At 43.8% G+C, this 72,089-nt stretch overlaps 1 protein-coding gene across 1 annotated transcript; it reads left to right on the top strand.

The window, feature by feature from the left end:
* The first annotated feature begins 12,902 nt into the window (after positions 1-12,902).
* LOC147440901 (deSI-like protein At4g17486) lies at positions 12,903-64,258 on the top strand. The gene is made up of 6 exons (XM_086482707.1): positions 12,903-12,990; positions 13,068-13,215; positions 13,504-13,714; positions 59,963-60,250; positions 60,345-60,446; positions 63,666-64,258. The coding sequence occupies exons 3-6, from the start codon at positions 13,597-13,599 to the stop codon at positions 63,782-63,784; spliced, it is 627 nt and encodes a 208-aa protein (XP_086338833.1). The 5' UTR covers positions 12,903-12,990; positions 13,068-13,215; positions 13,504-13,596; the 3' UTR covers positions 63,785-64,258.
* The last annotated feature ends 7,831 nt before the right edge of the window (positions 64,259-72,089 follow it).

Below are 72,089 nucleotides of genomic sequence, written 5' to 3'. Positions count from 1 at the left end.
TTTTCTTTCTCGTTTTTCCCAATGTTTTCATCATTTCATGCTACTGGAGATTGATGGCATAGGTCTAGCTTTCACGTTTCTAGTGTCTCTTTTTTGTCTATACCATTTTTGTCTTTTCGGTTTCTGGTTTGGAAAGTCAAAAAACTTTTCCTTCCCTCCTTTCATGAGCAATTCAGCTCTGACATGTTCTTTTTTCGACCCCGAATCATCTGAGGTAGCTAAATGTTCTTCTAACTAATATATTGCATCATAGTAGAGGTCTAAAAAGACTTGTTGAGCTTTCATCAAGTCCTTGATTCGTGAACTTTGTCTTCAATGTGGAGGGTTGAGATCATTTGTATGAGAATTATGTCATAGTCGTCCTCATTGCAAAATTGAATAGGCATAGACGTATTTACACATACATCCATTGTTGCTAAAATTTGACTCCACTCAAATGGCTCAAACAAATTCTCTGGAAAGGGTTCAGGTACATAGGCCTCATCTGTGCAATCCCTTTCTAAGATACATTCTTCTCTTTTTAAGCTCCCGTTTTCTGAAGCTCCACACATCCAAAAATAGGAGTGTCTTTGTTCAACCAAGATGAGATCTTAGTTTCAGCCGAAGAGAAAGAATCGAGCTCTTGTATGGGCGTTTTCATGACATCTCTATAAGTGTGATCTTTTAGATTAGCCCTTGTTATTGATCCCATTTTCTTCAAGTATAGATAATTGTTTCCCCAATCTTGGATGAGTTGTACTTGTCGCATGAAAGGTCTTCCCAATATGATTTCATAATTGAATTTCTTTTCAAAGTCTACTATGGCAAAAGTGTGTTGATATTCATCCCGCAGGAATTAACTATCACTTTTTCAAGCAGTCCTAAGGGTCTTTCGATGTGTTCATCAGCCAATTGCAACTTCAATTGCAACTCTTCTGTGATTCTTACTAATTTTTTATAAGCTTCAAGCTTAGCTGCTTCCATGTCTGGAGAAGGATAGTTTTTCCATTTGTTTTCCATGTTTTGGCCTGCTTTAACTCCTGCTTTGTAAGCTTCCAAGGCTGCATTAATAGACTCAAAAATTTTATCGACCAAAATTGATCCTGCAGATTTCATGATGGTTTCTTTGATTTCAATTCCACTTTCTTTGACCTTTTCTTGGAATATCTTTTTTGCTTTCTCCTATGTTGAGCTTAGTATAACCAGCAATTCCTCTCAGAAGATCTCTCACGGTGTTCTTCTCTTGGAATAGTTTCTGGTCCTTGGCCCAATATCCACTCCCTTATGGAGTACCCTTGGTATTTGGTTTGTTCCTTTAAGCCAGTTTGTTGAAAATAGTGACTCATGTAGCCTGGATTGGCCTTAGTGTCACTCGGTTTTCTACGTGATGAGGTGGTTTCTAGTTTCTTAACATTAATCTCAGAAGATCTCTCACGGTGTTCTTCTCTTGGAATGGTTTCTGGTCCTTGGCCCAATATCCACTCCCTTATGGAGTACCCTTGGTATTTGGTTTGTTCCACCTCTTAGGGAGTCATCATAGCAAAGTTATTGTTATAACAATCCCTACACAGGTCGGTTAGTAGATCTGCTGACCTCTTATCTTTGATCTTGAAGACATGATGATCTTCATGGGTATTAGTTTTCCTGATTTGGCATGCAAAGTCCATAGAAGATCTTTGACGTTTCTATCCTCCCAACAATAGACTCTGATCCTAGGATTATCCATACTAAGCCATTTCAAAGGCTTCAAATCAACTTGATCGTAGCCCTCGAATTCTAAAGTTGATGGTCCCTCTTTTGCTACCATATATGGAATTATGGTATTTACTTCTAGCCCCCATTTGTCTATCACGAGGTTTTTCAACTTGTAAATACTGAGTTTCGTTTCTATCCATGTACATTTTTTCTTGTTTGTTTGCCCTGATCTCCTCTCAAACTCAATACCATGGTCATCAATGCGAATAACATACTCTTCATTAGGATCTAGGTAAACCTAAGCTCCATGGTGATTAGTCTTATAAAAAGAGAGTATATGCTTATAGCGCACTGCCGTTCTGGTTTCTGTGTGAGTCGAGTAGGAAGACATTTCAAATGTTGAATTCGAAAAAGTGTCTGACACTTCTTTAAGGATAGTGTGCAAGGGATTGCCTTAATTAACACTTTCTTTGATGGATACTCTACTGGAGGTTTCTCAAAATATGCCTTGGTTTCCTGATATACAACCAAATCTAAGGTTCATAAAGACTTATGAAGCCCTGGATAGAGTACTTATCGTTGTATTGACTTGTTGTCAATTTCTTCCACTTGACTTGATTGAGACTTATGTCAAGCTGCCAATACCTTGTATGCAACGTCTCCTGTAACAACTTTAATCAAGTTAGCTATTCTTTCACAAAGACTGTAGATTTTTTGCTAACTATTGTGATTGGTATATGTGTATCCCTTCAATTTGAGCTAATTGAGTTAGCAGTTGAGTTGCAAAAATCAAAGGACTAATATACAACGTGAAAACTAAGTGAACATGTACCAATTTGGATCTGATTGAATCCAAACCCGGTGATCTTGTATTATGTTGATCTAACACTGTACAAGTTCAAAAGTCAAAAATGGTGTCTCTGTGTAGTAGTAGTAAACAATCGCGATTATTTATTTTTCTCAGTTTTTTACACTTTTTGGCTTGATTTGCCAAGTATACAACCTATTAAGGTCCTTGGACAAGTTTCACTAAGTTTGGACAAAATCTGTTCAAGTTTAGCAATTGTTTCGTGTCCACGGACCAAGTTTTCAAGAATCTGGCTTAAGTCTCACTTTTGTGATCCAAATTTCACCAAAATTGATTAGTATGGTCTACTTGATATGCTTGACCTTGTGGTAACTCAAATGTGCAAGATTTTAAATTTTTGTAGCAGATGTAAATAATCACGATTATTTACTCCAACTATTAATTTTTGTCCCAATCTTGACATAGATCTTTTAAGCATCTCAACTTACGATCCCTAGCCAAGTTTCATCAAGTTTGGACAATTTTTGTTCAAATGATCATCAGTTTTGTATCTACAGACTGACTTTGTAAATTTGGCCACAATTTTCAATCCAATGATCCAAATCTTACCAAATTTGGTTTGTGGGCTTATTACAACATGGTAAAGATAGTGGTATACTAACTTGGTCAAAAAAATAAAAAAATGGGGCAGATGTAAATAATCGCAATTATTTACAATTGGTAAATTTTTGCATCTTTTTTTATCAACTAAGCATGTACACATGTCTATCACATCAATATAAGCCTACAAATCAAGTTTCATTGAGTCTGAGTAAAATTTTCCCCAATTTGCACTCAAGTTCCCGAAAGTCAGTACAGACTTTAGTTTTTACCCAGTTTTTGGTCAATTTGGTGATCCAAATCTTAAGTGCCTTTACAAAAGTTGTTTGTACACATCCATAGAGTCTCTGGTACCAAGCTTGGTCAATTTTGAGCTGAAAGTAAATAATCACGATTATTTACTTTAGGCCTAAAATGAACACTTTTTTGCACTTTTTCATTGGACAGTCTTTTCATGAGCTATTTCTAAGCCTATGACTCAAGTCAAAACTTAATTTGGCCTAAAATGTCAAGAAAAAATAAATAATCTGAGTTTCTGCAAACTCTTGAATTTTTTCCCTCAATGTGTCCTTGAGCTTACCCACTGGTCCATACAACTTTTAAGCATACTCTCCAGTCGGATTGAGTGGTTGGCAGTCTTTTCATGCTATTTCTAGACATAGACCTAAAATTTTGCAACTTCACATACCAACTCACAATTGATTCTTTCACAGAGAGCAATATTCTGAGACCCACCTCAGATTCTACTTACCCTACTCCTAGGTTCTACTGCAATGGGGTTGTGGAAAGTGTCCACAAACACTCGTTTTCTTGTTTTTTATGGTTTTTTGAGCCTTGATCTTAAGACATGTCTCGTCCATCAATCATTCTCCAAATCCTACTCTAGTTCTATAATCCTACAATCCTAAAGGCACTCAACATGTATAATTACTTTCAAGCTACCTCTACACAGCAAAAGATGACAACCTTAAGTTATGCGGTTTTGAAAAGAAAGTTTCTACTCTAGGAGATCCTAGAGGAAGCTAAAAGATAACTTCATAAGACGCTCGTGTTTTTCCTTAGTTTAGGTCTCTTTGATCCTCAGCACGATGCCCAATGTGGGACGGGTGTCTAACCTCACTCCTATCTTATTGCAGACGTAGCCAGAACCACGATTAAATTGTCAATCCATGGGACGAAGCTGACTCGACTAGTGCATAGAGACTACAAGAGATTGTCAATCTCTTGGAAACAAACAAATCGCATCTAACTCAAGCTACACTCAAGTGACTGAAATCACCAAAAGCCAATCGCTCATCGGCAAACAAATCACATCCGTTGCAGCATCAAATGACATCCAAACGTAACGAAACTTCTAGGACATGTTTATAAGACCTAAGCACACATGCTTATGGTCTCAAGTCCCACTTTAGGTCAAGTGCAAAAATCACGATTATTAACAGCAGTGGATTTTTTACCTAGTCGTTTTTGACTCAGAATGCATCTAAATGCTTAGCAATGATGCCCCAATACCCCATCTATGCTTAGTTTTTTATTTTTTAGTGTAAATTCCTACTTATGATGAAATTAGGCCGCGGGTTCAGTGACACCAAAAGCTACGAAATATCGTGAAATGCTTACGTCAATGCGTAGAGCTCTTACCTGCGGTTGCAACACAACAGACGCGACTACAATGTGACAACCGGAGAAATACCGTGAAATGCTTACGTCAATGCGTAGAGCTCTTACCTGCGGTTGCAATGGAACAGACGCGACTGCAAGGTGACAAACCGGAGAGGGAGTAGGAAGTGCGAGAAGGAGAGAAGTGAGCATCGTTAGCTCACGCTATGTATTTCATTATCCAAAACTTGAAAAATGACTTACAAAAATTGGCTTTTATACCTTAGCCAAGGTTTTTGGTGGTTAAAACTAATAATCCGGGAGCTCTAACTAAAGATAGGTAAAGACAGGTTGATACAATCAGGGAGCTTGTAGCCCCGGCTCATCAATTACAAAGTTTATCCAAAAAATAGGAGTTACAATATTCTCGATTCATCAAAATAATAATTTTTTTTACAATGAGAGCTCCAAAAAATGGTATCTGAGTTAGCTTGTTGCTAATAGACTTTATGAAATGAAATTTCAAAAAATATAAAACTGATTTATTCTTGACTTGTTTTTAAGTGCAGGAACTGATAGATGAAATGACTGTAGCATTTTGGTCTGAATGATCTCGATAGACATGGTTGCAATAGGCGTTAGTCAATCAGGCATTTATGAGGTCCTAAGTGGATCTAGATGCGATTGCTAATTGCATTGCCGATAAATCATGTCTGAGATCCGAATTAATGTTGAATGTGACTTGTCATGAGATGTCTTGTGATGTCAAGGGATGTCCTGTAATGTCGTGTGATGTGACCATCGATTGGTACACGTGCTAGATGTGCGTTCCTAGTGCGTCAGTACAGTCAATGTCTGCTAAAATAGTTTATGGCCTCTGTTTGTTTTACAAGCGTAATCAAGGGCAATTACAATGCTTTCAAGAGGGGGGTATGTCACAAACTGGTGACATGGCTGCCTAGTTGGTGATTGGTGGCTGCCCGTACACACACACACACCCTTGGCAAGGACTCCCTGGCAGGTTGAAAAGGGTAACGTGGCTGCCCAGTACATTGAAATGTTGACGTGGCGAGGCTGCCCAAAAATTGCGAAGAATGTGCCACATGGCAGGCTGTACGCATCAGCTTTTGCATGAATGTCTTCTTTTTCCTGGCTACGCAAACTGAGAGCTGGAGAGAGAGAGAGAGAGAGAGAGAGAGAGAGAGAGAGAGAGAGAGAGAGAGAGAGAGAGAGAGAGAGAGAGAGAGAGAGAGATTTTATTTAAAAAGCTTTGATTTATTTTACAAGCAAGAGAGAGAGAAAGAGCCTTTGCTTTATCTTTTTATGAGGGCTTTTGATTTTCAGCTTTTGGGCTCTGCTTTTAGCATCCCTTGTAACCTTTAAATATGCAGGTAGGCCTCTCACAACTCAGAGCATCTGGACGTAGAGTCTGAGTGTGAGCGCCTGTCTAGACTTTTGTACTTGGAACAGAGATTAATACAAAAAGAAATACCGAAAGGGGAGTCAATCTTTGGGGCCAATATCTCTAGGCACAGAACTCCGCCGCTGAACTGTGAACTGTTTTGAAGTGTTTGTTTGTGATGTCGCGGTAGATTCTCGACTTGGAGTGTCCAAGTCTGTTACAATGTCCTACCTGTACACATGTGGGCCCCACCTAACCACCTAGCTCTGGAAAATGGGTAATCCTTTGTTCAATGCACCATGCATGTGTATGTTCATATGCGCAATCACTTCTTTTTTAAAACTCCTAACACCGTGTATGTGATCATGACTGTAACAGGGTGCATATGTATGGCACTTTGCCTGTGAATAAACATAAAAGCAAAATGTTTGAAAACATCAACAAATGAGCTCGTCCTTGATAGAGTAGCAAGTGCTATAGCGGAAGCGTATGCAATGATGGGTGTTGTACGTCCATCGTACTAGTATGTCATGCATACATATCAAAGAATGGAATGATAAGCCCTTGGCTTCAATGACATTCTCAACCATGTGAGCCGCTGGTATATGTGCCTTGCACAATTACATTGGCATGGAAACATCACAGTGCGCCATTGTGTAAACTGTGAGCTTATATCCACATAGTTCCAAAGATGTTTGCATTATCATTGATCTCAAGTCAATCGATAATACCTTGGCACATAAGAGAAGTCATGCTTCACATGAAGATAGGAAAAGCACTTTGCTTTGTACAGTGGCTTCTTATGGAGTCTGCCCAAGCACTTTGCTTTGTACAATAGAGAGATTTTTTCCATGATGAAAAGTAAAACATAGACAAAAACAAACATAACTTGAAATTGACTAATCTTGTTGCTCACTTGTGGCAAGGTTTCTAGTAATTTGCTTGAATCCAACTCATAGCCAGATATACTGCTTGAGTGAGCTAGCGTCTATGTCATATACACCCTCTTGTGATGGAAAGAACCTGCAGACATCTTGACAAGTTTCCTAAGTTCGGATGCTAATAGCATATTCCAAACTGTGGAAACCACTATCCCAAATGTCCCAAATGTCGAAAGGGAAGCCGTGCTTCACATAAGTACTCATGGAGTTTTGGTGCCCATAGCGAACATATACTCTTGCCAATTTACAATGGCATAGCAAAGAAAGTTGACTTGTATAGCCTTCACAGGTAATCGACCTTATCAAATTGTACCACGGATTGAAAAGAAAAAATCAAAATTTCTTGCAAAGTATGTACGTCGTACCTGCTTCCAGGCTTGATTACGGTTGTCATTGACCATATAGATTTTCTCGATTGATGTAACCTTTGTAGAACTTTGCCTAGGAGCCATATCCTAGCAAAAAACAAAACCAGAATGCAACATAGAGAAACCCCTATCGGCTTCTCAAGCCGATGAGTGAGTCGTACCCACTGGCCGTATTGTCATAAAAATCAAATGAAGAAAATATCCTTGACGTGACCCCGTAAATTTTTGTACAGTTCCAATGAGAGAGACCTTGCAAACCCGTCGGATCTGGGTTGGCTTGGGCGACAAGGGGTTGATCATGACCATTGCCGACTACATTGGGTTCTTTACAATCCACATGCCTTGCATGTACCCGCAGGCTATAAATGTTAGGCAACCTTACCTTTGCATCAAACTTTAACTTGTGAAGAGATCTCCATAGAATCTAGATGATCCATTCGAATGCCTTGCTCCATAGGATAAGGCTGACGAGATCCCAACCATTAATGTAATACCATGTGTCGTATCCTCAACCAAAGCCCTTGACTTTGGTTTGCAACCAAGCATCCCTTGCATGCATTATTGTGGCTGTCCTTACCGGGTTGGACATAGTTATACCAACACGCCTTCACTTCTGGTCCCGCTTGAGAACACCTCTATGTCAAATATCTGTCTCAACATGCAATTTGCATACCCACAAAATTTGTGTTAGCTATAGTTTTAAAACCGATGGTTGCCGAAAATCCAAAACATGGTACTTCGTTGCAATGTTACCATGGGTTGCCATCCTTAGGTGGGGGTACCCAAGACTAGGGCGTCCATGTCCAAAGGGAAAATTTTAAAATATATATATATATAAATAAAAATTTCGTTCTGTAGCGATGGCAGCAGCGAAGCTACGCGAGAGAGAAACCCGGATTCAGAGGTCCTTCTGCTACGAACTAGGGCTCGCCCCAGTGCCAAAAAGCATTGTGTGTTGTCTCGCGACCTTAAAGGGTCTGTGACCCCGTCTGTTTCTATGCAGGTCCTCCCATGACGTCTTACCGCTCAAGCGGTTGTTTCCATGGCCCTCAACCTCCTCAGTTTTGTGTTGGGCAACCTTCCCACGCAGTCCCTATGTCAAGGCCGCCTTTGCTCCTCGGATTCAAGCTTGGAAGCCTTGCTTCCCACAATCTGTTCTAGTCCTGCGTAGGGCACCTTTCCACGGCCTTCACAGCTCCTCCCTTGCAAGAGGGCTTGTCCACGACCCAAGAGAGAGAGCAAGATGAGAGAGAGAGAGAGAGAGAGAGAGAGAGAGAGAGAGAGAGAGAGAGAGAGAGAGAGAGAGAGAGAGAGAGAGAGAGAGAGAGAGAGAGAGAGAGAGAGAGAGAGAGACCATGCATGCTTCATGCAAACGATCTCCTTCCCCCTCCTCCATGGCTCCTCCTCCCCCTGAGCTCTGATACCAGTGAAAGGCAGAGGTGACTGGAACATGCTAATCTCCACCCATCCATGCTCTATATATGCCCTTGGCATGCTAAACATAGAGACCCCCTTGACTGCATGTCCGTCCTGGCCCTTGTCATGACAAGTTGACCTAGAGAACCAATAAGAATTTATCTTCATTTAACACTAGGTTGGTAACCTAACAGGACATAAAAGTGTCCTTTCAGGGTTTTGAAAAAACCTCCAAAACCATAGTAGATCCACTCATTTTGTAAAATCCTTTCATGAGGTTATAGTTCAAGGCCTACTACACATGGAAAAAATAAGAAACTTGTAAAATTTCTCATCTTTTGGTCACACCAAGCCTCTAAAGTCGATGGACCAGTACATTTTCATCAAAACAGTCATTTCTTATGTTTTGTTGCATAAAAATAAGATTAGGGATTTTTGTAGGGCTTGAGATAAATTCCCTAGTTAACTTCAATGGGTTGGTGATCAGAACATATGATTGCTTCTCACTCACTATTTTTTGTTTTGCCAAAAGAAATAGGTACAAAAAAGTTGAATTTTTACCATTCTGCAAACCTATCATCAAAGTTTCTATAGCCACGCTCAATACAAATAATATATGCATGTTTTCTTAGTTCCCTATTGTCCTTTAGGTTCATAAGGAGCCATGGAGCATGTCAAAAGAATAATACATCTCTTACCAAGAGGAATCTTGGGGACAAAGATGAAGTGCTAAATACAGCAAACATGAAAAAACTGGGTTCAACATTATGAGTTGTAGAATCCCATAGAAACTATTCAATATCTAGCCAAATTTGATCCTTATGACTAGATATGGTTACTACCTACAAAATGCATGTAGTTGTCACAAGAAACTAACAATATTGTAAAAGCTATACTTGATATACTAGAATGTTTCGTTTTCTTCTATAATGGAAAAAATCAACCATCGTTGTCTACTATGCAAAATAGGGTATTAGGTGCCCCAAAACTCAAGGAATATTAGCTTTATGTTACAATATGCGACATAGAAAATCAAAACTGCATTTGAATATCATGAAAGCCACCAAAAAAATCATAGAAGAGCTTAAATTGGCTAAAAAACAGGATTTTACAATTTTTGTAATTTGGTCATAACTTACAACTTTAACATTTATTTCTCCCTAGAAGCATCAGGACATGTTGAGGACTACTAAAGATAGTTCTCTAGCATTATAGACGTCACAAACATGAATTCTAGAGTGGTATAGTTGCAAAAAGTTGAAAAAAGCCAAAAACAGGACCCGTTTTTTCACACAGTTTAGGTTGTGAAATGTTGTGCACGGACAAGGTTAAAGATGGAATTGATATTCCAAAAAAATGTCGAGTTTTTTTCAGCTCATGAAACAACTTTCTAGACAGATAGCACCTCAAAATCCATTTTGAAACTCTTGACATAATTCAAGGAAAATGGTCACTTAACAGGACATAAAAGTGTCCCATTACCAACCTAGTGTTAAATGATAATCTAAGTTTTCTCTTAAAAGGGGAAAGAAGGACACTTGTCACAATGCTACACCCTTGCTTGAAATGAATTCAGTCTCACATTAGCTAGGTCCTGGCATGGACCAATAAGGTGCAAGCTAGAGCTAGGAGAGAGAGGAGCCCAAGCAAGAGAAAGCTCTCATTTTTTACACACACACACACACACACTTTCTCATGTGTTGAGAAATAAATCTGTCTCCTTCTACAAGCTTGAGAAGTAGAGAGCCTACACCAACACCTCGTGGCTATGGAATGCAAATCCCAGCAAGAGTTAAGCTTCAATGGCATGCTCATCTTCTCTACCGTCTTCATTACTATGCTAAGCTAAGCTCTAAGAGTAATCTATGGTAAGGAGAATACTTCTTTCTCGTATGTTACATCTTCTTTCTCTTCACTTTCCTCACTCCCTGCCAGCTCTTTTCACCTTTGAAGGTGTTTGATGTCTTAGGATTGATGTTGGGGACAATTTTATGCTGCTGCAAGTAAGTTCAACTGTTGTTTTGGGCATAAGTTTAGTGTATGAAGCTTTCCATCTTCATGGCATCAATAAGGTCTCAAGGAACACAAAGAATGTATTGGGCATAAGTTTAGTGTATGAAGCTTTCCATCTTCATGGCATCAATAAGGTCTCAAGGAACACAAAGAATGTATTGTACCACTCTCTTTTTATGGAGAACATACAATACAAAAGCCTTTTGGAGGGGGGACCGCCGGATCCAAGTGAATCCGGTCCTCTCTAATTCTATCTCTTTTACAAGTATTGTTCATGCCAAGCTAACTAGGTGTCATGTTTATATTGCTCTCTTTAATCAAGTACTTTCTCTCTATGTTTATTAGGAATTCTCTTAATGAAATGCTCACTACTATCATTTTATTTCCGCTACAGTCAATGTTATTAGCCTAATTCCGTTACAAAAGACGCTTTCGATGCAACCACAATGGAATCAAGTTGGCTCAAAGGCCCACGACCAAGACACAACAGATCGGCATGCTGCTTTCTTGACATGCGTAGCAAGCGCTGCCTACACCCATCAATTCAAGAACAAAACCTACCAAACATTGCTAAGCAGAAAAAGAACCTGCAAGACTATAGCAAGCGTTCACCATAGCACATTTCAGCTCACAAACCCTTTTAAAACATACTAAAGCTAGTCCCCATGAGACAAAAACAACCAAACAACCAGTAAGCGAAACAACACTCGTCAGCGGGCAGGCTGGACTATCTTAGGAAAAACAGGGAATGATATTGCCACAACATTCTCGAGCACATCACATGTAGGCAAAAAAGGACTAGCAACTACAACAAAAGCTTAACATCAGCACAGCCCAAACGAGGGCCCAATTGACAGCTTAGTCGGTCTTTTGATTAGACAAGCAACAAATCGATTATCACCATACATAAGAGCATGACAAGAAACTATCAAGAAATTCAGTACAACAAACCTCCAGAGAAGTCCATGCTCTCACCATCGCTACATGAGCCACTTCTTGCACTACCCTCACCATTAGCAATGCCACCACATGATGCCATGACAATAGAGGAGCTCCAAGCAATTGCTGATGTAGGCACTTGAAGGGGCAACACACAAGCTAAGACACCAATTCACGCTAGAACCTCACAAAGTTTCGAATCTTACACAAGCCACAACATTCAAGAAAATAATTCACATGCTCGCAATGCTAACTAGAGTCACTTTAAATCTAAGCATTTACAACATGCATCAATCAACAAGCCTTCTCAAGACAAACTGAACACTAAAGAAATGATCTTCCACTAGAGAACGATACCTCAAAGCTTAGATCTTAAAAAAAGATTGAGGCTAGTCGGCACATTTAGCATAGCAGCACACCGAATGTTTGATTCACCATCCTTAGCAGCAAAAATCACACCCAACTGAGACAAAAGCTTACACAACACAACTTTATATGGGGAGATGTTGAAGCTACAAAATGCACTTTAAAAATTACAATATAGCTCGTCCTTGCCTTGCATATAAGGTACAAGAAGCACGCGAAGTGCTCTGTAGGAGAGCTTAGAGAGAAGCCTCAAGAAAACATCGCGCAGGAATGAGCCACGGAGGAGAGACCACCCGCAATATTGATGACTTTGCAAGACTGAGTGGGTAGAACCCTCTGCTACGCAACACATACTCCACTTGCAAAGGAGGATTATTGAACTTGCCTTTACATATTGGGGTACCATCCAAACACGTGGCTCTCAGGCACAAACAGTAAACACATCTTCGACGTTTAGCAAGGACGCACGATAAACTAGACCTCACCACACATGCATAAAGCCCGAGGCCGCCATTGAATGCAACTGCTCACAACAGATTGTGATTGAGACGATCTTGAAGAGGATTCAGCCGACGCCTGCCATAAGCCTTAGACATAGCCGTCATAGGATTGCAGCCACACGAACACGACTTGCGTGAACAAGCTCCTCTGTTAGGAGTAAGGCGAAAAGAAGACTTTACTAACCCTAGACACGTGGCGACCATCCCACGAAAAGATCCGCAGGCCAAAAACGCCACCCTAAGCTTAAAGAGGAATCCACACCTCGCATCTTATAGTTGGGCATTTGTACATGCCAATGAGCGAACATGCTTTTATGGCTGAAGTAGCATGAGAACCCCTGCCGAGTTCGGGTTTCGAACCCAAGTACGTTGACAAGGCAAATTAGGCAATGAGCACGTCCTGTACGTCCTACCACCTTAATGCAATTGCTGCTTTTGCAGATGCAACCATAATGCGCTTGCAGGCGATTCTCATCACACTTTTACCCGCTGCAATTCATCGATGTTCTTCTAAGTTCTGCCATTCTTTCCTGCGCTGGCCTCTATGTCGGGCTTCTCTTGCAGTTATGGCATCCCCATTTTCGTCCAGGTACTCGCGGGTGTACAGGCGTGCGTGCGTGCGTGCGAGAGAGAGAGAGAGAGAGAGAGAGAGAGAGAGAGAGAGCCCAAGTCTTTTTTCTGTTGGCGCGACGTCCTCGTGCACCGTATCTTTCTGTACATGGGCTTTGAAATTTCACCTAATCTGGGTTTTGCATCAATAACACGCCCTTCAAGCAGTTTCAACATTTGAGTGCATTTTGCCGATATGAGCAGATTCTAATCCTCAATTTGATTTTTGCATTTAAAAAATTGAAGAATTGCATGGGATTGTTTCCAGGTTAAATTGTGTTCTCTGCTAATTATTGGTCGCGACCTCCACCATACATGAACCATTGCTTTTGCATTTGGAGCTGCATGGTATTTTGCTCCCATGGAAGAAGAGCATGACATTCATGGGGAGCCGCTGAAGTTAAATGTCTATGACCTCACTCATATGAATGGATACATGTATTGGTTTGGCCTTGGGGTGTACCATTCCGCCATTGAAGGTGAGCTGGCTTTAAACTTATTTTCATTAAAAGTGAGTGGTGTTAATGTCTAAATTGCAATGGAAAGGTCCACTTTTGCTTTGGGTTTTCTGATTAATTTTTAATGGATGTGGTCGATTTGCACCTGCATTGCGTGGTTAACTTTTTTGGACAAGCTACTTTGGAAAGGATCACCTGCGTAGCATATAGACGATGATAAATTTTGGAAGGTTGGAGTGCAAGATCTGGTGAGATGACACTGAGAGGATTCTTATCTCTCTATTCTGTTTGGTGCTAAGCCTAGGCATGTAGCTTTCTTGTTATGAGTGAACATACTGTTGAAGTGTAATGAAAATGTCATATATAAGGCTGCATTATCCTGGTTTTAACATGTCTACTTATCTGCCTTCATTGGACCCAGCTCCAATCACACCTACCAATCATCATCCTCCCCATATCTTCTATAGTTTATGGAGTGAAATTAAGTTTTTAGGTGTCCTTATTTCTCTCTTGGTATTCTAATCTTGTCTCTCATGTATCTCATTAGTCATTAGCAATCAGATTTCCACATGGTATCAAAGCTCCACCAATCCTATTAACACGCCATTCCACAAGGAATCTGGAACCTTGAAATGGCATACTCAGCTTGCTCATCTATCTCTTAAGGGCTTGTCACATTTTTTATAGGCTTAATTGTATTAATACAATCTCATATTGCTGCTTCCTTGTGCGCCAAACCCCCCCCCCCCCCCCCCCCCCCCCCCCCCCCCCCCCCCCCCCCCCCCCCCCCCCCCTCCCTTCGCTTCCCCACCCCTCGTTCACGGCACCACTCTTGCACACTTTCTCTTCTTGGAGATCGGGTGTCACGGGCTTGGGCACCGGAAGCCGAGAATCCACACGACACATGGAGAGAATTACTTAAAATACTTCACAACCTTAAAATCACAGTTCAATTTGGTCGACACGGCCCGACGTAGTTCTGTGCCCAGAGAGATTGGCCCCAAAGACTAGTGCCCCTTTCGATATCTCTTTTATTATAATCTTTGAGCAACGTACAACTCCGGAAGAGTCCTCTGCTCTCAGACTTTACGTCCATATGCCTTGAAGAGTGAGGCCCCTAGGGTCCTTTTATTCTTACAAGGGATGCCAAAAGCAGAGCCCCAAAGTAGTTAAACTCAAAAGGAAACTATCCCAAAAGCAACTGGTCTTCAAAAACTGCCAAAAAGCAGCCAGCGTGATTTCCGGAATTCCGTATAGTTGGCCACGTCAGCATCTCAACGCAAAAAGCGGAAATCCGTATTGCTGGTCCACGTTGCATGTTAGCGCAAATTTCGGACGTCCGTATAGTTGCCACATCATCTGTTGCCACATCATCTGTCCGTATTGTCTGTCCACGATAGTAAGTGGTCATGCCACATCACCATTTTGTGACATACCCCCTCTTGAAAGAATTGTAATCACCCTCGGTTACGCCTGCAAAATCCAACATAAACCATGAACCAGTTCAGTAGACACTGACTCTAAGTACCGATGCACTAGACGACACAAAGCCAGCACTTGTACAAAGACGACAGTCACGTCACATGACATTACATGACAGATCAAATTAACCAAGAGAAAAATTCATTTCAAATCTCAGACCATGACTGCGAGCAACGTATTTAGTAATCGCATCTAGATCCATCCCGGACCTCACTGATGTCGAATTAACTAATCCTTATTGCGATCATGTCTATAGAGATTTTCAAGACTGAAATGCTGTAGCCGATTCGTCAACCATTCCACTCAAACACTGTTGTGTGCGAGTAATCATTTCTGGGGATCCCATTTCGAAGTACTTTTTTCATAAAGTCATCCAGCTGACCACATCAGATCCCTGAAGTCCAAAGAGAAATCAATGACTTTACATCCCAAGTCGAGAATCCGACACGACACACGAGTAAAACACTTAAAATACTTCACAACTCCAAAAGCAGGTAAACTCAAAAGCATTAATCCCAAAAGCAACTGGCTCAAAATTTGTCAGTAAAATCAGCCAGCCCAAAAAGCGGAATCCCGTACAGCAGGCCATGTTAGCATGTTAGCGCAAAAAGTGGAAAATCCATACGCTGTGCCACTCCAGCTTGTCAGCGTGTTTTTCAGGATCCGTGCGACGTGCCACATGAGCGTCCGTATAATCTGCTGTCAGCCTACCATATCAACAGATTGCCACATCACCTGCTTGCTTGTCAACATTTTGTGACAAATATATATATATATATATATAGCACGTGCACATCTAACCCTATGTGTACGTGGACAAGCTACTTCATGACTGGGTTCAGTTCAGTTAGCTTAGGAAGTGTTCTGGTACTTTTGTGAGCCTGTTCACAGACCATGCATGTTCAGGCGCTTAGAGTAGTTGCACATCCTCTGGTTGCACACAGCATGATCATCAGTATTTCAGTCGGTAGCCATCATGAGCATTTTAGAGTGCACAGGACCTATTTTCCCTATTTTAGCCATTTTTCACTTATTATTATTAAGTAACTTTTGTTGGGAAACTGGGTAGGGCAATTTTGACAAGCATGTATATAAGAAACCCTAGCGCTAGCATTCTCTGGCAGAAGAGGTAGCAGGGACCAGACATCTGACAATGCACCTTCTCAGCAAGACCCCCCAGCAAGCAAACCTAGCGTTTTCAGCCAAGAACAAGCCTAGCGTTTTCTTCAAGTGCAGATTCAGCCCAGCGTTTTGCATTTGCAGCAGCTTGGCGACAGCAGACACAGCAACCAGCAGATAGACCAGCGTTTCCAGTTTTCAGCATAGAGACACCGCACCACAAGCCCCAAACCTTGCAGATCCCACCTTCCCGCAGCAGATCCTCGCTGCACGGTTAGATCCACCGAAGTTTGCAGATTTAGCTCAGAAAATGCAGATTTCAGCATCTGCATTTTCAGTGTGTCGTCATCACATCGTCGTCGTCACCGACATAGAGTCAGAATTCAGCAAATAAAGATTTGCAGATTTCAGCCATTAGCGTTTTAAGATTTCAGCCCTTCTCATCTCGTCCTCACCGTCGTCGACATCGTCGGCAAGTCTGCATTGTAGAGATTTGTGCAATCAATAGTAGACCGCTCTCGCCATAGAGAGTGGTGTCTTCGGAGGAGGGTTTGACAACATTCTAGTGTCGTATTCTTCTCTCCCTATCTCTCAGTCTCAGCACCTTCATTCATAGTGTTTATCCACTTTGTTTGTGATCACTTGCACTCTCTCACTAAAGGAACGGAAGGCTCTTCCTTCCGTAAGTAAAAGGAACCTTGAGCACAGTTCGGAGCACTCATCTTGAGCAAAGTTCAACATTCACATCCGCTGCACCTTACATTGGTATCAGAGCTTTGGCAGTGTTCTGTATAACTCAAGGAAAGAACCACAATATTTTTTTTGCTTGTTGCGGTCGCACGTAACCCAAGTCCTCTTGGGTGTGTCGTTTCCTAATCGTGTTTTTGAGAAGTGACAAGAAACCCAACAAAAGGGCTTGTCCAGCCTCCCCTTGTGCCTCTTTTCTCTTATTGAGAGCGGACCGTGCACTTAGCGGCCGGCCAATCGACATGAGGTGGGAAAAAGCAACCTTGGTGTGAGGGCAAGGCCCCCAAGGGGTGCGCCCCCGCGGGAAAGAGAAGAGCTCGTGTAAGAGAAGATTCTTCCCTAACACAGATTGCAAGCTAAAGACGACCCTCAAGAACCTCAAGAACCTTGAGAACTCAAGACCCTCAAGAACCCAAGAACAACAAGAACCCAAGTTCTTCGTGAAGCAGAATGGATACTTCGCATGGAGGTGATGAGCCTGGAAGTGGCGAAGAAGGAGTTTTCCCACCAGGAGGTTTTTCCGACTCTCCCCCTTCCCCATCTACGCCAAGGATTGCACCAAATCCTATGGAGGCTTTGGTCAAGACGATGATGGACATGCTGATACGACAAAATAGACAACAAGAAGTGTGGCACGAAGAAAGAATGGCAGCCATAGAGCGTGAGCGCAAGCAAGTGCGCTTGGCGACCGCAGAAAGAAACATAGAATTGGATCGTGAGCACAAAGAAAGAATAGCCGAATTGGATCGCGAGCGCAAAGAAAGACGGTTAGAGTGTGAAGCGCAGAGAGACCAACGCATGCAAGAGTTGGTCCTACTATTTTCTAATGTGCAGGCACAGATTGAAGAGAATCAAGAGAAGGAAACTCTCTTAGTCTCTTCTTTTCCAAAGCACGACACACATGAATTGCATGATCAAGATGTGATTACTCATGAGCATGATGATTTGCATGATGATTTGCATGATAAAGATGTGATTGTTCACAAGGATGATGGTTTAGTTGATGCTTTTTATAGTGAAGCTAACCTCATTGCAGATTCCATCAATCACGAAGAACCGATCTTGGCTCTCGAGTCGAGGTCCAAAGAACCTCCACAAGAAGTATTCTGTGTTCGAATGATTAGTCAACACGCATTGTTCGAGTGTTTCATTCGTTATGCTTTCCTGTATTTTAGTCACTGTCCTTATGTGATCCCTTTTCATAGGCATGACATAATGTACGTTGAACACAATTCACTCATAAATGAGCACGGATATATGCGGATTACTCATGAAAAGATGAAATGTTTGCATTCAAGGAATTCACATTCCATGTCTCTTCCTTGGCATGACACAGTCTGCGAAAGAGCACAAGAAGGATTGAGCATCAAGCATCAGCATTTCCATTGTGATTTGCCACGGTTGATAGATTTATATTAGAAAGACAAGTTTCGACCCCATTTTTTTTGCATGTGTTTGATGAACGGTTTGGCACTCCGTCTATATGTTCATCTACATTGCATGCATAGTCTTTAAAGAAGACTAGAATTTTTCCAGTCACTTTACATGGAATGGGTATGTTCATGTTTTTGCGTTGGAAGTGGTTTCAGGAATTTTCATCCTCGGAGATTCTTGAAGAAGACGCATGACTATAGACGAAGTTGAAGCATTGAAGGAGCCACACATGATTTTGTCGCTTTCGGCGCGACCCAAAGAAGAAAGCGTTGCAGACCTTTATGAAGTTCAAGTATCGCATGACCCACGCTTCAGAGTGGGCCGGTGAAGAGTCCTTTCCAAGATTCCAAATGCTGTTGGCGATCTCCCTCGACGCCATACAGTTCGGTACCTCACTTTGAAAAGAAGGGGACTCACGTGCACAACTAACCCTTGTGTACGTGGACAAGCTACTTCATGACAGGGTTCAATTCAGTTAGCTTAGGAAGTGTTCTGGCACTTTTGTGAGTCTGTTCACAGACCGTGTATGTCCAGGCACTTAGAGTAGTCGCACATCCTCTGGTTGCACACAACAGGATCATAAGTATTTCAGTCAGTAGCCATCATGAGCATTTTAGAGTGCACAGGACCTATTTTCCCTATTTTAGCCATTTTTCACTTATTATTATTAAGTGACCTTGTTGGGAAACTGGGTAGGGCAATTTTGATGCATGTATATAAGAAACCCTAGCGCTAGTATTCTCTGGTAGAAGAGGTAGAAGGGACCATACATCCGACAGTGCACCTTCTTAGCAAGACCCCCCGGCAAGCAAACCTAGCGTTTTCAGCCAAACACAAGCCTAGCGTTTTCTTGAAGTGCAGATTCAGCCCAGCATTTTGCATTTGCAGCAGCCTGGCAACAGCAGATCCCCCAACGTTTTTGCATCAAGCACAGATGTAGCCCTAGCAATTTTGGAGCAGCACGCAACCTACCGTTTTGCAATTTCTCCGCGACAAGACCAACAGATAGACGAGCGTTTTCAGTTTTCAGCATAAAGACACCGCACCGCAAGCCCCAAACCTCGTAGATTTCACCTTCGTGCAGCAGATCCTCGCCACACGGTCAGATCCACCGAAGTTTGCAGATTTAGCCACGGAAAACGTAGATTTCAGTATCTCTAAGTTTTCATCGTGCCGTCGTCACATCGTCGTCATCGCCGTCGTCACCGACATAGAGTCAGAATTCAGCAGATAAAGATTTGCAGATTTCTGCCATTAGCGTTTTCAGATTTCAGCCCGTCTCGTCGTCGTCGACATCGTCGACAAGTCCATTGCATTGTAGAGATTTGTGCAATCAATAGTAGACCGCTCTCGCCATAGAGAGTGGGCCTTCGGAGGAGGGTTCGACAACATTCTGGTGTCGTATTCTTCTCTCTCTATCTCTCAGTCTCAACACCTTCATTCACAGTGTTTATCCTCTTTGTTTGTGATCACTTGCACTCTCTCACTAAAGGAACGGAAGGCTCTCCCTTCCGTAAGTAAAAGAACCTTGAGCACAGTTCGGAGCACTCATCTTGAGCAAAGTTCAACATTCACATCCGCTGGACCTTACTATATATATATATATATATATATATATATATATACACACACACACATACACACACACCCATAATGCATTATCAAATATTACAATAATTCATATAATAGCAAGCGCAAACATAAGGAATTTTTTATATAAGGTACAAATATTATAAACATAAAAAAGGGATCCTAGTGGGATTTCAAGTATCTCCGGTCACAAATGATACTTCCTTTTTTATTGAGTGTGCATCCCTTCGGGAGAGTAAAATCTCAAGCGAGGGGACAAGTGCATGCGCACCCTCCCGATGTCACAAAATGGTAACATGGCTTGACCACCTGCTGCTGTGGACAGACAATACGAACAGATGATGTGGTAGCTGTACGGACGCCCGAAATTCGCTGACATGCCATGTGGACCAACAGTACGGATTTTCGCTTTCCGCGCTGGCATGCTGACGTGGCCAACTGAATGGAATTTCGAAAATCAGTTTTTGAGGACCAGTTGCTTTTGGGACATTTTGCTTTTGAGGATTTGCTCTTTTTTTTTAATATAGAAAAAGATCCTTCTACTAGTTAATGAAACTGCCCATAGGGCTACAACCACCTCTACTAGAGAGGGCTACAACAATCATAAGGGGGAGACTCTCCCAATGAAAAAACAACATATGTACAATGAGGCTAAATCAAGAGATGGGAGGAGGGAAAAGCCACACTGGTGGACGGTAGTGCCATCTCAGCACACCCTGGACCATGGTGAAGAAAGGCCTAGGGTGCCAGAGTCGAAGGAAAGCCTCTCTACGCTCCCGCATGTGATCGGAGCTGCCTTGGAGTCTCTTGAACTCTCCTTTGAGAGTATGGATCAGCTCTAGCCAAAGGTCTTGAACAGTCTCTGTTGGTGGTACAAGGCGAGCCTCAAAGATGCGGAAGCAGCGGGCTCGCTAGATGAACCAAAGTGTCAGGCCGCAAATGAGCTCCCAACACTCCTCTCTCTCACTACACCACCCCTGTGGAGTAAGCTCTGTAGCAGGTTGGAGTGTAGGTCGACCCCCTTGCATCACTATCATCCTGCTGGTGGAGGATAGCTCAAACTGAAGTGCCGGGCCCGTGAGAGTGGACTAAGCAGCTGCCCCCCAAGTGTGCTGCCGTACCGTGGAAAGAGCTGGCATCAGCCGAAGGACACGAAGCAAACTTGCTGTGCCAAAGGACAATCCCAAAGACAATGGTGCTAAAGACCACTATGTACAAGCCAACTCCCAACTACTGTAGCTCGATGTGCAACCAGCCACTGGAACAAAGTGACTCGCCGCGGCTGTCTGGAGTCCCAGAACCTTGCCCAAAAAGCTTACAAGAACTCAACTGTGAGACCCTCCTCCTGCCAATGAGGTGCAATAGCAAAACGAGCCTCTCTTGGTGTTGCCAATATGTGACGTCCCAGTCGAACAGTGTACTGAAAGAAAGGGACACTTGGATGGTCGGCTGTCACAAAACGGGAGCGTACACGAGCACTTAAAAATCTGAAAATTAAATAACTTTGCAAATGTGAGAGAAAGAAGAAGGTCGACACAGTATTGGGGACCAGAAGATGGGCTGGTCCCCCCCGTCAGGAGTATTCTTTATTCAGGGAGAGTCGTATACAAGCACAAGAACCCGAGGAAACCCCTCCGTTCTGTAATCTTAGACCCGAGGGTCGTTCTTTCCCGTAAAGGACTTAGGCACGAGGCGGTACTTTCCCGTAAGGGACTTAGGCGCGAAGCCGTACTACCCGTGAGGGACTTCCCGTAAGAGGGAGATTCCTGCAAAACAAGCCACACAAAGCAACAACTCGCAATGCGTATCGACAAATTATACCTGTCACTCCTTGCTCGGAAAAGCGACCTCCGTACTCCGTCGTCACTGAACACTTGCTGAATTTCCTCCGCAATGACTGCTCCAAATTCTCAGCGCTAACTCCTCTTGCTGCTCCTGGCGTGTAGAAACTGGAACGCTATCTGCCCTTTTATAGGCCCTTGCACCCAGTGGGAATAGGAGCCGAAAAGCAAAAGCCTGGCACCCCTAGAGAGAGGAGAGAGAGAGATTGCTGAATTCAGCCATCCGTACAGCCTTGCGTAGGCTTTTTTTGTAGAGTTTTTTTTAAGGTAGGATTTTTGAAGAGCATTGCTTTATTTTATTATAAGAGGGCTGGTCACTTAAAAGTGACCGGCCACTTTATAAAATAAAGTGTGAACTTGTTTAAACTTTCAAAACTCACTCAGTTAGTGAAAACAATGCTACACTCGCACGGTAAGTGCTATGCTCCATTTTTCTGGGCGTCCCAGTTGAGTGCAAATCCTCAGCAATGATTGCTGACTCCATCATCCTCTGAAGAGTGTCATGCAGATACACTTTCATACTCTTTCGAAGCTGCGGTTGGAGACCCGCTTCGAACTTTCGTTTCTTTTCCTCGTCGGCAATCTTCATGAAGGGAGTGACCTTCAGAAGAACCGACCAATACTTGGCCACATAGGTCGCTACTCTCTCATGTTCCTTCTGGGTGAGCCAGTCCCATTCTTTCCGTATGTCGTGCTCGAAGTCAAGCGGAAGAAACTGTTCATAAAATTCAGATTTGAATCTCTCCAAGTTCTGGCCTGAGAACCTTCCAGAATCTTGGCTAACCACCAATTACTTGCCGTTTCCTTGAGGGGCATCCCCACATGGCGCAATTTGGATCTTTCTGTGAAGTGCCCATTGGTAAAGGCGACTTCAAACTGTTTGATGAAGGACAGTGCTTTGGAGATATCTCTCCGTCCGTTGTAGGTTTCGAACTTGATGTCCTTGTCGCCTGATTTGAAGACTCTCATGCGATGTTGAGACTTGCGACCATGCTTCTTGAATCGAGGCTTATCTTTAGGTTGATGTAGGGTAGTAGTAGTAGCGGCTTCCTTCTTCTGGCGAGACGATTGAGAAGTAGAAGTATAATCAGGAGAGTAAGATGGAGATGAGATAGAGATGTCCTTGCTCTCGTCTAGCAAAGAGAGCGCTTTTTCCTTGGCCTTTCCTTGGAGTAGGCCGTTCATTCCGATCCGAAGATCCTTTGTGCACCTCGGCACATTCTTCTTCTCTTTCTTCCTGTGGTCTCACACCAACAGTGTGGTCTGGATGCCCGGCTGCATCGCTTCCATTCGTTCTCTTCATTCCGCCCAAGAGCTTTTGGACATCTGGCAATAGTAAGACTTGTTGCAAATCTACAAGCTGAGCTCGCACTTGTTGAAGCTCCTCTTCAATGCTTCTCCCTTGGCTCGACATGGTTCTTCCCGTTCTTCCCGGAATCGTCCTTCTTTGCAGAGAAAGAGAGGAGTCCGAGCTCTGATACCACTGTCACAAAACGGGAGCATACACGAGCACTTAAAAATCTGAAAATTAAATAACTTTGCAAATGTGAGAGAAAGAAGAAGGTTGACACAGTATTGGGGACCAGAAGATGGGCTGGTCCCCCCACGTCAAGAGTATTCTTTATTCAGGGAGAGTCGTATACAAGCACAAGAACCTAAGGAAACCCCTCCGTTCTGTAATCTTAGACCCGAAGGTTGTTCTTTCCCGTAAAGGACTTAGACACGAGGCCATACTTTCCCGTAAGGGACTTAGGCGCCAAGCCGTACGTCCCGTGAGGGACTTCCCATAAGAGGGAGATTCCTGCAAAACAAGCCACACAAAGCAACAACTCGCAATGCGTATCGACAAATTATACATGTCGCTCCTTGCTCGGAAAAGCGACCTCCGTACTCCGTCGTCACTGAACACTTGCTGAATTTCCTCCGTAATGACTGCTCCAAATTCTCAGCGCTAACTCCTCTTGCTGCTCTCGGCGTGTAGAAAACTGGAACGCTATCTGCCCTTTTATAGGCCCTTGCACCCGGCGAGAATAGGAGCCGAAAAGCAAAATCCTGGCGCCCCTAGAGAGAGGAGAGAGAGAGATCGCTGAATTCAACCGTCCGTACAGCCTTGCGTAGGCTTTTTTTGTAGAGTTTTTTTAACGTAGTATTTTTAAAGAGCATTGCTTTATTTTATTATAAGAGGGCTGGTCACTTAAAAGTGACCGGCCACTTTATAAAATAAAGTGTGAACTTGTTTAAACTTTAAAAACTCACTCAGTTAGTGAAAACAATGCTACACGAACACATTCCAGGCGTCCCCGGGTGCAGAACACGGCACAGATGCAATGCAGACATAGATTCCTCGCGGGAAAGCATCTGCCCTCCCGCGAATGTTCCTGCTTTTCGTAAAAAGCTTCTTTGAACCCATCTTTATTCTTGTGCTTGCGTTCTTACGCGTATTTTCTTACTCAGTTCGGATTTCCTCCTCAGCCTATGGAATGCCCCCTTTCTGATGCACCCGTCACCCATCATGTGACGCATCAGGGGCATTCGTAACCCGGCCCTTTCCACCGAACTTACGGAAACTCCTTCGCAATGTTTACCATCACCCATCAAATGACACATTAGAGTTGTCCGTTCTTGATGGCATTTCCTGTAGCTACAATCTTTTAACAGTTCTTAGTGTACACAATAAAATATCCTAGAAAAAGAAATTAATCATTGAAAATAAGAAAATAGTCCAATTAGCAACATCGGCTGAGGAGAAAGGGTCCCTCCAAAACCACTCTTCAGGATCCCACTGCACTCGTGCTAGTGGACAGCTCTCCCAAGCCCACAGCCTCCAATGGCCAGTCTCAAGAGCTGCTGGGTCAGGATCTATGACACAAGTCCTTCCACAGATGCCCACAACTCGGATCCTCTGAAAATAGCACTTTGCCACCTGTGGGGCCTCTACTGAAACTTGGTGTAAACGACCCTCACCATGTAGCTCAAAAAACAGGTAGGGTACAGTCTCTGAGCAAGCCTGAGCTACAATGAGAAACCTCCAGTCGCATGAAGACCCCCATCCATTTGGGCACTGTTGACTCGAGAGGCATGAGCCACTCAGCTGGTACTACCTTTGTGATGTCTTGACACATGCTCTGCACCCCTCTCATGCCCTGTAGCTGGATGCTCTAAAGCTCCTCTGACAAGCCTGAAAACTGTAGCCAGTCACCTAGAGTGCGTGCTTGACCCTTTGGCATGGGACCCCAAGAAACATGAGGCCTACTATCAACCAAGTGGCCTCTCTGAGTGCTAACCATGGGGTTCCAAACAAGGGGCTGTCTTAGGCGCTCCTTCGTGCAAGCAGGCTGATGCTGCTCCAGGCCCCTCCAGAGCAGCTCCCAGGAGCGGAGCAGACTCACAACAAAACGGTCCTCCAGTCTCCTCCTCGGGCCAACTCTGTGCATCTTTGTGAAAATCCATATGATCGAAGGTCTCCAGGGGCCTCCAGCCTGAGGCGCTCTAGCACTAAGCCGCTGAAGCAAAACTTCCTTCCAGGGCTCCTCGCTTGGAAGAAATCCTCTGACAACAAACTTCCAAGAAGGGCTCTACTATGCTGTGCTGGGTCTATGATCCCCAACCCTCCCTGAGAACAAGAAAGAGTGATGACCTGCCAAGCCACTTTGGCCCGGGCTATCTGAGTGTCACGCCGTGACCAAAGGAAGTTCCTGATCAGCCTCTCTACCTGGATGATGCAGGAACTCAAGAAGATCCAACAAGAAGTGATGTACCACATAGTAGCCAACAACACCTGGCTGGCTACTACAACTCTGCCTGTCAGAGAAAGTCGGGCAGAGCTCCAATGTAACAACTTCCTCCTGATGGATAGGAGGAGGGGAGCAGTCTGCTGCTTAGGAGACAAGTCCAAGCCAACCTGACAGCCCAAGTATCGAACTGCAGTCCCTTGGGGAATCTATCTGAAACCCTCACCTGACAGCCAATCAGGCGTAGGAGCACTACCAACCGAGAAAGCCACTGTCTTTCTCCAGTTGGTCAGTGCGCCTGATGCACATTAAAAGGTCTCAAGAGCTTGCTCACACCTATGAAGGTTGGCCTTCTGGCCCTCCAAGTACGAGGCTGAGTCGTCTGTAAACTCAACATCCAATAGCTCATCTCCCCGAATAGGTAGTGCTAAGCCTCGTAGAACAACCTGTTGTGAAACCAAAAACCTGCTCATCGCCTCAGCATAGAACAGAAAGAGGAAGGGAGCAAGAGGGCAGCCCAGTTGGATCGAACGGGTGAGCATGAAACGATCTCCTCTACCACCTGACAAAAGTACCTGACTGTGTGCTCGTCTGTAAAGAGCTGACACACCTCTGATCCAGGCATCTAAGAAGCCCATCTTGCGATCTCCAAAAAGTCCTAGTCAACTCTATCATAGGTCTTCTCAAAATCGAGAAGAAGTATGACCAGATCCTCACCACGGAGGCGTGTGAGAGCAAATGCCTCCCAGAAAGTAAAGATGTTGTCAAGGATACTACGTTCCTTGACAAAACCTGTCTGTGTCCCATGTATGATGCTTTCTAGAAGTGGATGAATCCTCAAACTCAGGGCGTTGGCAAGAATTTTGTAGGCTGAGTTAAGGATGGTGATGAACCGCCACTGACGAATCTCATCCAAGGAGCCACCCTCCTTGGGAATGAGGTAAATCAAGCCCTCACTCATGCTGTCAAGCATCTCTCCTGTGTGCAGGATGTACTGACAAGCGCTTCAGAGATCTGGGCCAAGCAAGTCCGAGTACTCTAAGAAAAAGCTGGGAGTCAAACCATCCTCACCTGGATAGCTACCACAGGGAAGTGCTCTAAGGGCCGCGTGGAGCTCCTCTAACTGAAGAGGCAGCTCAAGACTCTAGCGCATCTCCTCAGTCACAAGACAAGGCATCTGTGCCCACACCTGCTCTTTGCATGCATCTTGACGCTTTGACTGAGGCTTTGCTTACAGCAGGTCACGGTAAAAGTCGGTAGCAACTGCACGCATGTCCTCTGGCTCTGAAGCAACAAACCCGTTAGGCCTCCTCAACTGCCTGACCTTGGCATGCGCATGTTGGGGCCCCACTGTCTCAAAGAAAGGCCCTGTCACTCTGTCACCCACCTGGGTCCACTGAGATGCCTGTCGATGAAAAGCAAACTCTTGGCGCCTCTCCTCTGTGCTAGCAAGCTCCTGGCGAGCCTGCTGCAATTGCTCCTCCAACCAAGGATTGTCTGGATGCTGCTCCTGCATCCTCTACAAGGAAGCAACGCCTTGTCGGAGACATTGCTCCTCCTCTCTCGCTGCGGCTAGCAGGCGGGCCGTAGACTCCTCGAGAAATAGCGGACTAAGCTTGCGTCTAGAGGCCACTCTGTTAGGTAGGAGAGTTCTACATGTCTAAGCCCTTTGTCCAAAGAGCCACTGTCACAAAGTGATGACGTGGCGGACATAAGAAACCCTAAAATTCCTGCAAACCCTAATTTCTGCCAGAAACCCTAATTTCCGAAAATCGCGGAGGTTGATTTTTTTAATTTTTTTTTTGTGTTAATAATGACGAGCGACGCGAATCTTGCTTTTTTCTCTACGCCATGAGAAAGAGAGAGAACTTGCTTTAAAAAAAAAAAAAAGAGACTCTCTAAGAGAGAGAGAGAGAACTGATGCTTTTTATTTTTAAAAGCTTTTGGGGCTCTGCTTTTGGGCATCCCTTGTAACCTTTAAATTAGTGGTGAGGGCCTCACTTCTCAGAGCATTTGGACGCAGAGTCTGAGAGTGAAACCCTAGCCACTCTCTTGTACTTTGAACTGATTAATATAAAAAGAAATACCGAAAGGGGCGCCAGTCTTTGGGGCCAATATCTCTAGGCACAGAACTCCGCCGGGCCAGTGCAAATCTATTGTGATCTGTGAATTGTTTTGAAGTGGTTATTTGGTGCTGTCGCGATTAATTTTTGACTTGGAGTGTCCAAGTCTGTTACAGTGGTATCAGAGCACGGCCGATTTCTCTTCTACGGGAAATCCGATCCCCGAATTTTTTTTCCGCGGCTCCTATGGCTTCAAGCAATGATGAGTCGACTCCCTCTGCATCTGGAGATGCGGGCAGGGATCACAACGAAGATTCCGGCAGAGAGTATGGCCCGCCTTGGCCTACTTAGGCAGAGTGGCGAGAGATGGAGCGTTGCCAGTTGATCGGCGATGCAACAAAGATGATGCTCAATTTTGCCAAGGACCCGAAGATGGCAAAATATATGAACCAGACCTCTTTGGAAGAGGTACAGATGGAGTGGCAAAGAACCACAACACCACTCCCGAAACCCGCTCTCAAGAAACCTTCTGCCTCGAAGAAAATATACAGAGAAGGAACTGGAGAACGTGGTTGATGCACAGATTGCTTAGCTTTTTGACGCGCAAAAGAAAGCCAAAAAGCACAGCAAAAAGCAGAAGAAAAGCACTGACTTTCCAGGTTATTTGGGTCGTCAGTCAACTTTTGACAAGGCAAAGAAACAGAAGAAGCGTGTTCGATTTGAAGGAGTACCCAGTTCTTCTTCTTCTTCTTCTTCTTCTGATAGTTCTTCTAGCTCCTCGGATTCGAGCGAAGAAGACAGAAAAGGTAAAAAGCGAAGCAAGAAACAAAGCTTCGGAAAGGGCAAGAAAAACGCAAAGAAGGCTACATCTCGACAGTTCTACTGAGGACTCGTCTACAGACAGCTCATATTCCGATGACGGAAAGTTTTATGCGAACAAGAAGAATTTTTACAAAGCCAACGAGTATGAATTTCTCGAAGATAAAAGCAAGAAAGTCCGAGAGTTTAAGAAAGGTGGCCACTCGATCAAGTTTGATACTTTTTAGGATACTCAGATGCTTCGAAGGCTTTGTCTTTTATACAGCAGTTTGACATTGCTTTCGCGGGAGGACGCTATTCAGAGCACTCCAAGATTCGGAGAGCTACCTCTTACCTTAAGGGGAATGCTCGTACTTAGTGGTCCACGCTTCTTTTAACAAGAGTGCGTCAGTTAAATGGCTGAAATTTAAGCAGCTTTTTATTTCTTCTTGGTTGACGCAAGAATATGAACGAGATGTACGAGCTGCTTGGAACCATCTTCGGATGACCAAGAAAGATACAATCAATGCTTATTGTGAAAGATTCTAGAGCTCTTTTCTACCCGCCTCTTCATTCAAGAAGATCTCGTTCAGAGAACAGATTGAGCGGTTTACCTTGGATCTACCTACAGAGATCCAAGATCATTGCTTGGAACAGAAGTCAGCTTCTATTCAGGAGTTGATGAGTCATGCGAAGTGGAGCTTTGCCATTCACTCTGGCAGTTTGACCTACCCCACAGATGAGGCCATGACACAACGAGCCGAACAGACTTCTGAGAATGAAAGTAGAAAGAAAAAGAGCAACCCAGAGAAAAATGATGCACGACCCAAGCTTACTCCTGAGGAGAGAGCTCGCTTCATCAGAGAGGGGAAGTACATTGGATGCGGGGAACATGGACATATCTCCCCGAAGTGCCCTAATAAGGCACAGAAAGAACAGAATGATAAAGACGACGACAGGTCTGAGAGTTCGAGAGAAGCTGAGGAATGTGGCAGAAAAGGCAAATAGAAAAGCAGAACTTGTACCACATGGCGTGGGACCTACACCGAATCTAATGAATGAAAGTACAAACTTTGCCGCTTTGGGGGCAAAGTGAAGGATCAGGAAGCTCTTTTGAAGGAGCCAAGGCCAACTTCTTTTCACTTGGAATTGGCGGCTCGATTTGGAATTATGCCCGACAGACTGACGCCACAGGCAGAGGTAGTTCGACTGGCACCCGGATTGGATGTTGCCATTACACTGAGCATTGGCAAACTTTGTTTGCAATGACAGGGGTGTTCAGGGCACGCGAGTGACGTTCTACTCAGGATCCCTTGGTACCACAAGAACTACGCCATGGTTGACTACCGAGCTGAGAAAGCGACTTTGATAAATGAAGGGCTTAGAGATTGTACTTGATGAACTTCAATTTCTTACTCATTCTTTTGGGAGAGAACTGAACGCTGGATAAAGGTTGAATATGTTTTGACATGATCAAAAGAACGCCAAGATTTTTCTCCACACTCATGCCGATTGCTTTTCAGAGGGCCTGAAGATCAAACCATTGATCTGATACCTGGAAGCACGCCACCGAATTGGCCACGTTATCGTGTGAGCCGAGTACAGAATGAAAAGATTATGAACCCAGTGAAAGACCTCTTGGAAAAGGGTCTTGTCCAGCCTAGTACTTCACCGTATTGCTCTCCAGTGTTGTTGGTTTTGAAGAAAGACGGATCTTGGAGAATGTGCATCAATTATAGCGCTCTCAACAAAATCACCATCAAGAACAGATTTCCAATTCCTAGGATCGATGATATACTTGACAGGTTACAGGGATCCTCGTGCTTTAGCAGGATTGACTTGAAGAGTGGATATCATCAGATCAGGATAGCGCCAGGAGATGTCTACAAGACAGCTTTTCGGACGACTTTTGGGTTATTTGAGTTTTTGGTGATGCCTTTTGGCTTAACCAATGCTCCTGCGACATTTAACCGGATGATGGACAGGATTTTTCGAGAGTACAGGCTATTTGTTGGCACTTTCTTTGACGACATCATTGTTTTCTCCAAGAATGAGGCAGAACACAGAGATCATCTGCTTAAAGTCTTTCAGGCATTACGAGATCACACGTTAGTGATTAATGCAAAGAAAAGTGAATTTTTTCTACCAGAGATACACTTTTTGGGACACATTGTGTCAGCAGCAGGAGTGCAAATGGACCCGGCCAAGATAGAGACTATTCGTGATTGGCCGGATTTGAGGAATGTCCATGAAGTTAGAAGCTTCTTGGGACTGTGTTCGTACTACAGGCGGTTCATACGAAAGTTTGCAGAGGTTGCTTCCCCTTTGCATACCTTGACACAGAAAGGAGTACCTTTCTCGTGGGGATCCACAAAGGTGAATGCCTTTCAGACTTTGAAAGAGAAATTGACTACGGGACCTATTTTGACTTTGCCAGACTTGCAGAAGTCATTTGAAGTATATTGTGATGCTTGTGGTCGTAGTCTGGGTGCGGTCTTGATGCAAGAAGGCCATGTCATAGCTTATGAGAGCCGTTTGTTCTCTAGGCCGGAGATGACAGCACAGATCTATGAGAAAGAGCTTTTGGTGGTTATCCATGCTCTTACTCAGTGGTGGCATTACCTACTCGGAGCGGATTTTACTGTCTTTACAGACCATCAGAGTTTGCGCTACTTCTTGTTACAGAAGCAGCTTTCGGAAAAGCAGATGCGGTGGGCGAACATCTTGTCACAGTTCCACTTCCAGATTGTCCATGTGCAGGGACAGAAGAATGTGGTGGCAGATGCTTTGTCTCGGAAACCGTTGGTTCTGGCTGTTTCCACGATACATCATAGGAGCTTCGAGGATATGGTCGATCAGTATGCCACAGATACATATTTTGCAGATATTTTCACACGGATACGGGATGGGGAGACAGTAGCTGGATACTCCCTTCGAGAAGGCTACTTGATGAAAAAGACTATGTTGTGCTTTACACAACCGTTGAGGGATAAGGTTATGACTAAATGCCACTGTCCACCTTTTACGGGTCACTGCGGCATTGCTACCACCATGAAGGGGGTAGAGAGATACTTCTTTGGGCCAAGACTCAAAAAGGATGTGGAAGAGTTTGTGCGCAGTTGCTTGGTATGCCAGAAGGTCAAGTTTGACAGGCATAAGGCACAGGGATTGTTACAGCCTTTACCCATACCCACCCACCCTTGGGAAAGTATTGCAATGGATTTCATTTTTGATCTCCCAAGAACACAGAATGATCACAATGATTTTCCGATTACATGGCACGTCTGAGACGATTGTCTGCGACAGAGACCCCCAGATTTATGAGTTTGTTTTGGAAGGCAATTTGGGAGAACATTGGCACGCAGTTGCAGTTCTCGTCATCGTTCCACTTGCAGACTGACGGGCAATTTGAGATTGCCAATTCAGTGATTTTAGATTTATTGAAGTCTTGTATCTCGGATCAGAAGACTCAATGGGAAAAGAACTTACCTTTGGTGGAATTTGCCTACAATAACACGATACACTCTTCGACGGGGAAGACGCCATGTGAGATTGTTGAAAGTGCTGCGAAGGTTCCATCCTTCCTGAGCACGAAAGATTAGATATTTAAAGCGGATGAATATTCGCGAGATTTGGATACGGCTTTTGCCAAGGTTCGCGAGACTTTGCAAAAGTCTCAAGAACAACAGAAAAAGGCGGCGGATCGCCATCGTCGCGACTTGAAACCGAAGGAGGATGATTGGGTGCTCTTACTTTTGAGAAGGCACACCTAAGAAAGAAAAAGGGAAAGGAGAGGCTTTTTCCAAAGCTTAGTATGCGATACTACGGACCTTTCCAGATAACTGAAAAGATAAACGATGTCTCCTTCCGATTGAAACTGCTAGATACTTGGAGGATTCATAATGCATTGCATGTGAGTCTCTTGAACCCTGTTAAGGGTGATGTGCCTGATGATGGGGAGCCTGAGGAGCAACCCGAAGTGGAAGAGAACGAGGAGATCCTTGTTCCTGAACAGATTTTGGCACATAACGATACGAAGAAAGGTAAAGTCCGAAGGCGGTTCTTGGTTCAGTTCAAGAACTTTCCTGCATTTGATGCGAAGTGGATGGAGGAGGAGGACCTAGTAGATACTCCTCGGATTGTGAAACTTTACCTCGATGTTTTGGTTTAGCATAGTCTACTCCAAACGGAACCCAGAAACTCAGCTTGGCCGAAGATCTGGTGCAGTGGGATGCACAAGAGGGGAGTTACTCCGCTCCTTTGTCAACAGATGCCTCGATTTTGATACTAAAGTCACTGATGTCTCTTTGAGCTTCATGGATATTGAGAGCTGACAGTATTCTGTTGGATGACTTTATGAAATGGAATTCCTGATAATGATACTGATTTGTTCTTGACTTCTTTTGAGTGCAGGAACTGATAGCCGAAATGAATGCAGCATTTTGGTTTGATTGATCTCGAATAGACATGGTTGCAATAGGGGTTAGTCAATCGGACATCGATGAGGTCCCAATTGGACCTAGATGTGATTGCTAGCTACATTGCCGATAAATCATGGTCTAAGATCCGAATGAATGTTGAATGTCATGTGATGTCCTGTGATGTCGTGTGATGTGACTGTCGATTTTGTACATGTGCTAGATGTGTGTTCCTAGTACGTAGGTACTAACAGTCAGTGTCTGCTAAGACGGTTTATGGCTTTTGTCGGTTTTGCAGGCGTAATCGCGGTCGATTACAATGCTTTCAAGAGGGGGGTATGTCACAAAGTGATGACGTGGCGGACAACAGAAACCCTAAAATTCTTGCAAACCCTAATTTCTGTCAGAAACCCTAATTTTTGAAACGCGGAGATTGAATTTTTTTATTTTTATTTTTTTATAATTATAATTTTATAATGACGAGCGACGCGAATCTTGCTTTTTCTCTACGCCATGAGAAAGAGAGAGAACTTGCTTTAAAAAAAAAAAAAAGAGAGACTCTCTAAGAGAGAGAGAGAGAGAACTGATGCTTTTTATTTTTAAAAGCTTTTGGGGCTTTGCTTTTGGGCATCCCTTGTAACCTTTAAATTAGTGGTGAGGGCCTCACTTCTCAGAGCATCTGGACGCAGAGTCTGAGAGTGAAACCCTAGCCACTCTCTTGTACTTTGAACTGATTAATATAAAAAGAAATACCGAAAGGGGCGCCAGTCTTTGGGGCCAATATCTCTAGGCACGGAACTCCGCCGGGCCAGTGCAAATCTATTGTGATCTGTGAATTGTTTTGAAGTGGTTATTTGGTGTTGTCGCGATTGATTTTTGACTTGGAGTGTCCAAGTCTGTTACAGCCACCACTCGCTTTCTGAGCGCAGAGTCCAGCAAGACCCTCTCAAGGATGCGAAGCATCGTGCTCCCTCTCCTCTGTCTATCTATCATTGTGAGGATCACTGGTGCATGGTCCGAAAAAAAAGTCCCAACTAGAATGCAAACTGATCCACCCAAGTCACAGAAGTGGTCACTAGTGTAGAAGCGATCTATCCGAGGTAGATTCACTCCTTTCACTCTGCGGTCCGAACAAGAGAAGGCCAAGCTGTCTGGGGGCCTCACAAAGCTAGAATGCTGCCACACATCTGGAACCCGCAGTCATACATAACCTCTCCCAAGTTGCCAAGTCAACTCCATGCACAATAGTATGGCTACCTTCAATCCTGTCAGAGGGGTCCTCCAACATGTTGAAGTCACCCCCAATGCACCATTGCTCTGCCTGCGGAAGAGACTCTACAATATGAGACCAAAACTCTGCACGTGCACACGCTACATTGGGCGCGTAGATGTTGAGGAAGCCCATGAGGCAACCCTGAACCTGCATAGTAATCCACTGAGCCCCGCTTGGCACAATAATCCCTCTGCCCACAATGGCCTACTGCAAAGAATCTGCAATAGTCATACATACCCCACCTTGGATGCCTCCAGGTCCAAGTGCAGCTCACCAAAACGTCTCATAGCGACCACGCAAAATCTGATCACACCCTGTAATGCGGCCCTCACAAAGATGATGCTCCTGTAGCATATGAATGTCAATCTCACCACCCACAAGGCATCTCTGAACCCCTTTGACGCTAAAACTGGGGCCCTCCTAATCCCTGCACATTCCATGAAATGATCCTCATGGAGTCAGTGAGAGAAAAGAGATGCTACCATAGTAGCCAACCTCGCTATCTTTTAGGCCGGTTTGAATGGGGAGTAATCCGCATCTGAACGATCTTTAGACTAGCGTGAAACAAGTGACTGTCCCGCCCAGGCCCAAGCCAAGCGTGCAGCCCGAAGGGCTACATCCTCTGTCCAAGAATCCTCATGTACAAATACATAACAAGGAGGTCTCTGAGTGTCAGCAAACAAATGCACCACAATGTGCCTGCACCCTTCTGCATCCGGAGGCGTCACGCTGAACTTGGCAAGAGGCCAAAGTGTCTGCACCAGATCTGTCACTCCTAAGTCCCTTGCGTGGTGTGAGAAACTCAGTAGCCTGAGTTTGGAGCCAGTCAAGAAGTGTGTGTTGGGTCCACTGTGAGATCCGTACCGCACAGCGGAAAGGAGAAACCCACTGATGTGTCCAAAGCCTCTATGACTCTAGTTACAAGAAAGAGGACGTGGACTCGAAAGCAAGCCTCCTCCAGGTCAGGAGAAGAGTCACCCAGAAACCGTGTGAAGCTGTAGTCGAAGAAGTCCTAGCGTCTGCGAATGTCGAAGCTAGTCAAACCTCTAGGATTGCTGCAAAGGGAGAAGTCTGTACCAAAAAAGCCGGCCTCAAGGATAACAAAAAGTACAAAGGGCTATGTAGTAGGTAGAGTCGTAGACTCAAGAGTTTAGACTCGAGAGTCGAGTGATCAATGATCATCAAACTCAAGAAGTGCTCGCTTGCTGAATCTCCATATCGTCGTCGTAGTCGAGGTCGTCAGCGACGTATGAGGGCTCGGGAGGCTCGCATTGAGGCTCGAAATCCTCCTCTAGCTCCTCCAAAAGAGTATCAGCCATAGATGGATTCTCTTGTGCCATCTCCCACTCAGTGAAAGGATCTGCCTTGTGTGTGACGCTCTTGGCAAGCATGCGCAAGTTAGTGCTCACAAACACCAAATCATTGGCCCTCTGAACCCCAAGGTGATTCCTCTTCTTAGAGGCAATGTGGCTGTACACACTCCATAGTTGCTCCAAGCAACTAGTGGTACATGCTTGGCTAAGGACACGAACAGCCAAGCGCTGCAAATGTGGGCCATCTCCTCCATAGTCCTCCCACCACAAAACCGAGCCAATCTTGTTGCGATCAAGCTGTGTATCTACACATCCATAGGAGCCCTTCTTTTGCATGTAGTTGAGTAGCTCGTCTCTAATCTTGCGCCTAATGTCATTGCTAGGCTCAAGGCGCTCCAATGCAAGCCGCCATCCTTTGCTCACCTCCTTGTCGGTCTCTTGACGCCTTCCCTGAAACTCAAGGTCAAACACATAAGCTGCCGCATGAAGTGGAGAGTAGTATCCATTCCACCTCGACTCACACAAGCCATGAATCTCCGCATACTGAACAGGGTCAGGCACAAGCTTCTCAAGTGCCTCTATCATCCGATCCATGGCTTCGTAGACTTTGCCAATGCATGGCTGCAAGCCATCCACCACTTGAAGTAGGTGTAGAATAGGCTTGACCATGGCGTCAAGAGTCTTCACCTCCTCCTACCAAGCAGCGTCGTCGGCCCATTCTCGGCATTTCAATCCTACTGCTGATGTAGACTCCGGCATGGCCTGGAACTCATCACTGAGAAAGAGGCCTCTTAAGGCTCCGCCACATGTAGACAAGCGGCTTAGCATAAGCCAATTGAATGCAAATCTTGTCTCTGAATATTTGAGCAAGGACAAGTGGCTCCTCTTTGAGAATTCATGGCGCACTTTTTGATGGTTGAGCACAAAGGAGACAATTCGAGAGGCGTCACCAATGGTGGGTGAAATCCATGACAAGTTCCCTATGTCCTTGAGGAGGTTATTGAGGCAATGCGCCATGCAAAATGTGACATGGATGCTGGGATACATGCCTCAATGATAGCTCCGGTTGCCCTATTTGACGCCTCTCCATCTGCAACCATACAAAGGACATTCTCCGGGCCGGTGATCTCTATGGTGCTTGTCCACTCCGCAGCAAGCATCTCGGCGGCCTTGCCACTATCGGCTGCATCATGTGACTCCACAAAGTACATCTCCCCCCGAGAGTAGGCCACCACCCCATGGATGGACCGCTTGCGGGTGTCGCTGCATCCATCTACAAGGAGAGAGACGCCATTGGTCTCCCACAAATCCTTTGTTGCTTGGGCCGCTTGCTCCACGGAAAGCTTCTCTTTGTCAAGGAGGGTGGTGCGAAGCCTCTCCGATGAAGGTGGCACATAAGAGGAGCCATATTCCCCTATTTTTGTAACCATGGTTCGAAAGTATGGAGACCTATCCACACAAAATAGAACATGTTGTGTTAGTATGGAGAGTCGAGAGTCGAGAAGTAATAACCCATTATGAATACAAAATGGAAGATTGCAATGTGCATATGCCAAGGGAAACTCACCGCGAAGCATGGAAGGCAATGTGGTCGTGGAAGAAGAATCGGACAACCGACCTATCCACCTCTTCCTTCAATTTAGGATTCCAATTTTCGTTGAGAGTGGTTTGGTGATGCGGAACGGAAGAGGACGGTGTAGATGCATGGCTCTTGAAGCTTCGAGAGATGTCGTCAAGGTTGGCTTCCCTTTGCTCTCGCGGTGTCGCCGTGGCGGAGGGATCAACAGCAACAAAACGGCCCCTCTTGGCCGCTTCCGCAACCTCATACACCGTGAGCTTCTCAAGAAGATCCAACCTCTTCTCGGGAGCTACATGAGGGCAAAACTTCACCTTGTGACCGGGTTCATGAAGAAGATGGGCTCGCACTTTGTTTGAACCACCCGTTCTCTTGTATGGGCATAGCTTGCACGTCCATGGTCTTGCACCGCCACCTTTGCCACACGAGCTAAAGTCGACTTCGTCCCACCACGACCACGTTTGCACGGCGGGCCTCCTTCGAGAAGAACCGGCTTGAGAAGTGGAGTTGGCTTGAGATGACATGATGGTGGAGAGACTCGAGAGAGTAGAGCTTAGAAGTTAGAGGAGTTAGAGGAGAGCTTGTGTGGAGAGAGAGTAGAGGAGAGCTTCAAAGTGGGTAGAAGAGGGAGAGGAGAGCTTCAAAGTTCAAACTTCAAAGTGGGTAGAAGAGGGAGAGACTTGAGAGTGGAGACTAGAGTGTAGAGTAGTCAATGGTCATGCTTCAAGCTTGAGCCTTGAGGCTTGAGCAATGACTCAATGAGGCTATGAGGCTTGAGCAATGAGCATTGAGTAGAGAGGAAGGCATTGAGTAGCTTGAGCTTGAGGGAAATTGCAAATTGGAATGAGACTATGAGTACTAAGAGGCCCAAGGGAGCCTTTTATAGCCTCCCAAGGGCCAAGGCCCCCCAATATGTGGCAGTTGGGGCTACATAGAGCCGTTAAAAACGGTCAAAAAAGTTGAAAAACGGTCACTTTTTTCGGCCTGACTGCAGCCGTTCCTGGCCGACCCCGTCCGACCCCTGCCGTTCGGTCCGTCCCCGGCTGTCCCCCCTGCGACCCGCCCGTCCGGCCCGAATTCCGTCCGTCCCACAGCGTCCCCTTCCGTTCCCGGCCCGGTTATGGCCGTCCCCCGAGCCTAGGGCCGGTCCCCCCCGTCCCCTGTAACTATGGGTCAGGCACCTGCTACCAACCGTCAGCTGTTTGATCACTGGTCTCAGTCAAGGTACCAGCCTGTGCGTTCTGTGTAGCATGCTGCTGGGTATGCTCAACCTTGGGAGGCAGCGCATGGAATACTCCACGCTCACAGGACATCACATGACATTCAACATTCATTCGGATCTTAGACCATGATGTATCGGCAATGTAGCTAGCAACCGCATCTAGATCCAGTCGGGACCTCATCGATGCTCGATTGACTCCCAGGTAGGTCACTTAATAAAAATGTAACATATCACGTGAGTTCAACAGAAGGGTATTTAAAGTTCTTGAAACTTACAGAAATATACATACATAAGGGCATTATTTTAAAAGCTTGTAGATTTTAAAAGAAAATGGTACATTATATTCTTAACAAAATTCACAGATAAGGGGTTTTACAAACATGTCTCGAAAGCACGTGATATGGTAGTTTTACACATAGTGAACCCCCCGAGAATTGACTAACCCCTATCACAACCATGTCTATTCGAGATCAATTAGACCAAAATGCTGCAGTCATTTCGTTTATTAGTTCCTGCACTTAAAAAACAAGTCAAGAACAAATCAGTTTCATATTCAGGAATTCCATTTCATAAAGTCATACAATAGAATACTATCAGCTCTCAGTATCCCTCAAGCTCAAAGAGACATCAATGACTTTAGTATCATCTGTTGACAAAGGAGCGGAGTAACTCCCCTCTTGTGCATCCCACTGCACCAAATCTCCAGCCAAGTGAATTCTGGGTTCCATTTGGAGTAGACTATGCTAAACCAAAAGCTTTGAGTTAAAGTTTCACAATCTGTGGAGTATCTGCTAGGTCCTCCTCCTCCATCCACTTCACATCCAATGCAGGATAGTTCTTGAACTTAACCAAGAACCGCCTTTGGAATTTACCTTTATTCTTTGTGTCCTTATGTACCAAAGTCTGTTCAGGAACAAAGATCTCCTCGTTTTCTTCCACTTCGGGTTGCTCATCAGGCACATCACCTTTAAAAGGTTTCAAGAGACTCACATGGAATGCATTATGAATCCTCCAAGTGTCAAGCAGTTTCAGTCGGAAGGAGACATCATTGATCTTTTGAGAGATCTGGAAAGGTTCGTACTTACGCATACTAAGCTTTGGAAAAAGCCTTTCCTTTCCCTTCTTCTTTCTCAGGCGTGCCTTCTCAGAACGTAAGAGCACCCAATCATCCTCGTTCAATTTCAAATCGTGACGATGGCGATCCGCTGCATTTTTCTGTCGTTCTTGAGATTTCTGCAAAGCCTCGCGAACCTTGGCAAAAGCCGAGTCTAAGTCGCGCGTATACTCATCCGCTTCAAAAATCCTATCTTTCGTACTTAGGAAGGGTGGAACCTTCGCAGCACCTTCAACAATCTCAAATGGCGCCTTCCCCGTCGAAGAGTGTATCGTGTTATTGTAGGCAAATTCCACCAAAGGTAGATACTTTTTCCATTGAGTCTTCTGATCCGAGATATAAAACTTCAATAAATCTAAAAACACTGAATTGGCAATCTCAGATTGCTCGGCAGTCTGCGGGTGGAACGATGACGAGAGCTGCAACCGCGTGCCAATGTTCTCCCAAATTGCCTTCCAAAACAAACTCGTAAATCTGGGGTCCTTGTCGGAGACAATCGTCTCAAGCATGCCATTTAATCTGAAGATTTGGGCGACAAACAGTCTCGCTAAGTGATCCGGCTTGATTGTTTTATTCACTGGAATGAAATGAGCCTGCTTGCTAAATATGCCAATAACAGTCCAGATACCATCGTGACCACTCTGTGTTCTTGGGAGATCAAAAATGAAATCTATTGCAATACTTTCCCAGGGGTGGGTGGGTATGTCCAAAGCTGTAACAATAGATGTGCTTTATGCCTGTCAAACTTGACCTTCTAGCATACCAAGCAACTGCGCACAAACTGTTCCACATCCTTCTTGAGTCTCTGCCAAAAGAAGTATCTCTCTACCCAATTCATGGTGGTAGCGATGCCGCGGTGACCCGTAAAAGGTGGACTGTGGCATTCAGTCATAACCTTTTCCCTCAACGGCTGTGTAACGCACAACATAGTTTTTCGCATCAAGTAGCCATCCCAAATGGAATATCCCACTACTGTCTCCCTATCCCGTATCTGTGTGAAAACGTCTGCAAAATCCGAATCTGTGGCATATTGGTCCTCAGCTGCTCTCGAACTCTTAGGCCTTTCGTCGTCCTTATCATTTTGTTCTTTCTGTGCCTTTTTAGGGCACTTCGCGGAGATATGTCCATGTTCCCCGCATCCAAAGCACTTCCCCTCCCTGATGAAGCGAGCTCTCTCCTGAGGAGTAAGCTTGGGTCGTGCATCTTTCTTTTCTGGGTTGCTCTTTCTCTTTCTACTTTCATTTGCCGAAGTCTGTTCGGCTCATTGTGTCATGACCTCATCGGTGGGGTAGGTCAGACTGCCAAAATGAATGGCAAAACCCTGTTTCGCATGACTCATCAACTCCTGAATAGAAGCTGACTTCTGTTCCAAGCAGTGATCTCGGATCTCTGTATGTAGACCCAAGGTAAACCGCTCAATATGTTCTCTGAACGAGATCTTCTTGAATGAAGAGGCGGGTAGAAAAGAGCTCCAGAATCTTTCGCAATAAGCGTCTACTGTATCTTTCTTGGTCATCCGAAGATGGTTCCGAGCAGCTCGTATATCACGTTCATACTCTTGAGTTAGCCAAGAAGAAATAAAAGCTTCTTAAATTTCAGCCATTTAATTGGCGCAATCTTGTTTAAAAGAAGCGTGGACCACCAAGTTCGAGCATTCCCCTTAAAATAAGAGGCAGCTCTCCGAATCTTAGAGTGCTCTGAGTAGCGTCCTCCCGCGAAAGCGATGTCAAACTGCTGTACAAAAGACAAAGCCTTCGAAGCTTCTCTATATCCCGAAAATGTGTCAAATTTAATTGACTGTCACCTTCCTTAAACTCTCGAACCTTCTTACTTTTATCTTAAAGAAAGTCATATTGGTTGGCTTTATAAAAATTCTTCTTCTTTGCATAAAAGCTGTTGTCGTGAGAGTCTGAACTGTCTGTAGTCGAGTCCTCTGTAGAACTGTCACTCACTGGGCGAGATTTAGACTCTTTTGCCTTTTCTTGCCCTTTCCGAAGCGTTGTTTCTTGCTTTGCTTTTGCCTTTGCGGTCTTCTTCGCTCGAGTCAGATGAGCTAGAAGAACTGTCAGAAGAAGAAGAAGAAGAAGAACTTGGTACTTTTTCAAATTGAGCACGCTTCTTTTGTTTCTTTGCCTTTTCAAATGTCGACTGGACGACCCAAATAACCCGGGAAGTAAGTGCCTTTCTTCTGCTTTTTGCCATGCTTTTTTCTTTGTTTTGCGCGTCAAAAAGTTGAGCAATCCATGCATCAACCACCTCTTCTAATTCCTTCTGTGAATATTTCTTGCGAGCATAAGGTTTCTTGAGAGCGGGTTTTGGGAATGGTGGTGTGGTTTTCTGCCACTGCGCATGCACTTCCTGAAAAGTAGTCTCGCTCATATATTTAGGGTCCTTCGCAAAATTGAGCATCATCTTTGTTGCATCGCCGATCAATTGACGACGCTCCATCTCTCGTCGCTCCGCCTGAGTAGGCCGAGGCGGGCCATACTCCCTGTCGGAATCTTCGTTGTGATCCCTTGCCGCATCTCCGGATGTAGAGGGAGTCGACTGATCCTTGTGTGAAGCCATAGGTGCCGCGGAAAAAAAATAAAAAATTTGAGATCGGATTTCCCGTAAAAGAGACATCGGCCGTGCCTTGATACCACTGTAATAGACTTGGACACTCCAAGTCAAGAATCTACCGCGACAACACCAAGTAACCACTTCAAAACAGTTCACAGTTCACAATTGATTCACACTGGCCTGGCGGAGTTCCGTGCCTAGAGATATTGGCCCCAAAGACTGGCGCCCCTTTCGGTATTTCTTTTTGTATTAATCTGTTGCTGCCAAAGTACAATAGAGTGGTTGGGTCTCACCCTCAGACTCTGCGTTCGGATGCTCTGAAAAGTGAGAGACCAACTTCACTTATAAAGAGTTACAAGGGATGCCAAAAGCAGAGCCCCAAAAGCTTAAAATCAAAAGCTCAAAAGCTGTGCTTTTTTTTACTCTCTCAAGTTCTCTCTCTTTCTTGCCCTAAAATTTAAAGCAAAAGATCTTTCTCTTCTCTCTCTTTCAATTTGCGTGGAAAAAGCACTGTCCAAAAGCTGCCATACAGCCAGCGCAAAATCCGCCGCAAAATCTGGCCGTCCGTAGTGCTGCCACGTGTCATGCCAGGGTTAGGGTTTTCTGGCAGATTTAGGGTTTCCAGAATTAGGGTTTCTGGCAGAAATTAGGGTTTTCAGAATTAGGGTTTCTCTGACAGAAATCAGGGTTTCTGCAATCACGTCATCACTTTGTGACAGATTTAGGGCAATTTGGATCAATTAGGGAAGTTGGGGAAATTTAGGGGTATTGGAAGAAAATAGGAAAGATTAGAGAATTTGGGGCAAATTAGGGGAATTGGGGAAACTTGGGAAATTGGGGCAATTTATAGGGTATTGGGGGAATTAAAAATGGAAATTTGAAGCAAATTGGGGGAATTGAGATAAAGGGGGAAATTAGTGGATTGAGAGAAATTGGGTGACTTAAAGAGGGTAAATTAATTAAAACTTGGGCTTTAGTGTGACTGTGTTAGAGAGAGAGAGAGAGAGAGAGAGAGAGAGAGAGAGAGAGAGAGCTTAAAAAGTATTGAAATTTAAAGTTAAATCAAATTAAGGTATTAAAAGTTAGAGAGAGAGAGAGAGAATCTTGATACCAGCTGGCAGGCTAAATTAACATTAGAATTTAAAAAGAGAGAGAGAGAAAGAATTGTATACCAGCGTATAGAGAGAGAGAGAGAGACCCATTTGCGTTCATTAAAGAGCACGCTGCAACGCTGAGAGAGAGAGAGAGAGAGAGAGAGAGAGAGAGAGAGAGAGAGAGAGAGAGAGAGAGGCCTAATCATGACAGTGACCAGCCTCTGCCCCTCAGGTAGGCGATATGTGACATGTCTCGATTGCAGCTGCCCTCACACGTGCGATCTTCTATCCCAGCCAGATTTGAATTTTTTGCCTTTTAAAACTTAACGCAACCAACTTTATTACAGTCTACTGGCCACATTTTTTTTACAAAGCAACGTCCTAAACGTTTTGAAACGTAGCGTTCTGTACTTTAATTAAAAGACGCCATTTTTAGCTTCTATGGCAGAGGGACCCGGCCAAGATTGAGATTATTCGTGATTGGCCCGATTTGAAGAATGTCCATGAAGTTAGAAGCTTCTTGGGCTTATGTTCTTACTACCGGCGGTTCATTAGAAAGTTTGCAGAGGGTGCTTCCCCTTTGCATATCTTGACACAGAAAGGAGTCCCTTTCTCGTTGGGACCCACAGAGGTGGCTGCCTTTCAGACATTGAAAGAGAAATTGGCTACAGGACCAATTTTGACTTTGCCGGATTTGCAGAAGTCATTCGAAGTATATTGTGATGCTTGTGGTCGTAGTTTGGGTGCGGTCTTAATGTAAGAAGGCCATGTCATTGCCTACGAGAGCCGATTGTTCTCAAGGCCGGAATTGACAGCAGAGATATATAAGAAAGAGCTTTTGGCGGTTATCCATGCTCTTACTTAGTGGTGACATTACCTACTTGGAACCGATTTTACGGTTTTCACAGATCACCAGAGTTAACGCTACTTCTTGTCACAGAAACAGCTATCGGAAAAGCAGATGCGGTGGGCGACCATCTTGTCACAGTTTCACTTCCAGAGTGTCCATGTGCAGGGAGAAAAGAATTTGGTGGCAGATGCTTTGTCCCGGAAGCCGTTGGTTCTGGCTAATTCCGCGATACACCACAGAAGCTTCGAGAATATGGTCGATCACTATGTCACAGATCGAGATTTTGCAGATGTATTCGGTCGAATACAGAATGGGGAGGTAGTAGCGGGATATTCCATTCGAGATAGCTACTTGATGAAGAAAACGATGTTGGGCGTTACGCAGCCGTTGAGGGAAAAGGTTTTAATCGAATGCCTTTGTCCACCATTTACAGGTCACCGCGGCATTGCTACCACCTTGAAAGGTGTGGAGAGATACTTCTTTTGCCCGAGACTCAAGAAGGACGTGGACGATTTTGTACACAGTTGCTTGGTATGCCAAAAGGTCAAGTTTGACAAGCATAAAGCACAGGGATTGTTACAGCCTTTACCCGTACCCACCCGCCCCTGGGAAAGTATTGCTATGGATTTCATTTTTGATCTCCCGAAAACATAGAGTGGGCCCGTTGGTATCTGGATTCTGGACTGTTATGATTTAGCAAGCAAGCTCATTTCATTCAGTGAAGAAGACAGTCAAGCCGGATCACTTAGCGAGACCGTTCATTGCCCAGATATTCAGATTACATGGCATGCCTGAGACAATTGTCTCTGACAGATTTCCCCGATTCACGAGTTTGTTTTGGAAGGCGATTTGGGAGAACATTGGCACGCGGTTGCAGTTCTCGTCATCTTTCCACCCGCAGACAGATGGGCAATCGGAGATTGCAAATTCAGTCGCAATGGAATTATTGAAGTCTTACATCTCGGATCAGAAAGATTCAATGGGAAAAGTATTTGCCCTTGGTGGTTTTTGCCTACAATAACACGATTCACTCTTCGACGAGGAAGCCGCTATTTGAGATTATTGAAGGTGCTACGAAGGTTTCATCCTTCCTAAGCACGAAAGATAAGATTTTTGAAGCCGAGGAGTACACACGAGACTTGGACACGACTTTTGCCAAGGTCTGGGAGGCTTTGCAGAAATCTCAAGAAAGACACAAAGTGGCAACAAATCAACATCGTTGCGTTAAAGGAGAACGATTGGGTGCTCTTAGGTTTTGAGAAGGCACGCCTGAGAAAGAAAAAGGGAAAGGAGTGGCTTTTTCCAAAGCTTAGCATGAGATACTATGGACCTTTCCAGATTTCCGAAAAGATAAATGATGTCTCCTTTAGACTGAAGCTGCCCGATACTTGGAGAATTCACAATCCTTTTCATGCGAGTCTCTTGAAGCCTTTTAAAGGCGATGTGTTCGATGATGGGGAGCCAGATGAGCAAACCCAAAATGGAGGAAAACGAGGAGATACTCGTTCCAGAACAGATATTGCCACATAAAGATAGAAAGATCAAAGGTAAAGTGATAAGGAGGTTCTTGCTTAAATTCAAGAACTATCCCGCATTGGATGCGAAGTGGATGGAGGAGGAGGACTTGAAAGATACTGCTCAGATTGTGAACGTTTACCTTGAAGCATTCGGTTTAGCGTAGTCTACTCCGATAGAACCCCAACTTCAGCATGGGCGAATCTAGTACAGTAAGTATGCACAAGAGGGGAGTTATGCACAAGAGGGGGAGTCACTCCGCTCCTTTGTCAACAGATTGCCCCGATTTTTGATACTAAAGTCACTGATGTCTCTTTTTTGAGTTTCAGGGATACTGTGAGCTGATAGTATTTTGCTGTAATGACTTTAAGAACTGGAATTCCCGATAATGTGATATTGTTTTGTACTTGACTTGTTTAAGTGTAGGAACTGATAGACGAAATGATTGCAGCATTTCGGTATGATACGATCTCGTTAGACATGATTGCAATAAGGATTAGTTAATCGGGTATCTATGAGGTCCCGACTGGGTCTAGATGCGATTGCTAAATACATTGCCGATTAATCATGGTCTGAGAACCGAATGAATTTTGAATGTGATTTGTCATGTGATGTCAGTGATATCCTGCGATGTGACTGTCGATTGGTATATGTACTAGATGTGTGTTCCTAGTGCGTCGATACTAACAGTCAGTGTCTGCTAAGACAGTTTATGGCCTCTGTCTGTATTGCAGGCGTAATTGAGGGCGATTACAATGCTTTCAAAAGGGGGTATGTCACAAATTGGTGACGTGTCATGGACCTGGAAACTATGGGCAGCAGATACACACACTCCCTGGTTGGCCGGAAAAACAGGCCCTGAAAATCCGCAGTTGTGTTGACGTGGTAGTGTACGGACCTCCGTGATTTTCGGCGGGAATTGCGGTAGCAGGTTGACGTAGCTGAGTGTACGGAATCACGTGATTTGCGGCAGTTGTACGGACGTTGCTTTTCCTACACAAGGCTGAAAATTAGAAGCTTTTTGGGCATTGCTTTATTTTTGAAGAGCTTTTAAAAGAACAAGCTTTTTGGGGCTCTGCTTTTGGGCATCCCTTGTAATCAATAAATAGGTGGGTTGGGCTCTCACAACCGAGAGCATCTGGACGCAGAGTCTGAGAGTGAGAGCCCTCCCACTCCCTTGTACTTTGAGCACAGATTAATACAAAAAGAAATACCGAAAGGGGCGCCAGTCTTTGGGGCCAATATCTCTAGGCACGGAACTCCGCTGCTGTCTCGAATCAATTGTGAACTGTGATCTGTTTTGAAGTGAATCTTTGCTGTGTCGCGGTAGAATCTTGACTTGGAGTGTCCAAGTTTGTTACACAAGATATATAAGGGATTAGACAGTGCCTCGACGAGTACAATGACGCCGGCAATAAGGCCTTCTCTCACGGATTATGAAAGCTCCCAGCTTGGTTTGTAAACCACTCTCATGACGCTAACGGGTAACCCTAAACCCAAGGTTTGGGCATAAACCAAAAACCCTGGATGATGGTAGCTTGGTAGTAGCAGTAGGTTGTGAGAAAACCTAAAATTCACGGTTGGCAAGTATACCAAAAAATCATGGTTTCATGAGAGTGTAGAACTTAGTTCAAGGGGGTGTATGATGATGATGATGTCAAGTTGGCTGAAGGGGGCGATTGTTAGGGTCGGCCAACCAACTTGGGCGGCCAAGATGAGTGCAAACATGTTGTAAGTGCCTATAAAGAAAATTGTAATGAAAACTCTCGTTTTATTTTCTTTGATCATGTGGAACCTTATCTCTTTCTTCTCTACGCACATTCCCTTGCCATGTCTTTGAGAGAAGCTATTGGCTTCCACTACACGAGCTCAACAACCCGGAGGACCGTTTCCAGATCCTCCTCCATCCCCATCTACGCCATGGATTACAACAAATTCTATGGAGTCTTTGGTAAAGTCTATGATTAAGGGGCTCAACGGGCCGCCGTGAAAAGGGAACGTGAAGAACGAAGGGTGGCTATGGAGCTATAGCGTGAGCAGGCATGTGAAGCTCAATGCATAGCAGCTGAAGGCAAGGGGGCAGATATGGAGCTAGAGCGTGAGCAGGCACGCGAAGCTCAACGCATAGCGGCTGAAGAAAAGAGGGCAGCTATGGAGCTAGAGCGTGAGGTGCTAGGAGCCTACGAGACGAATGCATGCAAGACTTGGTCCTACAAGCAAAGAGCGGCCCACTCAAGGAGATCGACGAGTCATCACGCAGAACATGTAGAGACGACGACTCCAACCACCTAGTCACTGAGAAGTTGACTTTCAGTAAGTATGATGGTAAGATGGATGCTTCTGTGATTTATTCTTGGTTGTGTCAATTAACTCTTATTTTACTACTAACAAGGAAAATCGTAACAAATTACAATAAAGTTTTGTCTGCTGACATGTATTAGTCGGGTGATGCCATTAATTGGTATTAGGCTGGGCAAGAGGCACAGATGACCGAGCACCATGATCAGGCAGTGGATGGTGAACCACTGTCTTACATTTGGGTCGACTTCCAATACCAGCTTAAGGCTCCTTTTATGCGGCCGCAATACCTTGATCGGTTGAAAGAAGATTGACAAGGCCTCAAACAAAATGAGACTCCCGTATGTCTTTTTCTAACGGTATTTTGCAGATTCGTGTGCAATTGTGTAAATCGGATAAGGATCACAAGGAAGCTTTCCTTTCAAGTTTGGATGAGTATATCAAATACGATGTGGAAGTCTTAGACCCTATTGACTACAATGCCGCCGTCAGAATCGCTCTTATGCAAGAATGAAACACAACAAAGGTAAGCCAAAGGAGAACAAGTCAAGTACCGCGCAAAACCAACAGAATGGTAAGAACAACGGTAATTCTTCATCTTCTCAATCTTTCACTACACCTAGAGCATAGAATTCTTCACCTAACAATGATAAAAAAGGAAAGGCTAAAACTTAGGAAACCCCTAAGGTGACACCTGATGAAAAATCTGCTCAAGAAAAAATAGGAGGTTGGTTAAGTCTTGAAGAACAACCGTTTATGGAAAAGAAGGAAGATGTTTTCAGTATCACAGTAAAGGTCACATGAAAAGAGATTGTCCTAAGAAAGCACCCAAAGAACCCACAGAATTCACATCTTCTGTTAGTGTCATAAATGAGAAAATTAATGTGCCCCAAGTTTCTAATGGTCATTCAGATGAGTCTCTCATAAGGTGTTTTGGTCATGTGAATGGTCAATGCATTGTGATCTTGTTTGATCTTGGCAGTATGCATAATATGATTAGTGATTCTCTTGTGAAGAGCGCACGTTTAGAAGCTATTCCAATGGATCTTGTTACAAGACGGGCACCACATGCCAATAGAAAAGAACAGACTGAAACAGACTTTTAGCACTTGAATAAAAACATTACTAAGAGAGAGAGACGACACGCGACACGGAGTGGCGGAATTCCACCCCAGAGAGTATTGGCCCCAAACCGTTTATGGAAAAGAAGGAAGATGTTTTCAATATCACAATAAAGGTCACATGAAAAGAGATTGTCCTAAGAAAGCACCCAAAGAACCCACAGAATACACATCTTCTGTTAGTGTCATAAATGAGAAAATTAATGTGCCCCAAGTTTCTAATGGTCATTTAGATGAGTCTCTCAGAAGGTGTTTTGGTGGCCCCAAAAGCAGTTAACAGTGAAAAGCCTTCAAAATGCAAAAGCTCCTGGTCCAAAAGCAATGCCAAAAACTGCCAGCGTAATTTACGAAAATCAGTACAGCATGCCACGTCATCAGCGAGCGCAAAACGCGAAAATCCGTACAGCCTGCCATGTCAGCAATATCAGTGCAATTTTCGGGTTGCTTCTGCTTCTTCTAGGGTTTAGGCCCCTCGGCCGGTAGCTCCGTTCTTCAATAGATCGACACGTCAGCAGTTTGTTACAGATCCCATTAAGGTCTCTAGATTTGCTCGTTGCATGCACTCCTCACTTACGCATGAATGTCCCAAAGTAACGGTCTCAATTCAAAACATAGGTTTTTGTCTCAAGTTTGTTGTTTCTTCTTTGTCTGGATGTGATGTGATATTTGGCATGAAGTGGTTTCGTGAGTTTAATCGACAAGTTAATTGGAACTAGTATGCCTTGATTGATTTGCTGTGAAAATGGTGTGAATTAAACAAGAGGAGCAATGTTGTACCTTTCACCTTATATCGTCTCTTATTTTGAAGGCTCCATAGCATCCGCTCCAAGCTTTCGCCAAAAATTCTACGACCTCGCATCACAAACGAGATGTTGCATTAAAAGATGTGTGGATGTGAAAATTTTCACATTATATAAAAATGAAGAGGGATGCACTTCGTGCATTTGTGATGCTTGTGTCGATTAAAAAAGAAAGAAAAAACCATACGTATGTATGGTGTGGAGTTGGCACCATTCGCCACATTTATAATAATACCGTAGGGAATGTACCCTTCCCCCGCCACTTTTATCCCCTCCAGTGTTGAAGGGGGACTTATGCTTCTCCTCCAGTGTTGGAGGGACTTTCTTATTGTAAATATACTACAGTTGTACAAGGAAGAACTCATTACCGATGCTTTATGAAAACACGTATCATTCCACGTAACCATGCCGTGGTGTATTGTCCATGTGTCCCTTTGTTGGGCATCACAAAAATTCTTTAGCCCTTGTCACCTTCTTCTACAATCTTTTCAATGAAAATGATGTAAATTTATTGCTTTAATGTGTACATGATGCAATCTAAGTATTGTTGGGATCACAAAAAGGAAATCAAAATACGGAATATAAGTGTACCTTTGGTATTGGTCGTGTGGATCAACGCACAATCTTGGATGGATCCGATGCTAGACCTTTCTTACGTTGTTTTGTCACTTTCCATCAGTATACCTTCTGTCATCGCCATCCATTCTGCGACTTCTGCAAACATGCCGACTTTCGCATTCACTCTTGCTATCATGCCTACCATTACCTGCACTACTTCTGATGTTCTTGGTTTCAAGGTATGTTGAATCTGCCTTATTGTTCGTTCGTAGGCTCACAAATACACACATACACAAAGTCACAGTCTTTGGGACACCCCATCTAGCATACATATCGATCAAAACACAGCCAAGCACGACATCTTTCTCCATGAGCCCTCGCTTCGTATCTGCTGAAAACAATCCTAGAGCTTTTTGGCGCTACCCTTTTGGGAAAAATCCCACATTTAAGAGAGAGGCCATCGCTTTGCATCTGTTGAAAATAGACTAGAGCTTTCTAGCCCTGTTCTTGTGGGGCCAATCTTGCAATCACTACATTCCAAGAGTCCATACTCCGGACACGAATCTTTTTGAGAAGTTTTGTGCTCTTGAAGTGCACCACATTTACCAAGCATGTCAACCAAGGGATTGCTAAGCACAACATCTTTTTCAACAACCCCTGACTAACAATATGCCCATATCAGCATATTGCGTAAAGCTAGATGCCTTCAAAATGAATGTGATTGGTTTGGAGAGAGTCCTCTCTTTGAATCTATTGAAAACAACCCAGATTTTCTTGGTGATGCCCCTGTTGGGCATATCCTGCAATCAGACACCACATCCCGCACAGGAAGCTCGCCAAAGACTTATTGCACCATGACATGTGCACCGCACTTGACATACATACTGCAACGTGGTCGGAAAGTATATGTTCGCTTCAAGAACCCACTATTGCGAATATCAGCATGAATCCTATTGCTCACGAAAGTGATACTTGTTTCTTGGCCCTACCCCTATTGGGCATATCCTGCAATCAGAGACGACATCCCGCATAGGAATCTCGTCAAAGACTTCTTGCACCATGACAGGTGCACCGACCAACATGTTCCCCAAGTATGTGTTCTTTTCAAGTAATCCACTATTGCAAATATCAACATGAATTTTCTTGCCTTGGTACGAATCCTTCTTCTCAGCACAGTCTTTAAGTGATCTCACAAAAGAAATACTTGTTTCCTGGCCCTTCCCTTGTTGGGCATATCCCTCAATCAAAGACAGTATCTTGCAGAGGAAGCTTGTCAAAGACGTGTTGTGCCATGACAAGTGCACCGCACTTGACATACATACTGACTAACATTTTTCCCAAGTATGTGTTCTTTTCAAGTAACCCACTATCACAAATATCAACATGAATCCTACTACCTTGGTACAAATCCTTATTCTCAGCATAGTCTTTAAGTGAGCTCACAAAAGAAATACTCGTTTCCTGGCCATGCCCTTGTTGGGCATATCCTACAATCAAAGACGACATCTTGCACAGGAATCTCATCAAAGACTTGTTGTGCCATGACAGGTGCACTGCACTTAATAGGCATACTGACCAATATGTTCCCCAAGTACGCGTTCTTTCAAGTAATCCACTGTCACGAATATCAGCATGGATTTTACTTCCTTGGTACAAATCCTTCTTCTTAGCACAGTCTTTAAGTGATCTCACAAAAGAAATACTTGTTTCCTGGCCCTGCCCCTGTTGGGCATATCCTATAATCAAAGAACATCCCGAACAGGAAGCTCGTCAAAGACTTGTTGCCCCACATTCCGGACAGGAAGCTCCTCAAGCACTCTCTGTGCTTTTTGAAGTGCACCACATTTGGCATGCAACAACCCCGGACTAGCAATATTAGCGTGAATTTTTAAAGTGCACCACATTTAGCATACATATTGACCAAGGCAGTGCCAAGCACGACATCTTTTTTCAACAGCCTCTGATTAACAATATTAGCGTGAATTTTTATGCCCATATTAACAGCCACATGCCTTCAATATGCATGCTTGCATCTTGAGAGTGACCCTCACTTTGCATCTGCTGAAAACAAACGAGAGCTTTGTGCCCTGCCCCTCGGGAAAATCCTGCAATCAATGCATTCCAAGAGTCCATACCGCGGAGAGTAAAATCCTTGAGCATTATCTGTGCTCTCTGAAGTGCACCACATTTACTGGACATGTCAACCAAGGCATTGCCAAGCACATCTTTTTTCAATAGCCTCTGGCTAACAATATCGGCATGAGTTTTATGCTCATACCAGCATCTCATGTAGAGCCACATGCCTTAAAGATGCACTCGTATGTGATTGCATCTAGAGAGATGCCCTTGCTTTGCATCCGTTGAAAACAGCTTGAAGCTTTCTCGCCTGCCCTCGTTGCATGTATCCCGAAATCAATGCACTCTAAAAGATGACATTAGATAGCAGCCCCTGACCAATAATATCAGAATGAATTTTTAAGCCCGAATCGGCATCTTGCATAGAGTCAGATGCCATCTCTTGCTCTCCCATGTTTGCTTGTGTAGTGGATATTGCTCTGCCCTGTGAAAACGAAACTAGTGCTGCTAGAGAGAATCAAGTGTGTGTGTGTGTGGAAGTGTCCGTGCACATACAAAGAGTGCTTTATGAAGTACAACACATCTGGCATACATGTCAACAAAGGCAGTGCCAAGTACAAGTTTCTTTTGTACAGCTCCTGGCTAACAATATCATCGTGAATTCCTCTGCCCATCTCAGGATCTTGCCTAATGCCACATGCCTTCAAGATACAAGGGTTCGCGATTGCATTTGGATAGCTTTCGTCTCTTTGCATCTGCTGAAAACAGCCCAGAGCTTCTTGGCCCTACCTTTGCCTGACATATTTCGTGATTAATGCATTCCAATAGACTACATTCCAGACAGCAAGCACTTTTTGTGCTTATGAAGTACACCATGCATGTCGACCAAGGCAATGCCAGCACGAAGTTTTCTGTCAACAGCCCCCTAAATAACAATATCATCATGAACTCTTTTGCCGATACCAACATGCATGATGCCAGATGCCTTCAAGCTGCACGTGTAGGTGATTGCATTTGCTCTCTTTGCATTTGCTGAAAAACAACCCACAGCTTTCGGCCCTGCATGCCTTCAAGATGCACACATAGGTGATTTCATCTTGACAAAGGCCATCACTTTGCATATGCTGAAAATAGCATAGAGCTTTTTGTCCTTGCTCCTGTTGTGGGTATCCTGCAATTAGTGCATTCCAAGAGACACCATTTCAAATAGTAAGCTCCTCAAGATGCTTTTGAACCACATTTGGCATACATATCGAGCAGTGCCAAGCACAACAGCTCGTCAAGGACTTGTTGTGCTCGGACAAGTACACCACGCAAAGGACTTGTTGCGCTCTATTGTGTGTATCCCGCAATCAATACACTCCAAGAGACGATGTTCCGGACAGGAAGCTTCTCAAGCACTAGCTTTATGGCCCTGCTCTAGTTGGCGACAACTGCCTCGGGGTCATTACCAAGAGCCCTGAGGAGCCCGATAAGCCCAAGCATGACATCTCTTTTCAAGAGCATCTTGAGTAGAGCCACATGCCTTCAAGATGCATGTGTAGGTGATAGCTTCTCTCTTGTTGCATCTATTGAAAACAGTCCCAAGCTTCTTGGCCCTGCCCTATTGGGTATATCCTGCAATCAATGTGTTCCAAGAGACAACATCCCGCACAAGAGCCCACATTTGGCATACATATCGACAAAGGCATTACTAAGCACACCAATATTTTGCAACAACCCCTCACTAACAATATCAACGTGACTTTTTATGCCTATATGATTATCTTGCGAGCCACATGCCTTAAGATGCACACGTACGTGATTGCGTCTGGAGAGTCTGCTGCAAACAGCCTGGAGCTTTCTGGCCCTGCTCTTGTTGTGCATATCCCACAATCAATGCACTCCAAGAGACGACACACAGGCAATGGAGATGGCGGAAGGGGCTGCATCTGCTGAAAACAGCCTGGAGCTTTCTGGCCGTGCTCCTGTTGTGCATATCCCACAATCAATGCACTCCAAGAGACGACACACAGGCAATGGAGATGGCGGAAGGGGCTGCAGGGCTGCAACTCTCTCTCTCTCTCTCTCTCACACACACACACACACACACATAGTACCTCGATTGGACATCTCTTTTCAAGAGCATCTTGAGTAGAGCCACATGCCTTCAAGATGCATGCGTAGGTCAGAGTTACCGGGGAACGCCCCCTAGCCTCCGTTCCGGCGTTCCGGGGGGCAGTTCCCTTCCCGAACGTTCCGAAACGTCCCGGAACGTCTGACGTTTCGGGTGGCCAGTGCAAACCGGAACGGCCGTTCCGGAATGCCCCCGGAACGGCCAACGGCTACAAACAAATTTGGCAAAAATTGAAAAAATTGAAGTAAATGTTTGGGCTTCTGTTTGAAGTGTGCAAGGCCTCAAGGACTCATAAAATGCACCCCCCTCCCCCTTTCTCTCCACAAGCTAATCCTCAAGGCTCAAGCTCTCTCCCTCTCACACTCTCAAGATCTCTCTCTCTCAAGACTCACTCTCTCAAGGCTCAAGGCTTCAAGCCTTCAAGCTCTCTTCCTCTCCCTCCCACTCTCTCAAATCTCTCCCTCTCCCTCTCACTCTCTCGAGTCTCTCCCTCTTCACTCTCTCTCTCTCTCTCTCTCTCTCTCTCTCTCTCTCATCATCTAGTCATAGCAAGGTTGAATGGTCTTCAAAACGAGTTTTTTGTGAGTATTAGAGTCAAAGCACTCTAATACTCCTTGTATTTAAACACAAGGAGCTAAAAAATGCACTATTTGGGTGTTTTTTATACCTCCCGTTCCGCGCCGTTCCCGTTCCGCGCCGTTCCCGTTCCGGACCCCTAGCCGTTCCCCCGTTCCACGGGGATCCCGTCGCCGTTCCCATTCCGCGTTCCGGGTAGGTGATAGCTTCTCTCTCTTTGCATTTATTGAAAACAGTCCCAAGATTCTTGGCCCTGCCCTATTGGGCATATTCTGCAATCAATGCGTTCCAATAGACAACATCCCGCACAAGAGCCCACATTTGGCATACATATCAACAAAGGCAGTGCTAAGCACACCAATATTTTGCAACAACCCCTCACTAACAAGATCAACGAGAATTTTTATGCCTATATCATTATCTTACAAGCCAAGATGCACACGTATGTGATTGCGCCTGGAGAGAAGCCCTCGCTTTGCATCTGTTGAAAACAGCCTGGAGCTTTACAACATCATGCGAGAATTTTTATGCCTATATCATTATCTTACAAGCCAAGATGCACACGTAAGTGATTGCGCCTGGAGAGAAGCCCTCGCTTTGCATCTGCTGAAAACAGCCTGGAGCTTTACAACATCCCGCACAAGAGCCTACATTTGGCATACATATCGACAAAGGTAGTGCTAAGCACACCAATATTTTGCAAGAACCCCTCACTAACAATATCAACGAGAATTTTTATGCCTATATCAATATCTTACAAGCCACATGCCTTCAAGATGCACACGTGTGTGATTGCACCTGGAGAGAAGCCCTCGCTTTGCATCTGCTGAAAACAGCCTGGAGCTTTTTGGCCCTGCTTCTGTTGCGCATATTCCACAATCAATGCACTCCAAGAGACAACACACAGGCAATGGAGATGGCGGAAGGGGCTGCAGCTCGCTCTCTCTCTCTCTCTCTCTCTCTCTCTCTCTCTCTCTCTCTCTCTCTCCTCGGACATGCATATATAGCCGCTCGATCAATTATTACCTTGTTTTTTTAAAGCCATCGTCGCCTATATTTGAAGAGACCAATCACTTGTGGCCACATGGCATAGCTAACCTTGCTCCTTTCTCCAAATCGATGTTACATAATCAAGGTAAAGAAAACTCTCTCATTCTCTCTATCGAAGGTGCCTCAGCTCAGAAAAGAATCAGTTATTGTATGAAAAGGAACCTCTCTATGTTATTCATTCTCTAAAGCATGAGAAGCATTTTGTGTATGGTAGAGATTTCAATGTAATATTGGTCATCAATCCCTCAATTGGACTCCAACCCACCATGCCTAGTGTATTTTGGAGCGACCGTCAAGCTAGATTGTTCTAGTCTTGTGAGCATCATGGTGGTTTTATTGATTATGTTCCTAGTAAAGCTAACCCAATTGCAGATACGATCAGTCACAAAGGACAAATCTTGGCTCTCGAGTCGAGGTCCACAGTACCGATTCAGGAAGTATCTTTTGTTTGCATGAATAGTCAATATGCATTTTTCCAATCTTTCATTCCTGACGGTCTTTTGTATCTTCGTCGCCGTCTTTGTGTGTTACCTTCTCATAGGAAAGCCATATTGCACGATGCACATGATTCACTCACGGATGAGCACAGAAGGATGAAGATTTCTCTTGGAAAGATAGAAAGTTTGCATTCAAGGAATACACAATGTTTTATCATTGTAGGTCATGTCAATAGATTTTGCATGCTCATTCCTTTGTAAGACATAGTCACAACAAAAAGACTAGGAGGATTTTCCATCAAACATTGGTATTCCCTTTATGGTTTGCCGGAGTCGATAGTTTTAGGTAGAAAGGTCAAATTTAGATCACATTTTCGCATGTACTTGTTGAAAGGTTTTGCACTCTGTCACGTTTTCGATCTGCATTCCATTCATAGTCTTTTAGGAAGCACAGTCCTTTTCAAGTCATCCGGAAAATACAAGATGTGTCTATGAAATTGTGATTGAAGTTGTTTCAGGGAGATCCCCTAGAAAGGATTCTTGAAAAGGATGAACCTGAGATCGTAGACAAAGTCGAAGACATGGAGCATGAACCTGATATTGTAGATAAAGTTGAAGACATGGAGCTGAAAAAGATTATTCTGCATCGCTTTCAGTGTGGCCCAAAGAAGCAAGCATTGCAATTCTTTTTGAAGTTCAAGTATCGCAGAACCCATGCAACATAGTGGACTGACGAAGATTTTTTTGTAGATTCCTCACAGTTGCTGGCAGACTACACACTAGCCATGCAATTCGGTACCAGTACCTCACCTTGAAAAGGGAGGGATGTCACGTGCACATCTAACTCTATGTGCATGTGGACAAGCTGTAACTCCTATTTCCAAGGTTTAGGACAGCCTAGGAAGTGTCCTGGCTCCCTTGTGAGCTTGTATGCATAGATTCCGACCTCTCAGATCTTGAGTCAGGACACCGGTGGCTATGGGCTTCCGAAAGCCGCCTTTTAGGGGGAGTGCAGTGAGACCTAGGGGAGTGATTTTGATGGGATTCCTTTACTCCAACCATTCACCCGCGGACCCCCTTCTTCCAGTACTCAGCTCGGTTGGGTCGCCACATACCGACAACGCGGAGAGAGGTTTGGCTTCTGATTCTTCGGTTGATACCTGCACTTTCTACAGCCAGCTAGTACACTTGGGGTGTTATAGTTTGATCCACACTCACGGGCCCAACACTCAGTTTTGAGATTGCTTCAGTCAGCAGGATGATTGTATACAGAAGAGCCCGGCTACACTCCAGCCCATCACACTGCTCGTGCCCCTGGAGTGGAGCAGAGATAGAGAATCGTGTTGAAATCTCATCTGCATCCTGACACTGTGGTTCATCTGGTGCTTTCAAGTACCCTGGCATTTCCTAGATCTTGCAAGCATCAGCGTTTTTACATCAACACCCATAACGCTTGCAAGTCTAAACTGTAGGAGCAGATCAGCCCCAATTCTTTTACACATTCAAGACTATGCATCATCAATTACAGATTTCAGCACTAACCTCGTCCTCAGTTTGGAGATCCAAGCCAGATCAACCCTAACATTCTCAGTTTTCAGCCCTTAGCCTCGCAGATCCAAGCATCCACCGCAAGGTCCCTGGTTAGCATCTAGACCCATTGTATCAGCATTTGTGCAATCTAAAGCAACTACCTCTCTAGCGATAGAGAGGGGGGCTTGTGGAGAGGGGTTTGGGACCCCATCTGGTGTTAAGTCTTCCTCTTCCTCTCTCTCTCTATCACTCACAAAACCTTCACTCACAGGATCATTCTCTTTTCACTCTCTAGCCTATTGCACAGTTCTCTCTTGAAGTAAAAGTAACCCTCTCATGAAGTAAAAGGAACCTTGAGTAGGCACTGAGCACTCATCCTCAGTTATCACCATAAATCACTACCGTTGCACATAACAGCAGCTTTGTGTCAGCTTATCACAAGCAAGATAGCTACATTTTACTTCTTGATTAGAGTATCTTTATCCCTAGATGTGTGCTATGGTTTGTTTTGGGATTTTTCCCCATGATCTCAGGTATATCTTTCAAGATTTGTATATGGACCTATGGTCGAATTTATGTAATGCAAAGGGTTGAAAGCTCCACTTTTGCTATAAAAAAAAGGCACAGGGAAATCTGCAGAACTAAGACTTTGATGGGAAACCCTAGGAACAAGGGTCTTGACTCAAGCCAGCATATCGGATGGGCAAATACATGGTTTATAGTATACACCATCGAAAAGGTACATCTATCTCAAATACAAGCTGGTTGTGTCGTTGATAATATGTAATGCAAAGGGTTAAAGTCCCCACTTTTTGCTCAAAAAAAAAACACAGGGAAATTTGCTGAAGTGGGAAACCCTAGGAACGAGGGTCTTGACTCCTGCCAGCCTACCAGGTGGGCAAAGACATGAATCATACCATTGGAAAGGTACATTTACCTCAAATATGGCCATGCACAACCACAAAACAGCCCTTGCTCCTAAACTCCTCTTGGGAGGAGGTACTGGAGCCACCACTGGGCAAAGGTGAAACTCTAACAGTTTCTTCTTGGCATTTCAAAACGAAACGAAACGGAAAACGTTGAAACAGCAAAATGTTAGAGCACATGAAACATTTCTTGTCACTATGATGCATCCCTGTTTCTGCAAAACCAATGTGCTTCGGACGCTTCTCCGACACCATATGAAAGGCCGAGCTTCCTTTGCAGTGCCTCAAAAGACGAGGATCATATGAGAGGGATTATGATGTGTTTGTGTGTGAAAATTCGCTCTTGTGAATCATTGGCATCCTTCATCTTGTGTATACGCTCCTGGACATACTTAAAATGTTTGGGACTTAGAAACATGAGTGGCTTGATTGCTACCAGAAAGGTTTCACACAGACTACTGGTGTATGTGCGGGTTTAGCCTCAGCTGTGGACTGCAGTATTCCTTAACGAAACTGGATTTGGATTTTGCAAGCTATCCTAGCTGGCTGGGTGCAGTGCTCCTGCATTGCTTTTGGTTACCAAGCTGCTGTCCACTGCTTAGCTGCAGTAACACAAAGTGGCATTGCTTTCATATCGGCATCTGTACCTTCGACTCTTTTTTTATGATGATCTGTCAGCTTTTTAACGGGTCTTTATGGCAAAAAAATTAACTGATTGAGACGCACCACCAGAGAATCTGATCATGTGCTAGGTTCCTAGAGAAGATGTCTATTTTTGGCAATGCATTCATATGCTCAGTGCAATAATTTCACCCTTCTCCTGCTAATAGTGTTTTGAAAGACAAAGCTAGTGATGGACCAAGCAATGTTAGTGCAAAATTAGAGCTGAACAGTTGTATAGGTTTCCTTTGATGTGAGATAGGGCAAGAGATTGTTAATAGCGTACCCATGTCTTCAAACTAGAAAGGGCTAATGATACGGCTACTTGAAAGTGCTTGAAGTGTAATCTCTTCTTATTGTGTTGCTTTTCTGGCTGCAGCGTACGGTATAGAGTATGCTTATGGGGCTCACGACTATGCTAGCACCGGTGTCTTTGAAGTGGAACCACGGCAATGCCCCGGTTTCAAGTTTCGGAAATCCATAACCTTAGGAACTGTTGGAATGGGCCCTCAAAGATTCAGAGAGTTTGTGGAGGAAATTGCAAATGCATATTCTGGAGACTCTTACCATTTGCTGTTTAAAAATTGCAATCATTTCTGTGATGATGTCTGCATGCGGCTGATTAGCTCACATTTGCCTCCGTGGATAAATCGCCTTGCCAAATTAGGTGTTCCTTCTTAGAAAAGTGAAAAATCTATATCTCTCTCATATGAGAATTGTGCTGGTTAAAATGACATAAGATATGTTTTCATTTTCCTCAGGGGCATTGTGCAGATGCTTTGTTCCTGATGTTCTTCAACCGGAGGGGATAAAAGCTCTTGATTATGAAATATGTGATGGTGATGACACAAAAAGCGATGAATGTATGGTTTACAGTTTGTTCAAATATTTAGTGCAGTTACATTCCATTTTGGGCTAGGAAGGTGCATGGTTAATAAGGTGTCCAGAGACAATTGCAGGCACTGCCTTTCACTCTGAAAGAGAGAGAGAGAGAGAGAGAGAGAGAGAGAGAGAGAGAGAGACCCTATAGATTAGAGACGGGGAAAAATAAAAAGATGTACCTTTATAAATTTCAAGGGTACTTCTGTACACAGGCTGAAACTCCCTCGGCAAATACCCTCCCTTTTGGCCAAAAGGCAATGCCTACAAAGGTGGGATACTTGTGCATGACTTCCTTAGGTAGAAGAGAGCTTCCGAGGCATGCTGTATATCGTGTTCTTCTTTGGTCAATCGTTTGGATTTGGTTCTCTCTTGGGCAACCACCATTACCAGACTCTCTAGAGCCATGTCCCGCCACTAGTACCTTCTTTACCACTGAGATGGTGAAGAACGCCATTGACAGGATGAGGACTAGGAGAGCATATGATCATGATGGTTTGGTGGCAGAGCACTTGATACATGCTAGAGATTTACTATCAGAGGTTCTTGCGCGGTTGTTTAACCGTGTCATGTGTGAGGGACTACCCGAGTCTTGGAGATTATCTACTATTGTACCTCTTTTCAAGGCAGGGGACCCCACGGTACCAGGGAACTACCGTACTATTATGATAGGGCACACATTGGCACGGTTGTATGCATCCATTCTTGAACAGCAACTGAGTAAATGGGCAGAAAATGAGGGCATACGAGCAGCAGGACAGGCTGGATTCAGGAGGGGTTTCTCCACTTTGGACCATATTCTTACACTCAGAGCCATTATTGAGGAGGGTCGGGCACATGGGGGACTGATGTATTGTTGCTTTGTGGACTTCCGCAAGGCATTTGACACAGTGCCGAGGGCCAGATTGATGCACAGGCTACTGAAGTTGGGAGTAACCACAGAGATCATATGGGGGATCATGGCTTTATACGGCTCAGTGACTGGCCAGGTACGCACTCCCGAGGGGATTTCTGACATTGTTCATTCCACTATTGGAGTGAAACAGGGGTGTCCTTTGTCCCCTACACTTTTTGGTATGTATGTAGATGAGGTCTCTGACTACATTGACAGAGAGGGTGACAGAGGCGCTCAGCTGGCAGGGACATGGATCCCTTTATTATTATATGCTGATGATATTGTGTTAATGTCAGAGTCGCCAGAGGGCATCCAAAGACATTTGGATGCATTGCACAACTTTGCATAGGATAGTGGACTGTCTGTGAACCTTGGTAAAACCAAGGTTATGGTGTTTAACACCACACCACAGTGGGTCAAGAGATCGGCACCTACACTCGTATATGGCCAGGACACTGTGGAGTACACAGATGAATATACATATCTAGGGGTGGTATTCACGGGACCGAGGTTTACCCTGAGGAGAGCAGCAGAGACTAGACTATCCAGAGCCTATGCGGCATTAGGAGGGCTAGAGAGGATGTGTTCGCAGGTTCAGTTTCAAGAACCACGAACAAAACTATGGCTCTTTGATACTTTGGTTGCTTCATTATGGGGTCCAAGTTTGGGGACCATCTGTGAATCATGACAGTTGGAGGAACATGGAGAGACCCTTGGTATTTTTGATATCCCGGATGATTAGAGCCAAGGCCTCGGTACCACATGCGATTATTCGAGCGGAGGTAGCCGCCCCTCCTATAGAGATTGAGGCTCTTACCAGATCAGTGTCCTTTATGCACAGTCTATGGGATACACATAGAGGCAGATATACTAGACTGGCTCTTGAGTCCTCTAGACAGTTAGCGATGCAGGGAGATGCATCATGTTGGTATGCACAGATGACCTCATGGTTTCAGAGGCATGGTCTCAGCATGGATAGATTGCCTTCCTTTCAGTATTCCCTGGATGCACCCTCCCTGCCAGTCACACGGACGGAGATCACTAGACTCATTCGTCAGGATCTTATACAGTTGGACACCAGGAGGACATGGGTAGAGCCAATTCAAGAGTTGGGCACGAAGATGGCTTTCTACAAAGAGCACCTTCTCCAACTTTCAGGAGATGGGTTTGTGACTCGTCCGAACTACATGGACACTCATTTATCTCATGGTCTGCGATGTGCTATTGGTCAGATTCGCACATCCTCACACCAGCTGGAGATTGAGACGGGTAGATTCAGAGGGATACCACCAGAGGCTAGGATATGTCAACTATGCGGTAGAGAGCCAGAGACAGAGCTACACTATATATGCCACTGCACTGTGTATTATGAGATACGAGGGCGCTTCCATTGCTTATTCAGGGAGGGTTTTTGACTCCTAGATAGAGTCATGAGGTATCAGGACCAGAGATGCCTTGGCTTATATCTACTTGAGCTACTCCGACATAGAGACAGTCTGTTGGGGAGACATGGAGTACGACAGTCGCAAAGACAGATCACAGATTTCTTTGGATCGAGGGAGCCAAGAGACCAACCACCAACACAGGGTTGTACCCGCATTCATACCAGAGGCACCCTCATTGACAGGGCGATTGAGCTCGGGAGATCGAGACGACCACAACCGAGACACAGGAGCACACTACATCGACGGAGACTCCAGCAGAGGATCAGAGGCATTCTAGCGCGACACCCAGATTGTCATTGAGGACCTATTCTACATTTTCACATCTCACATTTCACACTTCATTTCAGTTTTCATTTTTACTTTCAGTACTTTTTGTACTTGTACTTCAGACATTGTATTAGATTCACCACTTTGTATCTGATGGTCTCATAGGTCATTTTGGCCTTTTGAAGACGTTAATATATCATTTCATTTCATTTCATTTCTTGTCTGCTAATGGTGCCTCAGCATTTTGAGAATCAATCCAACCTGCCACTTTCTATTAGCCAATTAGGTCTCCACAATTTCAGAAAAATAAAATCCCTTTCAAAACGTGGAAATGAAAAGCCTCATGAAAGTGGAAAGGCAGAAGACTTTGCATGTCTATATAAGAGGTAATTGAACATGCATGCAATGGGTGCCATTTTACACGTGTTCTTCTTTTTCTTTACCTTGCCTTCAGCGTTTTTTCCTCTTTAGAGTTTCCTTGCACTATGCATCTACTGAATTTTTATCTTTTGAAGCCATTAGATATAGATATTTATACATAGTAGAGTTTTTTCTTATTTCAACTGCTAATAAGCATCTTTTTGCTTTGCCTGCAGTTGTGCTTCTTTGCAACAGTCACGACGTAAGATCAGACAGATTTGACGAAGACATCTCTGCGAAAAGTTCCAGCACTGATATCCCTAAATACATCCCATGTGGACAATGTTCACCGTAGTGCGCTAAACAGCATGTGGTAGTGCATGTTTCGCAATAGTGCCCTTTGCTCAAATTGTTCAGACATCTTATCCGTGCAATCTGCCCCCAGTTCAATTCCAATGCTGTTCCTGATTATCATTGAAAGATGTACTGATTTTGTTGAGCAAATCTACAGGTATAATCATAATGCAAAATTTATGGCCACGTCTTCTTTGAAATGCGGTTGGCCTGAACAAGATGTTGTCCCATTGTGTGAGGACTATTGAAGACTTTGGATGGGCAGGGGCAATAAATTTACATCATGAGCCACAGATTATAGATGGGCCTTTTGATAGCCTCTTTGATTTCTTCGGGAAAGGATTGTTTGATTTCTTCATGAAAGGATTGTTTCCTTTTGTATCTAATGTTAGATTTATAACCCATACTTTCCATAAATCTGCCTCATGTTAACATGGAAGGAATGAATGAATGCTGTGATGCATGCTTTGATCTCCTTTTGGTCTTTTGATACTAAATTTACTCTTTAGTAACCTTTCTCTGTTGGCAATGCTCTCAATGATGTATAGGCCGAATGTGGTGCTATGTGGTAGGTGTAATGTGTCTCTTTGAGTGCTTGATCTCAAAAATCTGTTGGCAATGCTCTCAATGATGTATTGGCTAATGTGGTGCTATGTGGGAGGTGTAATGTGTCTCTTTGAGTGCTTGATCTAGAAGTATGCAATTTTAGTCAATTGTGGAATGTCTAAAACAAATGGAGCCAGACGGATGCCTCCACATGAAGTGATGTATTGAGTGCTTTAAAATGAACAATTAACAAAAAGAAAGTGCCGAAGTCCTTTTATGGAATCCCGGATGACCTATTTATGCATTCAAATAGTGTGTGTTACAATTATAGGATTAGCAAGAGAATAAAGAAAACTTCATTACTAGATTTTGAGGTAGGAACTTGCATTGATGCTATTGTGGACACGTGTGCCAAGTGATGTTCTTACTAGGTTACAAATTCATGGGTTTGTTAGCGTGTATTACTACAAATTGATTATCGTAATCAATCCTTGGTTCTTAGCCCTTGACAACTTTTTGTAAATGCACTGAATACAAATCAAAAAATATAAAACCGGTATGGTGGTGTGTGCCTTCTATTGAGTTACATAGGAGAAACATACTTGAGGAGACACATATCATATTCCAAGCCTAGAAGATTTGAGTGCCTTGAGAGCCAAAATTCTTAACAAATAATGGAGAGTGTTGTGGCCTGAGGCAAAGTGGACAATAGTTGCAAGTAGCATTTGGGATCCTCCATGACCTACATTTACAATATATTCAATGAGACTTAAAACCTAGTCATTAATAGTCACATATTGAGCATCCAAACAACATAACTAAAACAACCTTATTTGAAGTAGGGTAGAAGCACCCACATTTGTTGAGGAGCCTCAAAAGAGTGGGACCAACCAAAAAGGAAGCAAACACTTGATATTTGACAATCAAGTCATTAAAGCGATGTCTATGGAGCAACGTGTAATTTTTTGCAGAATGGGTCCCTTACAATTCTCTTTGGGTTGTGCTATACAACAAGTGTTATTCCTACTTGGTTTTCCTCGTTTTGAGCAACCTTCACATCATGTGCAATCACTCACTATGGTTGACAACAACACATGTTTTCAAGATGCTTACTATTGAGGATAAATTGGACGGGGATAACTACACCCAATGTGGGCTTACATGATGATACATGTTCTTATGTCAAAGAGAATTTGGAATGTTGTATAGGGACATCCGCCTTCTATGGATACATGCTCTATTGAGGACGTTGAAGGTTCTAATAGGCATGTTGCTACTAGAGTTGCTTTACCTACGATTGAGAAGTCTCGTTGGGATGTTAGAGATGTGTAGGCTCCATGCATTGATTGCATAATCTATAAAGCGTACTATTACTCCTCACATTCTCTAACAAAATCACCAAAATAGGCTTGGGATACTCTTGCTAATCTTTATGCAACTCAAATGAGGTTATAATTGCATTGCTGTGTGAAGAGGTGGGGTCGTAGATTATACAAGAGGAAGATGAAATGGACACTTTCCTTGCTGTTATCGAGAATATTGATGAGCAACTCATTTCTGCAGTTGAAGTCATTTGACAGTTCACTTGTGCAAACTATTCTCGATGCATTGCCAAACTCTTACCAGACTACTACTAGTACTTGGAGACTTATGACCCAAGGAAACCCTCAAGCTGTCAAGTTTGATGCATTATGCACATTACTATTGCAAGAGTCACTTTCAAGAAAGAACACGGCTAAACAATGTCTAGTTGAATAGTTTTTTGTTGGTGCTCAAAGAAAAAGTGGTAATAGCAATGTAGCCACTTCTCATGGTTCTTCAATGAGTATTATATCACGTGTTTCTAATGCTTCCGCTTGCAGCACCTCATCTGAGAATTCAGTTAAAAAGTCATTAAGGATATGGATTGCCATTATTGCAAGGCTAATGGTCACTTGATAAAGAATTGTCCTAAGTTGAAGGCAAAAGAGGCCAAGAAGAAAGAGATTGGATCCACTACAAGTGCAACTATTGTGAAATCTTTTGGAATGGAGATGTGATGTTGATGTAGATGCAGAGTGGGCATTTAGTGCAGAGTGTACTCATGATCCTTCTGTCCATGATGCTTGTATGTCAACTACTACAAATTCACATGTGTAGTACTTTGATAGTGATGCTACAAAGCACATTACTTCACATTGTGACTTGGTTACATCTCTCAAATTTGTCCCTCATGGGAATGCAGTCACTTGTGCCAACAATGGCTCTTATCCGGTTAAGGGAGCTAGAAAGGTGCTGCAAATGATAGTTCTTTCACACTTGTTGATGCACTTTATGTACCAGGGATAAACAATAACCTTTTGTCTGTATTTGCACTTGCTAGACTTGGTCTTGTTGTTAAATTTGTGGATGATAGATGTTCAATTCATGATCTAATTTTAAGTGATGAAATAGCGTCTGGCATTTTGTGACGTGGGCTATATAAGCTCACTTTGAATGAAAAGTGTGGGAAAATTTTTCCAAATGCAATTGTGGATTCAAAGGTTGTTTCAGATGCAAAACTTTGGTATGCACACTTTGGGCATCTAAATTTTGCCAGCTTGTTGTGTTTGCAAAAAATTGATATGGTTTCTTCTTTGCTGCCACTTGAAGCACCTTCTAAGCATGTTTATATAGGATGCATTTTGCGTAAGATGTAGTGTTCAAAGTATTCAAAGGATGCTTCAGTAAGGGCTACATGCAGGTTGCAATTTGTACATAGTGATGTTTGTGGGCCTATGCAAACTCCATCCTTAGGAAATTACGTACACTTTGTAACTTTCATTGATGATTACCCCAAGCATGCATGGGTGTATCCGCTTAAATCTAAGACCGAAGTGTTTATGTGCTTCAAGAAATTTTTGGCTATGGCTAAAATTGTCTCTAAATGTACTATGGGCACCCTTCGTTTAGCTCAAGGGAGGGAGTATATGTCTCATGATTTTAATGCATTTCTTGTTAATTGTGGGATAAAACACCAATGTACAATGCTATATACACTTCGTTAAAATTGTGTTGTTGAAAGAAAAAATACGCCGCCTATGAAGATGGCATGATGTATGGTCAAGAGTCAAGCTTTGCCACATTTGTTTTGGTTTGAAGCTATCATTTGTATTACTTATGTACTTAACAAGTGTCCTACCAAAGCCTTGCAGTTTATGACTCCTTAAAAATCATGGCATGATAAGAAGCCATCTATTGATCACATGCACATTTTTGGATGTTTAGCTTATGATTTAGTGACACAAATGCAAAAACAAAAATTAGAATAGTACTGAAAGAAAAGGTTATAAGTTATACCGTCCGCAAACAAAACATATATTGGTTGCACGAGACGTTGTGCTTGTGAAAGATTATACTTAGCCTTTGTTATCATGTACAAAGAGATAGTAATGTAAGCTCACGACATTTATAAAACTTTTTTGCCTCTTTTTAATGGTGAAAACATGAATGTAAATTCCAATGAGGCACGTGTATAGCTGATGTAGATGTACATTATGATGTAGAAAGGACTGAGAATGAGGAGGCTAGAGGTATGCCAAATGGATGGTGCATAATTTGTGCTATAATAAACTGGATTCACCTATGTCTAGTCGTACTCATTCAGATTCTTGCCATGCATCTTATGCGTCAGATCGTTATTATTTGGCTCTTTCTAGTTATGTGATGAGGAGGAACCTCTTTCTTTTGATGAAGTAGAAAATTCAAAAAAATGGATGGCTGCTATTTAATCAAATATGATGCACTTATAGAAAATGAAACATGGACTTTATGTGATTTGCTTCCTAGAAAAAAGGCCATTGGTGATAATTGGGCTTACAAGTTTAAATGTAAGATGGATGGTGAGATTGATCGTTACAAGGCTAGAATCATTGCAAAAGGTTATGCACAACAAAAAGTCATTGACTATGAAGAGACTTTTGATCCCACTTGTCGTATGACTACTGCTTGTTTTCTATGTGCGTCAGCGACTCATTTTGGATAGAATGTACATCAATTAGACATTGTTACTGCTTTCTTGAAGGGTGATATATTTGAGAAAGTATATGTAATGCACTCTCACGGTTTTGTCAAGAAAGGACAAGAAAATAAAGTGTACAAATGTAAGAAAGCTTTGTATGGGTTGAAACAGTCTCCTAGTGCTTGGCATGAGAAAGCTAACACTCATTTGGTTGAAAAAGTCTTTTGTAATAGTCCAACTAAAATAACTTTGTATGTCAAGCATGACGGTGATGTATCTCTCATAATCGTTCCATATGTAAATGATTTGTTGATTACTAGTCCGAATGAGACACACATTTCTAAAATCAAGGTTAATTTGAATGCTACTTTCAGGATGAAAGACTTGGAGCTTTTGCATCATTATTTGGGCATAAAGTTTAAGCAGTGTGATGGACGTATTTCCTTGTGTCAAGCAAGCTACATGGAGATATTACTTTGTAAGTTTGGACTTGAGGACTACAAGCCTATTGCTACTCCAAAGGGAACATGTTCAAAATTTTGTCTTCATGATGCTGGAGATCTTGTTGATGGAGGTATTTCCTTGTGTCAAGCAAGCTACATAGAGATTAATATATAAGTTTGGACTTGAATACTGCAAACCTATTGCTACTCCAATAATAACATGTTTAAAATTGAGTTTTCATGATACTGGAGATGTTGCCGATGTCACTCTTTATCAAACTACTATTGGATGCCTTATTTATATATTTAGTTTTTAGTCTCACAGGTCAAAAAATTTATGCATAGCCTAGGGTCTAAGCATTGGCAGGCTATTAAGAGGATCTTTTGCTACTTGAGTGGCACTTTACATCTTGGTTTGTTTTATCCCAAGGAGGATCTTAGACACCAATTACATGCTTTTTTGGACTAAGATTGGGATGGTTGTTATGACATATGGAGAAAGACGCAACCTAATGTGGTCACTTCTAGTTGTGAAGCTGAGTGCAAGGAAATATTCACAGTACACTCTCTTTTCCTATGTGTCCACTCATTCACCTTATCTCTTATCCTCTCCTCTCTTGCCTACTCACACACACTCTTGGTAGTCATGTACATACATGACTTGATATGCTTTGTACTCAATAGGTGGTATCATAGATTTATGGTGAGGTCTTGGAGGTATTAGGCTGAGGTGAGTTTTTTAAAAATCTCTAAATTTGCCACAATACTATGAGTTTGAAGTGGGACATCATACACAAGGTTCGATGTATTCCCATTTTTTTCCGAAAGCCTTGTAATTATTTTGATCATCTTTGATTAAAGATGGACAAGCTCTGAGAAGCTAAGTTACAAAGTCTGTAATGAGTTTGGTTCCTGTATGGTCGGCCACTGGCCAAGAGAGCCCTAGGTATAAAGACTAAGTTGTAAAGTGGGAAGGGGATTATTATCATTATCAAGTTTTGAAGTTTTGAAGCATACGACTAAGAGTGAATTCTTTCCTAAAACTTGTAATCCTTATTGTTACCATATACATGTGGTGGTGATGTGTGTGAACACACTAGGACCGCCGGGGCATTTTTTCCCTCTTTAGGAGGTTTTTTCCCTCGTGCATTGTATATACGCCCATCACTCTAGGGCTATCTATCTTTCCATTGCACGCTAAGTAAAACACTCTCTATTGTGTGCCTTGAGCTTCCTTCGTCTTCTCCAAGCTGTGTGCGTTTCTCTGCAACCCTAATTCCAACAATTGGTATCGGAGCAGGTTACGTCCTCCAGGGCTTAGTCACCAGCTGCTCCAGCACACGCCTGCTCACTTTCTACGATTACAGTGAGGTTTGGTGAGCGTTCGCAAGTCGACAAATATTTCGGGTGAGCTCATAGAGCTCGGTCTACTCAGATGTTTGATTTAGGCTCATTTCGGCCTCCGTTTCCACTACAGGCAAGTCTACACAGGCAATTTCGTCATTTTGTGCAGAATTTTTGTCAGTGCCATTTTTTGCATAACAGGTGCCTTACAGTCTTCTACGGTTTGTGCTATATAGCACGTGTTGTTCCCGCTCCGTTTCTCCTATTTTCGGGCAGTTTTCACATCAAGTGCAACATTTACCATGGCTGACAACAACAACACAGATGTGTTCAAGATGTTTGCTGCTAAGGACAGGTTGGATGGGGACAATTACCCTATGTGGGCTTATATGATGAAACACGTTCTTGTGTCAAAGGGCGTTTGGAATATTGTGCAGGGCATTGATGTATGTCCTGGTTCTGAGGATGTAGGTGATGTTGAGGATGTTGCAGGTCTTGCTGCAAGGATTGCTACTGTTAGAGTTGTTTTGCCTACGGCAGAACAAGCTCGTTGGGATGTTAAAGATGCGTAGGATCATGCATTGTTTGCGTTGTCTGTAAAGCGCACCATTGTTCCTCACATCCTTTCAACAAAATCTTCAAAACAGGCTTGGGATATTTTGGCTGGTCTTTATGCAAGTCGCAATGAGGCTAAAATTGCTTTGCTGTGTAAAGAGCTGGAGGCAAAGATTATGCATGAGGAAGATGATATGGACACTTTCCTTACTAGTGTCAAGGATATCAATGAGCAACTTATTTCTGCAGGTGAAGTCATTTCAGATAGTTCCCTTGTGCAGACTGTTCTTGATGCCTTACCAGATTCCTACCAGACTTTTGCTACTACTTGGAGACTGATGACCCAAGGAAATCCAGAAGTTGTCAAGTTTGATGCATTATGCACATTGCTATTGCAAGAGTCACTTTATAGAAAAAATAGGACTAGGCAGCGTGAAGTTGAACAGGATTTTATTGCTTCTCAAAGAAAGGGTGGTAACAACAATGCAGCCACTTCTTATGGTTCTGCTACTGCGAGTGGCAAAACTTCTGTTCCTAATGCTTCTATTGGCAGCAATTCCTCTGGAAATTTTGGTGATAAGGGCAAAAGAAGATGCGTTGCCATTATTATAAAGCTAATGATCACTTGATCAAGTCGTGTCCTAAGTTGAAGGCCAAAGAGGCTAAGAAGAAAGAGGGTGGTTCCACTACAAATGCTGGTTCCACTACAAATGCATCCATTGTTGAGTATTCTATGAAAGGAGACTGTGATGCTGATGTTGATGCAGAATGGGATTTTAGCGTAGAGTGCACTTACAATCCTGCTGTCCATGATGCATGCTTATGAGTTGCTGCAGATTCACATGTGTGGTATTTCGATAGTGGTGCTACAAAGCACATTAACTCACATCGTGAATTGTTTACCTCTCTCGATTCTGTCCCTCATGGGAATTTTGTCACTTGTGCCAACAATGCCTCTTATCTAGTTCAGGGAGTTGGAAAGATTGTGCTTACTGCTGCAAATGGCAGTTCTTTCACACTTGTTGATGCACTTTATGTACCTGGGATCAAGAAGAATCTCTTGTCTGTATCCGCACTTGCTAGACTTGGACTTGTAGTCAAATTTGTGGATGACAGATGTACAGTTCATGATCTCAGTTTTGGTGACGAAATTGTTGCATCTGGCCTTTTGTGCCGTGGGCTGTATAAGCTCACTTTGTATGACAAGTGTGGAAAAAATTTTGCAAATGTTGTTACAGATTCAAGGGCTATTTCAGATGCAAAACTTTAGCATGCACATTTTGGTCATCTGAATTTTTCCAGTTTGCTGCGTTTGCAGAAATTTGATATGGTTTCTTCTTTGCCGCCTCTTGAAGCACCTGTCAAACATGTTTGTGAAGGCTGTATTTTGGGTAAGATGCAGCGTTCTAAGTTTCCAAAGGATGGTTCAGTTCAGGCCA

This window comes from Adiantum capillus-veneris, chromosome 15, assembly GCF_014529385.1.
Source record: "Adiantum capillus-veneris isolate H3 chromosome 15, ASM1452938v2, whole genome shotgun sequence".
NCBI lineage: Eukaryota > Viridiplantae > Streptophyta > Polypodiopsida > Polypodiales > Pteridaceae > Adiantum > Adiantum capillus-veneris.
Note: the sequence above shows the minus strand (reverse complement) of the source record. Positions and strands in the feature narration are given on the sequence as shown.

Bases quoted from the DNA above. Each gene is read 5' to 3' on its own strand.
- LOC147440901 (XM_086482707.1), top strand. From the start codon at position 13,597: ATGGAAGAAGAGCATGACATTCATGGGGAGCCGCTGAAGTTAAATGTC. The intron at 60,251-60,344 runs GTGTTCCTTCTT...CATTTTCCTCAG, and splicing joins AAATCGCCTTGCCAAATTAG to GGGCATTGTGCAGATGCTTT. The intron at 60,447-63,665 runs GTATGGTTTACA...CTTTGCCTGCAG, and splicing joins TGACACAAAAAGCGATGAAT to TTGTGCTTCTTTGCAACAGT.